General features: G+C 40.0%; 1 protein-coding gene across 2 annotated transcripts; it reads right to left on the bottom strand.

Annotated features, from left to right (window-relative positions):
- Positions 1 to 25,983: 25,983 nt before the first annotated feature.
- Positions 25,984 to 48,419, bottom strand: LOC131234329 (protein SET DOMAIN GROUP 41). Of its 2 annotated transcripts, XM_058231131.1 has the most exons (5): positions 47,537 to 48,418; positions 44,299 to 44,338; positions 44,052 to 44,152; positions 29,741 to 29,839; positions 25,984 to 27,603 (listed from the first exon to the last, which is right to left on the bottom strand). In XM_058231131.1, the coding sequence occupies exons 1-5, from the start codon at positions 48,305 to 48,307 to the stop codon at positions 26,560 to 26,562; spliced, it is 2,055 nt and encodes a 684-aa protein (XP_058087114.1). In that variant the 5' UTR covers positions 48,308 to 48,418; the 3' UTR covers positions 25,984 to 26,559. The 2 variants fall into 2 exon arrangements, with proteins under 2 accessions (XP_058087114.1, XP_058087115.1); XM_058231132.1 differs by lacking the exon at positions 29,741 to 29,839 and having other exon boundaries at positions 47,537 to 48,419.
- Between the last annotated feature and the right edge of the window lie 23,670 nt (positions 48,420 to 72,089).

Genomic DNA, 72,089 nt, shown 5'->3' on the forward strand with positions numbered 1-72,089 from the left:
TGTGTTTAAGATTGTTATTCTTTTGTTTATGTGACTTGCATTAATATTTTCATATTTGAATAACTGTGATCACACCTCATAAACTTACATAGTTATATCCATCATAAACTAAATTGAATATTATTTACTTCTTAAATAGTTTGTGATTGGATCCTCTACCGGGCTTGGAAGCCAGTAGAGTTACTTTTGAGTAATCCTAATATGTGTCTGTTATTAGGATTAGTGTAATAGGGCTTTAAATAAATCATAAAACTTTAAAAAGTCCTATTCACCCCCCTCTAGGACATATTAACACATCCCTACTTCGACTAAAGCGGTCTTCACCGCTATTTCAAGCTGTAGAAAGGCTTGAGTAAAAAATAAGATAGATTCAAAGATCAAGGAGAGCACACTGCAAAAATCCGTGGGGATTGAATGTCTACTGTTGATACTGAAATCTGGTTAGCCCTCCTCTGGACTTGTGTACCTGCACAAGGAACGAACAAGGAAGACCTTGGCTTGTGTAGGGGACCCTCCAATGCCTAAGTCAGGAAAGGAATTTGGGTCTAATTAAGTATTGATGGTTTAAGGCTTAAGATTGTGCGTACCTTTCATCATAAGGGGCACCTTGTTTATAAATGGAGAAAGGTGGTGGCGTAAAGGGCCTGGGCCTCTCCCTGTTTTGGGAAAGAACCTGTAAGTGCTTAGACTTAAAGCGCATATTAGTTTGTCAAATTCCGTAGTCTGGTTACAATCACAAGCTCGACTGAAGACAAACTATCAACTTGATCAAGCACTTAGTAAGAAGATTCAACATCTCAAAGCAAGACTTTCACGATTCGAAGTTCAGCACACCTCGCATGAGTCAACCTTCAGGTTGTATAAACCTAGTTTGACCATAGGTTAAGTGTATTTTACTCATGCATATCTTGAATCATATTTTATGTTAAATACACTCAAGTTAGGCCAGCCCGATGTCTAGTTCGGCCACCTTAACTACTTGGACCAAACTTACAAGATTCGGACAAAATGCAAATCTCAAAATATCAAAATTTGTAGTATGTTCGGCCAGCCCAAGGTAGGGTTCGGCCAGCCGAACTTGACTTCGATCAACCTAAGGAGGTTCAGTCAAGTTTCTAGTAATGGAACGATTTCGGGATCCAGACTGCTTAGGCTAGCCGAACTTGATCTTGGGCCAGTCGAACCTGGGCTTAGGCCAGTCGAGGATTTGAAAGATTTTATCCCACGATTTCTAGATTCTGATTAAAACGTAATCTTTGAAGTTCGGCCTACCGAACTGATTCTTGGGTCAGCCAAACTATACAGATCCTTGGCTATAAATAAAGGCTTTCTCTTACATTGTAAATCATGAAAATTCATAGTTTTATATTTTGTTGTAAAGAGAGATCCTTCAAGCCTCCTCAAGCTATTTTTGTTATAATTCATATTTTATTATTAGCTTATTCTATTCTCTTTTTCAAAGATAGTTTTAATTGTTTGATAAGAGTAATCCATACTCTAGTTTAGGAAGAAGGAGAATCGAATCTGCAGCAATAGAGTTTCATTCATTTCATTAAAAATCTATTAGATCCCTTTATATCTCTTTGCGTTGAACTCATACATTGGCTTCATCAATATCCCAAGAAGGAGATCACTGCATTCAAGCTACAGCTATGACTTCGACTCGCCAAATCAAAGATAAGTACTGTTTATTTTAAAATATTTCAGTTTGGGATTTTCTGAGATAGCTCAAAAATCTTAGCGGGTTTGTTTGTGGTGACCCTGTAAAATCACAAAGCGGGTTTGCTTGTGGTGACCTCGTAAAATTACAAAGTGGGTTTGTAAAATCCCAAGAAGGAGATAACTGCATTCAAGCTACAGCTACAACTTTGACTCGCCAAATCAAAGATAAGTACTGTTTGTTTTAAAATATTTCAGTTTGGGTTTTTCTGGGATAGCCCGAAAATCTTAGCAGGTTTATTTGTGGTGACCCTGTAAAATCACAAAGCAAGTTTTCTTGTGGTGACCCCGTAAAATTACAAAGTGGGTTTGATTGTGATAGCCGTGAAAATTGTAATAACTGTATAAGGTTGTTAAGGTGACCTTAGAAAACCTTGAAATAATGAAAAGCCAAAATTGCGAGGGTAGTAATTTTGGGAGTGGAGTAGGTTGCATTGAAGCACTGAACCACTATAATTCATTTGTGCATTATGGTGATTGGATTTTATTATTTGTGCCATTGTGCTTTATTTATTCATTATAATTAGTATGATACTTTGATGTTAAAGACGTCGTGAAATAAGGTTGTCCTACCTAAATCTTTTAGGTGTGAGGTTGTCCTACAAACTATTTGATATCAAGGATTCAATACCTTACAAAATTATATTACATTGATTTATTATTCCGCATTGTATTTAATTATTTGACATTGTCCTATTCACCCCCCTTCTAGGACGTATATAGCTCGCCTTTTCAGAACCAGTTATAGTGGGATTCAGACCCCATATTTAGCAAGAGGATCTTCCCAGATCCTTGGCTAGAATCTCGGGTAGATCTGTATTGAACTAGATCTCCTGGATTTTCGGCTGAGATCATGGGTAGCCGCGATTGAGGTCAGGTCGGGCCTGACAGATGACGATCCTGCCGACCTAGGGTATGTCGGCCCGAGGCGAGCCAACCTGGTCCTTTCGGTAAGTGTTTTCTCAGGATAGTCGATCAAAGGTTATTCCGAGCTGGAGTTGAGAGGCTAACATCGACCTCTTTATATTTGGTCAAGGAGATGAGGGACGGACCGTTGGGTCACGCCCATGTTGAGGGTCAAATGTTGCATATTATCCCCCATTTATATCTTTGTTTTATAAACATGATAATGTTTAATATCCTATTTTACTCATGTTTGTGTTGCAAGGTGAATTTAAGAGCTTGGATTGAAAAAGGTGTTAAAAGCATAGATTTGATGCTCAAGAATCACCAAGGCAAGGGATGGATCTTAGTAGACCAAGATTGAAGAATTCACATGCCAAAGATCCATGAAAACCAAGTGAGGAATGAAGAGAATCAAATATTTGAAGTGAAGAAAAGGAATCCTGAAATCGTCCTAAAAAAGTATATTCTGAAACTCTAGGTCATTTTATGAAATTGGGCAGAGTGAAGTCTATTTTGGGAAACTACACATAGTGAAGTCTATTTCAGCAAACTGCTTAAATTTGAGGAGGTTTTTAGAGTTTTCCAATTAGGTGTGAAAGTTGGAGTTCCATAAAGGTAAACCATTAACTAGATTAGATTGACCAAACCCTGACCCAACAACCTCGTACCTTCGATTATCGCATCTACAAGCTGTCGCAGTTCAAGGGAGCTGAAGACTCTTCATCAACAAGAAGGATCTTCATCAACATGTGTTGAATGGGGCTCACTCACTTACAAGTAAGTATCTAAAGTCCATCTTGTTTGAAGTCCTTTCCTTGTGTAGGATTGGGATTTAAAGTTTGCTTCTACAAACTCACTTAAGTCATTTCGTAGGCCTCCAGCAGGAGAAAATGTATAGAGAGTCCTTGTGTAGGATCTTGATCCTTATGTAGGATCATTGCCTTGTGTAGGCATCTTTTGCATAGCCTTGTGTAGGTTGTAATGGTTTATGGTAAACCCAATTTCAAACTATTGGATAGTGAAATTCGACACACTCATGGGGTTAAACGCATCAACCGAGAGTGGAGTAAGCACATAACCGAACCGCTATATATCGTTGTGTTTGAGATGCATGATTCTTCTTATGTTGTGTGATGCTTGATATGTTTAAATTCTGCACAATACATGTTTGATGCAATGCAGTCTTTATATATTTCACTATCCTAGCTTTTGATTATGAATGGTCTTATTTTAATCATGTTTGATTAAAGCTTGATAGTTAGTTTTTATTTAAGTTGGATTAAAGTTTTGAAAAATCCTATTCACCCCCCTCTGGTTCACTTGGACATAATTTCATACTTCACTAATAGCGGTTTACCGCTATTTCAATTGGTATCAAAGTGGGTTCCTCTCGAAGGGTTTAACAACCTAGAGGGAGATCCTTACTGAAGTTGGAAAGATGTCCAACGGAGAGCGAACATCGATCTCTCGATTACCTAGTTTTGATGGTTCAAATTATGCATACTGGAAAACTAGGAATTTTTGCAATCCTTAAACCACAATGTTTGAGACATTGTTGAGACTGGATATGTGCCACCAATGGAATAAGTGGTACTTGATAATGGCACTACCATCTCTCGACCAAAACAAAAGGCATTTTGGATTGATTATGAAAAGCAAAGGAAAACATGTGATGCTAAAGCCATGAACGTGATCTACTGTATTGTTTCATAAGAAGAATTCAAACATATATGCATGCATGAAACATCTAAACAAGCATGGGATTATTGGAAACCACCCATGAAGGAACAAGCACCATAAAATGTTCTAAGCTACAACCCCTTACAGTCCCATTTGAAAACATAAAGATGGAAGAACATGAGACCTTTATGGAGTTTTACACAAAATTGAATGACATATGTAACTCCATGTGGGGACTTGGAGAGAGAGTTCTGGTACCAAAAATCTGTAGGAAAATCTTGAGATCCCTCCTGGAATGCTTCAATTCTGAAGTCACCACCATAGAAGAGTGTATAAATATCGGTGAGATGAAAGTAGAAGAATTCATAGATTCCCTACAAACTTTTGACCTACACTTTAAAACTCCCACAAAATCCAAACACAATGTCCTCAAAACCTCCAAAAACAAAATTGAATTAGAGGAGGATAGTGAAGAGGATGAGGATGAGGAGGTGGCCCTTTTGGCCAAGCGGTTCAAAAAATTCTTCAACAAAAACTATGGAAGAACATATAACAAGAAGGGGAAATATTCTAACCACAAGCACCAAATAAGCAAACCATTTAAAAGGTCAAAGGAGCCCCAATGCTACAATTGCCGCAAGTATGGACATTTATCCATTGAATGTCCCACAAAGAAATCAAAAGGAAAGGCTATGGCAGCCACATGGGACGACACAGGAGACTCCGATTTAGAAACAAGTGAGTCTGAAAGTGATGGATACCAAAAATCTCTGAAAATACTTATGGCCTGCACCACTTCAGTCATCTTGAATCTAGGGGACAATGAGGGGATAGATGAGCAATAAACTGAAAAGGCCTCCTCCTCAGATGAAGAAGATAATGAAGTAAAGAAGAAGGAGAAGAAAAAGACAACATTCATGACGCTTACGACCAGCTATACACTCATAGTTTGAGCATACTTAGAAAGCTTGGGCAAACCAACAATGAGAATAAACAGCTACAAACTGACTTGGATGAAGCATTAGCTGTATATACAAAATTGGCTGATAGCCTACAAGAATACTATGTTGATAATGCCAAGCTTGAAAGAGAAGTTGTTGATGATGGCTTCAAAATTGAGAAATTAAACAAGAGAATTGAACATCTAGAATCAGAAAATGGAAAACTGAAATCAGAAAATGCAAAATTAAAACTAGATGTTGAGAAATTCAAACACACAACTGAACTTACTCATAGGTTTTCCCAAAGTGATGAGAAACTAGAGAGAATCCTAGGCTTGGGTAGAAACTCTAATGATAAGAAAGGCTTTGGTTACAAAGCTTGCAAATCTAGCCCTTCTCTTGCTCCACCTATGATTAAAAAAATAGTAGCATCAGGCAGTAAAACTAAAGCTTCTCCTATCTTCCATTCTTGTGGAGACATGGGGCATTACAAATTTGAATGCCTTACATTTAGACAGCCCCACTCCACTTCCAATTTAAACTATATTGGTAAATTCAAACTAACTGAAAAGATGGGGCAAGAAGCAAAGAGTCCTACCATGAAAATATCAAATGAAAGGAGGAAATATCCCACTCCTCCTAAATGACAAAAATGACAAGTAGCTCAACTGATTCAGAAGACTAAAGAACTTATGAAAGAAGGGAATCTGGATCAGTTACCCGAAAAATCCAAAGCACCCATGAAAAACTAACCTAAAGGGGAAATAAAAAAGAATACCTCATCTCTAAAAAGGATGGTCACCAAATGGGTGGTGAAAAATAAGACTAATTGCCTTGTGATTCATATCACACTTAAAGTGGACAGTAGTTCTAAATGGAATCTTGATAGCAGTTGCTCCAGGCATATGACTAGTGACTGGACCCATTTTTGTTATTACACTAAATTTGATGGTGGGTCGGTTACATTTGGAGATGGGAGCACCACCAAGATTGATGGACGAGGGACGATAGTTGGGCCTGGATTGCCCAAGATTGAGGATGTTCTTTATGCAGAGGGACTGAAACACAACCTTCTAAGCATTTTCCAAATTTGTGACAAAGAACACTTGGTCACTTTCTCCAAGGACATGTGCAAGATCTCGGACCACATAGGTAAATTAATTATGAAAGGTCTCCACACAAGTGACAACTGCTATGTGATTGAAAGCAGTGGAGAAAATGTCTCGTCCACAAGATGTCACATGGCCCGATATAATGAATCTGAATTATGTCACCAAAGACTTGGGCATGTACACTATCGTAAACTCAGCTCAAAAAATCTGGTGAGGGGACTTCTTAAGGTTGGGAAGAAAGAGAGGATTGTGTGTGGTGAATGTCTCAAGGATAAACAGATAAAAGTTGAACATAAAAAGACAGCCACCATAATAACTTCCAAACCTCTTGAATTGTTACAGATGGATCTAGTAGGTCCCACCAGAGTCGAGAACCATGGAGGCAAGAGACATTTTTTGGTAGTAGTTGACGATTACTCCAGATTGACTTGGGTCGCATTTCTTTGGAAAAAATCTGATACATTTGAAGAATTTAAGAAACTTGCTAACCGACTCCAAACTAAAAAGGGATATGTCATTGATATGGTCAAGAATGATCATGGGGGTGAGTTTGAGAATGAATCGATTCGAAAAATACTATGACGAAAATGGAATTTGGCATGAATTCTCAACTCCAAAAAACTCCCAACAAAACAGAGTTATGGAAAGAAAAAATAAGGTGTTGCAAGAAATGGGCTTGGTTATGCTCAATAGTAAAAATATGCCAAAAAAAATTTGGGCCAAGGTTGTCAACATCGCCTGCTACATAATTAATAGAGTATACCTTAGAGCAGGATTGAATAAAACTCTATATGAATTTTGGTGCAAAAAACAACCTAGTGTAAAATATTTCCATGTCTTTGTTAGCAAATGTTATATTCTTAAAGACTGGGAACAACTAGGTAAATTCAATTCTAAAAGTGACGACAACATCTTCTTGGGATATTCATTAAATAGTGGCGCTTATAAAGTTTACAACTTAAGGACCCTTATAATTCAAGAAACAGTCAATGTGGTTGTTGATGACCAACCACATGACAAAAATGGTCCTACCATTGATGTGGAGGATGATGTGGAATTGTGCATAATTGGTAAATCTGAAAACAAGTCCACTTCTCCACATGTGTCTCAACCATTGGGTGACATTCTGGTCATTAAGGATCATCCTCTCAATTAAATAATTGGAGATCCTAGTGCCGGTGTGAAGACTTGGCGATAGCTTGAGACCATTAATAGTCATCTCTACTTCACCTCAAAAATTATAAAGTCTCAGAAAAATTCGTACAAAGAACAGAGTATCACCACAGACAGAAATACCTAAGGACCGTAACCTGTTGTAATTTAGGCGAAAATTGATTAAGTGTTAAACTAAATAATTGGTGGATTTAACTCGAACCACCATTTCCACAAATGGAAAGACCCAAAACCATTTATACCATTAACTCAACGTCTCTTAAAAACTTAAGAGAAATCCCAAGAGCTTGTCGCTCTCGGGAGTACATTGAAACCCCGTATCGGACCTTGACCACATGTCGAGAGTCTGATGACAGTGAAACTATAGGATTATGTCCGTCCTACTGGGCTTGACAACCATCGTGGAAATCAAACTCATATGGTGTCCATAAACGCATAACTTGAGCCTTGAGTGAAGTGTGTGAGAAACGCGAATATCTTTAGAAAATGTATCGAAACTTAAGTGAATTGGGTCATTCACTCACAGGCAAAATTGAAGATTTCAGACCGTTAGTTTCTGACCAAACTTCACCCATAGAAAAAAAGAAATTTTCCTACGCATATCCCTATACTTATGGCCCCGATTGAGTAAGAACGACTGTTGATCTGACACGGGTCCTCCACGGTCGATCAGCCTATCCAATCGCACTGAAATCACATCCTGTCATATATCCATTGTTAGGGAACTAACCCTATGACGTAAGTGAGTAGTGGGCCTCCTTGTGAGCCCCGTTTGTCAGAAACAGTTGCCCTTTGGATATAAACTAAGTATACCATGGCCTGGGGCCATTTGCATCACTTCTGGGCCTATATATAGCCCATATACCACCCTATCTGTCTCTCATACGAATTTCACCAAACCCTAAGAGAGAGAAGAGAGAAAAGAAGAGAAACGAGTAAGGAGAGAAGGGGAAATCTTTGGAGTTTGCTGCTGTGATTCTTTCCCACGACTCCATGCACTGAATCGCCTTTACATCTAGCTAACCGATCCGTTCCAACTACGATTTGGGTAAGAAATCCTAACCCTAATCTTGATTTAGAAAGCTGGATTAAGTAATCAGTAAACTAGCTAACCTATTTTATGATTTAGGTACCCGTCGTTCCATTTTCGGAAACGTAAAATTCGAACTGAGTCTGGATCGAGTATTCGGATGAAAGGTGTAGACTATAAACGTTTAAGTTATGGTTTTCAAGGCTTTCAATGTCAACTAATAATTTATGTCTGACTTGATTGCTGTCATATGACCTTAGTTATGACGTTTTCGATAAATTATATGTGTGTGAACTATGTTGAATATAAGATGCATTCCATGTGTTTGTTGAAATGTTTGAATGAATATGAAATTGTGATTTATGCTTGTAAAGACTACAAATCTAGGATTCATGCTGTCATATGTATCACGACCTCTTTGTGTAACGAATTGTTATGGATCATGTCGTAACTAATCTAGTCTATGTATTTAGAATGTGTAACCTAAGTGTTTGATAAAATGTCTGAATGAGAAATTGTTGATGATTTGTATTTATTAAGTGTATTAAGATAGGATTCTCAATTTTCTTAATCATAAGTATAGTTTCTTTCATGTAATCATATTTGTCGTTACGTAATTTATGGATAAAATGCAAGTGCTTGGTAACATGTTCAATGTGTTTGATGAAATGCCCATATGAGAGATCTATTTAGAATGTTTGTTAAATGCTGATATGATTATTACATGTGTCTATATATTGCATCTGAGTAAGGTTAGGACTACAACGTAGTCATGCAATCGATAACACTTCCGGTCTGGGTCGCTGAATTAGTCTCACCACATTAGGTAACTCGACGAATCCGAGTCGCACGACGATTGTCGACAGTGGTTAGGCCACAAAGGGTGCTTATGCACTCCATGTCGATCAAGTCTGCATGTGCTCGCACCAATCAAACTTGCCAAATAAACTGATTAACCTATTGTGTGTTTACCATATATGGACATCACTGCTTGAATCTAAGGTACCACTTACCAATGTAAAAGCCCATTTCAACCATGGTACATGATCTGCTAAGACTCATGAGCTGGGCATAGTGGTATGGGACACCGTGGTCGAGCTATTGGCCTACACTGGGGTGACGAGCCTCCCCATAGTGACCAGTGAGCAACCCAACACTCGTGAGCCGAATATGGTGGTATGGAACACCGTATTCGAGCTGTCGGCCTACGTTGAGGTGACAAGCCTCCCGTAGTGACCGCGAGTATAAACTCTTGAATTTGCCTATCCACTGCTTTTTATTAGGGGTGATGCCTTATAACTTACCTATCGTATGTGAATAACTAGGATTAACGACCCTAGATGGATCTTCGGTTTGGGTTAATGATATAAAGGGAGGTACCTTAGCTTCCCAAATCTGCTGTATGAATAAGCCTGATTAAGTACTCGGTTAACACGACCATGCACCGCATTGCATGTGCTTTGGCGAGAAAGTTACACCTTTAGAGAGTTTGTTATGCGCAAACTTGGTTGTCAGAGTCACTTTTGAGGGAGCTTTGTGTGAGGGCATGCATCATACCGCACACCATCCCTGCATTAACAAGAGTAGCTAAGAAGTGATTGTTGTATTGCTTTACCATTACTGCTTGATTGACTTGATAATATGTTAACCTTTGCCTTATAGTACCACTGAGTTGATCACTCACTCTCACTCTGGGACGGTATTTTAAAACACCAACCAGACTCTTTTGTAGATGCAAGTGAAGACGAAGTCTATGCGGCTGAGTTCGACTTCGTAGATGAGGAGGAGGAATTCTCCTATGTTCAGCTATCAAGTGGGTCTTCATAGACCTTGTACTGATTCAATGGGATTATAGGGTTACATGGACTAGTTGGACATTTACATTTTGACATTTTGTATATTTTGAAACAAACCTTGTATATTAAATCCTGTTACATCATCATACTCTGGAGTTTGTAAAACGTTTACTATTAAGATATATATATATATATATATATATATATATATATTTCAGTCTTCCGCTTGCTAAATTTAATTATATCTGGAGTATGATATGTTGTTTTAGTATAATCCCACTCGTGTTTAATGCATTGATATGGACAACATCTAAACATTATTATCCATGTTGCATAAGTGATGTGTTGGATCTCGAGAGTAGAGCTTTGCTCGACCCTCAAAATCCGAGGAGTTACAAAAATTGAGCTAAAAAATGTTCCAGAAGCGCCCAAAGATTAATATTGGATTGTAGCAATGCAAGATGAGCTGCAACAATTTGAAAGAAATGAGGTGTGGCAGCTAGTTCCAAGGCCACAAGACATAAATATTGTCAGAATAAAATAGATCTTTAAGAACAAGTTCAATGAATCTGGGAACGTAGTGAGGAACTGAAATAGCGGTTTAGACTACTATAGTAGAAGTATAAAATTAGTTTACGTGTCTTAAAGGGGGATGAATACGACTTTTCAATAACTATGCCAATTTAAAATCCTAATTACCTAATTTTAAACTCATTTACAATTAATCAAACAAAGACAATTTAACTCTAAAGGCTTCCAAGCCAAATAGAGGATCCAATCACATAGGCTACTTCTGATATACAACTTAAACAGCTAGCCTATAGCATAGTGAACATGTGTGAATGAAATATATTACATATCAATCTTGGGCATTCATCTAATCATGCATATATCATTAAGCATTCAACACATAAGCATAATTAAACAGATGCACAAATATCAATCTCAAACACAAGCATGTATAGTGGTTCGGCTACTGGCCTACTCCACTCCCGGCGGACGCATCTCTCCTAGAGTGTACCAAATTTCATTATCAATGGTTTTAAATCAGTTTCACCATAAACCTTTACAACCTACAAAAGGTATTGCCTACACAAGGCACTCATTCAAGCCTACACAAGGCTATAGGTCCTATACAAGGACACTAGACATATTCTCCCATCGGAGCCCTACAAAAGGTCTTAGTGAGTTTGAGAAACAAACTCTGAAACCAAATCCTACACAGGGAAGAGATTTCAGACTCTTTGAACTCTTGTACTTACTTGTAAGTGGATGAGCCCTTCTTGTTGTAGTTTGTGGGTTGCCTGATTTCTGCTTTGATGGGATTCAATCAGCTCCCGGACACTCCCCTGATCACGATGTTGCGGTTTTTCTGATGCTTCAGCTTCACAATCAATTTCCTTACATATGATGTTCCTTTAGGGTAACCAAGGTAATGGGAGTAGGTTGAATCTCCTATAAATAGATGGTAAGTGGATTTCCTAGGGGATTCAACTGATGGATGCTCTAGAGTATTATGGAGACTAAGAACATACTAATAGGTTTGGTCTCAATACTCAAGAGAAGGCTTGAGATCATATTCTTCATTAATTGGAGCTTTGAATACTCATGAAAGTGAGGAATCATAATGATAAGAACATGAATCTCATATGGATAGAGTCTAGGACAAGTTAGTTAAGCTTGGGATACACCAGGGACTCTAAAATGCCTTAATCCTTGGTTTTCATAAATTTTTACGTGCTCCTTTTATAGAGAAAAAGTCTCAACAAATCTATAACGACTATATTTCCATCCTACCAAAGGGTCATTTGGTCGGACCGAGCTGTAGTCGGTGGGACCGAATTAACGGTCAGTCGTACCGAATTAAGTCCTCAAGTTGCTAGACGATTTTGGTCTCTTTTGGTCGGACCAAAAGTTATCTTCGATTGCAGTCAGTGAGACCGAATTTCAGATCGGTCGGAGCAAATTAACTTCAAACCTTACTGGACTGTTTTGATCACTTTCGGTCAGGCCGAAGGTTTCTTCAATGGGACCGAAGGTGCCATTTGGTGGCACCTACTCCAATCGAAATAGAGACAGATTTTCCTATTTAGGTTTTTGTCCTGCAATAATTTTTGAACCTCTAAGGTCAAAACTAAAGCGATAGAAAATATGAGCTTTAATGGCTTAAGGGATGATCCAAAAAAGGTTTCTTATTTGGGTTATGATCATCTAAAGGTTATAAGTTTGTTTTGTTCTAAGGTTTGGGATCATAGGAGCTCCTTTTACACTTGCGTCTTCAGTCTTCATTTTCTAAGGGCTCACCGGACTACTTGACACAACGATTCACGTGATTGACAAACAAGTGTGCAGGAATGAGTGCAGTTATAGGAACAAGGCAAGACTCATTGTGCAGAGTTACTAAAAAATTGAGGGCATTGATTTTGATGAAACATTTGCCCCAGTAGTGTGTCTTGAGTCTATAAGAATACTTATGTCCATTGCATGTGCACTGTAATTCAAATTGTTTCAAATGGATGTGAAGAGCACCTTCCTCAATGTTGTACTTGAGGAAGAAGTGTACATTGAGCAACCTAAGGGATTTCTTGATTCTACATATCCTCAACACATATACAGATTGAGTAAAGCACTCTACGGTCTTAAACAATCACCCCGAGCGTGGTATGAGTGCTTGATGCAATTTCTTTTAGACCACCATTTTTACAGGGGGAGTGTTGATAAAACACTTTTTACACAAAAGACTGGGAATGCCTTGCTAATAGCCCAGATTTATGTGGATGATATTGTCTTTGGATCCACTTGTGAAGATGTTGCTCATGAATTTGCTGAACTAATGAAATCTGAATTTGAGATAAGCATGGTTGGTGAGCTCAATTTCTTGATGGGATTACAAGTGAGACAATTGTAAAATGAGATTTTTGTGAGATAGTCCAAGTATGCTAAGGAATTGGTAAAAGGATTTGGATTTGAATCTGGCTGCACTAATCACGCACCCATGAGCACCACACTCAAGCTTTCTAAAGATGCAAATAGAAAGAGTGTGAATCAATACTTGTATCTCAGCATGATAGGGAGCTTACTTTACCTAACATCAACCCAACCGGATATCTCTTTTAGCGTAGGTGCGTGCGCTAGATTCCAAGCTGATCCTAAAGAATCACATTTGACCATTGTTAAAAGGATTATAATGTATGTGGCTGGGACTACAAACTTTGGCCTATGGTACCTATTTGACACATCTACCATTATAGCCAGGTATTCAGATGCCGATTGGGCCAGTAACATTGACGATCACAAATCAACTGGTGGTGGTTGTTTTTACATCGGCAATTTTCTTGTGTCTTGGCATAGCAAGAAACAAAATGTTATATCTTTGTCTACTGTCGGGCCGAATACATTGCAGCCGATAGTTGTTGCGCATAGCTTCTTTAGATGAAGCAAATGTTGCTGGATTATGGCATTGATCAATCAACAATGACACTATTTTGTGATAATACTGGTGCCATTAACATTTTAAAAAATCTAGTCTAACATTCTAGAACAAAGAACATTGACATCTGACACCACTTTATACGTGAGCTTGTAGAGGAAAATATAATTGTGTTGGACTATGTGCCTACTGAGCGACAAATTGCTGATATTTTAATGAAACCACTAGATGCCAATGGATTTCGAGATCTCCAAAAATCTATTGGAGTATGTGCGGTCTAATTTCTTAATTGGCCCAACTGGATTTATTACTACATTTGAGGATTTGGCCTCTTATTCTATTTGAATATATATTCTTATAAGTTTTATTTATTTTGTGCTTTGTGAATTTTGATTAGGTGTGTAAATGCTAATTTATTGGTATATATATGTGTGTGCATCTCAGTGTATAGGTCAGTGCAAGCTGAACTGGTAAATCTGAACTGACAGACTGTTTCGATGGCATCGAAAATCCTTCGCATCTCTCTGACCTAACTGGACACTTTTCGATGACATCGAAGGTGGTTCGATGGCATCGAAGCCCATGCTTTGATGACAATGAAGACCCTTCGATGGCATCGAAGTATCAGGGTCTATAAATATCAGGCATGAGCTAGATTTTCATTTTTCAATTTGTCTTCCCTCCTCTGCACGTTTGCTCGACTTCCAGCCACCCTTGGAGCTTCGGTAGTGGGTTTTTCATTATTTTTCATCCTCCATTGTTGCTCTAAGGTGGTAAGGCTTCCATTTGTGTTCTTCATCTTCATTTCTCGCATCTTTTGGTTGCCGATTAAGAGTATTTGAGGTCTTTCTTGTTTTTGTGCGTCTCCTTTGGGTTCTTCTTAATAAAACTTGTTACATTTTGAGATTCACACAATGTTGAAAGAAAAAGGAAAGGTCGTGGCCTAAGGTGAGTCCTCTTGGGCTAAAGAAAATAAAAAATGTGTGCTTGAGGAAGGTCCGAGAGGCCTTAAGCTCCTGTAGAGCCCTCTCCACCCATGTCTTCGGCCTCACGGTAGGAGACACCACAGCAAGGTGCTCTCAAACTGGAGATTCAAATTCTAGTCATTCCACCTCCCCCCGAGGCATTATATGACAAATTTAAAGGGAGGAAGATGGTCCTAGAGCGACCGGTTAATAAAGAATGTATACAACCTTATGGGATTAGGCCATTCTTAAGGCTGTGGGCTGGGGAAAAGTGTTGAATTTTGGAGGTGTGTCTCAAAATGAACAAGTGTATCAGTTCTTGCATATTGTCACTCGCCGATTCTAGACCCTCCATCACTTGATGTCACTATTGGCCAGACTACAACCCGACTCACCACTGCCAACCCTCCATCACTTGATGTCACTATTGGCCAGACTACGACCCGACTCACCACTGCCATTATTGCTCAAATCATTAGTTTGTCAAGCCCTTCATAGGGCTTGGCAAACCATGATTTCAACTCTCTAGAGGTTGGGACAGAAGTCACACATTATCTATGCGATGGCGTGAATGTTCCCTGGCATGAAGGGAATGCTTTACGCACATCGTACATGTCTCACAAATATCGCATCCTTCACGGCATTTTTAGCTCAAACATTTATCCTCGTGGGATGAACAAAGCCAATTTGACTTTGTTTATGTTATACATTCTCTACAGTGTCTGCATAAGTGTATATCTATGTCTGCTGACTATCATTCTTCACCAGTTAGCATATGTTGTCTAGGGTACTAGAGACACCCTCATACCATTCCCACATATTATGTCTCTTGTCTCGAGAAGTGGGGTTGCTGCCCACTACCAACCTTCCTAGGGTTCCTCCTAAGTTCACTCAAGTAAACATTAAGAGGATGAATCTTAAGGAGAAGACTGGAACTACAGCGACTGCTTCAGGATCAGCATTGGCACCCTAGGAGGGCACCATTCTGGGTGAGACAGAGGTGGAGGCAGCAGAGACGGAGGCGGCAAAGACTGACTACCCTACAAAGGACGACAAACGACCTGCTCGTGAGCTCCTGCACACTCCTTACACTCACACAAGGCAACATATGTGATCTCGCGATCGCCATGAGTCCATCCTTCAATGACTCAACCATCAGGATGACCGCCTTACGCAATTGGAGAGAGTTGCGGTGACCATGCAACGAGCCATCAAGAGGGTGGAGCAAGCGACCTAGGACATTCTTGTAGTGATGGCATGCCGACCAGACGACACAACTCCATGTGAGGGTGGTCCATCCAATTAGAGTCGAGTTCAACTACACCACTGGGGTGTATGTCCTGTGGCATTGTTATCTTTTTGAGTGCCCAAGACTGTCTGACCGATGGGTATTTGTATATGTTGTGGTCAGATGTATGGATGTCTGTTTGTAGAGTTGTGTGCTTTGGATATTTTTTCCCTACTTGGGCTTGTGGAATGTGGATGATGATTTTTTTTGGATATTTTGATGTTTGGATGTTTATGCCATTCTTGGGCATTGATGATATATCTATAGATGATGGTTTGATTTTCTGCATTTCACTCTTATCATTTTAATTGGGTGATTGTTTCAATCTATCTTCCCATTATGCATATATATGATTGATTCACTAACTTCAGTAATGTATGGCATATTGTTTATCATACTAACTGTTAGTGCACTCATTCTTGCACACTTGTTTGTTAATCACATGAACCGTTGTGTCAAGTAGTCGGGTGAGCCCTTGGAAAATGAAGACTGAAGACGCAACTAGAGCAGAAGCATTAAGCAACACTCATAGGGTAAAAAGAAGCTCCTATGAATCCAACCCTCAAAACAAAACAAACATACACCCTCTAGATGATCCTAACCTAAATAGGAAACCTCATTTAGATCATCCCTTAAGCCATAAAGCTCATATTTTCTATCTCCTTAGAATTGGCCTTAGAGGTTCGAAGTTGTTGAAACATACATTGAAAAACAGCAACCTTCGGTCCGACCGATCATAGCGTCAGTCCTACCGAACATGCTATTGCAGGACAAAAACTCAAACATGAAAAAATTTGTCTCTACTTCAGTTGGAGTAGGTCCGACCGAATGGCACCTTCGGTGGGACCAAAGAATCCTTTGGTCTGACCGAAAGTGACCAAAATTGTCCAGTAAGGTTTGGAGTTAATTCAGTCCGACCGATCTGTAATTCGGTCCGACCGACTGCAACCGAAGATAAGCCTCGGTCCGACCGAAAGTGATCAAAAGTGTCCGGCAACCTGAGGACCTAATTCAATCTGACCAAGCTTTAATTCGCTCTGACCGACGATAGTTCGGTCTGACCGAAGGACCCCTCGATAGGACCGAAATATATCCGTTAAAGATCCGTTAGAACTTTTTCTCTATAAAAGGAGCATCTAGATCTTTATGAAAAGTATGGATTAAGGCATCCCAGAGTCCCTAGTGCATCCCAAGCTTAATCAAATCATCCTAGACTCTATCCATATGAGATTCATGTTCTTATCAATGTGATTCCTCACCTTGATGAGCATTCATAGCTCCTATTAATGAAGAACATGATCTCGAGCCTTCTCTAGAGTATTGAGGCCAAACCTATTGGTATATTCTTTGTCTCCATGATACTCTAGAGCATCCATTAATTGAATCCCTTAGGAAATTCACTTACCATCTATTTATAGGAGATTCAATTCACTCACATTACCTTGGTTAACTTCAAGGAACAACATATGCAAGATAATTGATTGTGAAGCTGAAACATCAGGACAACCTTAGCATCATGATCGGGGGAGTGTCTGGGGGCTGATTGAAGCTCTTTAAAGCAGAAATCAGGTAACCCACAAGCTACAACAAGAAGGCCTCATCCACTTGCAAGTAAGTACAAGAGTCCAAAGAGTCTGAAACCTCTTCCTTGTATAGGATTTGGTTTCAGAGTTTGTTTCTCAAACTCGCTAAGACCTTTTGTAGGCCTCCGACGGGAGAATACGTATAGTGTCCTTGTGTAGGACCTATAGCCTTGTGTAGGCTTGAATGAGTGCCTTGTGTAGGCAGTACCTTGTGTAGGTATGTGTGATAGCCTTGTATAGGCTTGAATAAGTGTCTTGTGTAGGTAATACCTTGTGTAGGTTGTAAAGGTTTATAGTGAACCTAATTTAAAACCATTGATAGTGAAATCTGGTACACTCTAGGAGAGAGTGCGTCCGCCGAGAGTGGAGTAGGCAAGTAGCAGAACCACTATACATGCTTGCGTTTGAGATTGGTATTTGTGCATGTTTTTAATTATGCTTATATGTTTGAATGTTTAATTATATATACATGATTTGATGAATGCCTAGGATTGATAGATAACATATTTCATTCACACATGTTCACTATATTGTAGGCCAATTGTTGAAGTTGTATATCTTAAGTAGCCTATGTGATTGGATTCTCTATTTGGCTTGAAAGCCTTTAGAGTTAAATTGTCTTAGTTTGATTAATTGTAAATGAGTTTAAAATTAGGCAATTAGGATTTTAAGTTGGCATAGTTATTGAAAAGTCCTATTCACCCCCCTCTAGGACACCTGAACTAATTCCATACTTCTACTATAGTGGTCTAAACCGCAATTTCACTAACCATTTGTCAATAACTGACAAAAAGGGGAAGAACCATACTCCCACCATTAGGTGTGAATTTGTTGTGACTTAATGGTGATGTAGGAAAATAGGGGGAATAGCAACTCAAGCCAACTCAAGATCAAGTCTTTGTATATTCTTTATAATTGAGTTGTAACATTGTAAATCATGACTTGTACGTACCATCTGGGGTTTGTTAGGGTTTTGTCATGTAATTGAAAAAGGGGGAGATTGAAAGTGCCATGGTTTGTCAATATACGTGAATGTTGAGTCCTAAAGTCAAGTGAGCCCTATATGAAAACTACAAGACCAAATACTCACCAAGTTAAAGAAGTTCGAGTGTGCTATACAGGTATATTAAGCCTCACTTCCCAACCAAACCCTATCAGGTAAAAGACCCACTTAAAATAAGTCTAAACTTGCTTGAAACCATATTTGCAAAACCCTTTGTAAGCTTAGATTAGAGTTTGTTTAAAGTTTATGGAGATAGAAGCAAAATTGGAAAATTCATGTTCTGTCGACTACAATCGAATCTACAATTGAGCAGCTTCGATGGCATCGAAACAGAAGCCTATCAGTCCACCAACCAAACCGTGAAAAACCTAGATATGTTCAATGAAATTGAAATTCGATGCATCGAAACTTAAGTTTTGATGACATAGAACCCACTTTAATGACATCGATATAAGGCCAAAAATCTCCAACAAGCTTTGAAAAATTCTAAGTATGTTAGGTGTGAAATAGAAGATTGTGTTGTTCGAGGATAAAGCTATTGTAGTTGAGAGAACTGAAAGTTTGAAGTAGAAAATAGTCATACGTTGGTAGTATAAACTGAACGAAATAAACTTTATTTTGTAGATGAAGGGGGGGATGTTACCGTTGAGAGTCACCATATTGGTGTCGCTACAACGCCAAATGATGATAAAAGTTCTCCAAATAATTGATAAGTTAATATTGAATGAAAGATGGTTCCCCAGTGGAGTCATCATTTTATTTTGACAAGAAATATTTGTATTGCAATTGAGAATATCTTATTCAATAATAACAAAGAAAGAATGAGAGAACAATCATCATCAAATATTTTATTGATTCAAAGGTTCGTTTACATACTTATATTTCTCTTGATTCCAATACAAAGTATATCAACCGAACGAAACAATATTAAATGTAAAAATAATACGAATGATTATTTCGGCAGTATTTCGACTCGCGGTATGCTTTTCTCAATAGAGGAATCGTTGTGTAGGTTTAAAAATCCTTCAGAAATCCTTTTTCTTCTAATTTATCTGAAATAATGATCTTGAAGCAGAAATCAGATTTCCATGACAAATTGCTGCAAATGATGTAGGAATGACAAAACATGTAAAGTTCCTAGGGGTGACTGCGTGCGCAACAAACTCATTGCGTGGCATGCAGCAGGTCCCAGTTGCGCGCTCCTGGCACAACAGATAACACCTCTGCACTTCTCATTCTTCTTCCCCTGTGGGATACCTGAAGTTCTTCAAATGAAATCCCAAAGGTCTTTAGGAATCTTCTGGAGCTCGGCACTTGCGAATGAATCAAATGAGGAGGGTAAAGGGGTATTTATAGGCCATCACATGTGTGGCCCAGATTTCCGCACAACCCAATCCCCTTGCGCAGAGGTGCATGAGACCCAATACGCGACGCACAATGGGACATCTCTTTGGTCAGCGCATCACACCTATTACGCGTTCGCAACACATCTACTGTGTAAATGAGGACTCTTCCTTAGCTTCTACTCTTTCATTACTTCTTTCTTTTTTTATTTTTGTGCTCCAACATGGGACTTACAACTCTCCTCTCCTAAAAGGAAATTTTGGCCTTAAAATTTCTCAACAACCAAACCTTACACAAGGCACACTTGGGAGGGTGTTATGTTCAAAGTTTCTAAGTTCTCAAATGGGAAAGCTAATTTAGACTAAGTTACAATGGAAACCTAGGGTGTGTTTCTAAATTTTCGAGATTGGGATTCTAATCATTCTAAATTCATAGCCATCACGTAGTGAAGGATAGTTAACCTAAGGCTATTAGTAGATATGTGATATCATCCACAGGTTTTCCCAAGTTATGCTCTGAAACCAACTTCTATAATACCTTAAACTCGATGAACGAGCTTATAGAATTTCGAGCTCCGAATCCGGTGATGACAACCTTTGTAGTACCCCATTCTCGGCTCCCAGCACCCATATGCAAGGTTTTTATCCTAGAATTCCATAAGGAGAATTTTCAAGGTGATTTTTTTTCACATGAGCATAACCACGTGTATCAAAACTAAAGATATCAACACATTTCCACTATAATATCAGTCCGGATAGAGTGTTGGAAGGGAAAATATATAATATAACAAAAGTCCAAAAGATCAGACACATGCTCCTACCTCAATGCTTTTATAGTCTAGCATAACCTGTACATAAACAACGTGCTTAAGCTTACTACCAAGCTTAGAGAGTGTGTGCGTGTGCGCGCAATGCATGTGCCAAGAATACAAATATCAAAATAAGTGGAATGATGGAGGGTTAGAGTAGCAAGTCCATAAATACTAACAAGCATACACAGGGTATGCGATGTAGAGGCCAACAGGGCCAAATGTTATATGCTAAGTATGCAATGCAACATGTCAATCCTGTTGTCCAATCCACATCTCAGTATAGTTCCCATCTAGGATCATTGGGGTCTAATACACTTTGACACTAGCCTACTGCCCAATCACGCACATGACCCAGTGAGTAGAAGAGACCTCACTATCCACATCATTAGTGATATGCCAAGTCCCACCTGACTCGCCAATAATGGACCCATTTCATGAGTTGGTCAACTCGACCTAGCTTATAGCCCGCTTTCGCCTGCGCGGATAAGGTTACACTCCCTTCCAACCGACCTCGACTCAATGGGAGATGTGGCCTACTGGTATTTGGCACTCGAGTGCTCGTGTTATCCACTCGGTCTCGACGTTGGAGCATCTTATGGCTCATAGAAGGACATCGTACGCACCCAGTAAACATAAACAGATTTCTGATATCATACTCAAGCTGTCAATCACGATGATCCTTTGGTGGCCACAAACCTGATGTCGCTAGTGTATGGATGCAAATGCATCATGCAATGCGTGAATGCATAAGTCCATCATCTGAGTCATTCAACCATGTCATGCAAGCTACACATACATGCAGGGTGGCTCCATCTCATATGGGTCCCATGAACCCTAAGTTATAAGGCTGTTAATGCGCCCTTGCCATGCATGGGCAAACCAAAAATCATGAATTAGCCATTATCCAAGTCACACAAATATGAAGTGCATTCTCAATATAAAGAAGGCGTCACATTAATGTAAAGAAAGTGTTATAGCAAGTATAAGCATAAACTTTGCGCTAAGACGCAACGCCACTTATGTTGAAGGGGGGTTACTGCTCCTGCTGTCTCCAGCAGTGTGATCCATCTGAATTTTAGATCTAACTTGGAAATGGGTCCAGCCGTAAAATGATCCGATGGAACAGATGGACGGTGTGGATGAAACACATACATCAAGGTGGGTCCCACGAGTGGGAGCATCTTTGGGCTTCCACCCAGCGGCGTCCTCTGGACATTGCCCACACTTTTTTTGTTATTTTATTTTTTCCCACTGAATGGGGCCCACTCTATGATAATCCGCTCATCCATCGGGTGGGCCAGCTCACAATGGACACAGAGAGTGTAGTCTTGGGAAGGTTCCGCATCATACACACATCACAGTGGGCCTTGGGAAGTTTCAACAGTGGGTGCCACTGTCACCACTGTTTTCTATGGTGTGGCCCACCTGAGATCTGGATTGGGCTGAGAGTTGGGGCCAATGCTAAAATGATGTGGCGAAACGGGTGGATGGTGTGGATTTAACATAAGCATCATGATGAGTCCCATGAGTGGGACAACCTCTCCTTACTGCAGAGTGCTTCCTCTACCTCCGTTGCTGGCGGTAATGTACATGCACGTGAAACATTCTTCGCTTGTACATTTTTTTCTAAGTTGCCATTTATGTGGGGTCTATTTGCAAGATCCAAACCGAAATCGTCTATCGGGTTGGCCAGCTCACCGTGGGCCCGGAGAGACAAGCCTTTGGCAAAGTTCCAATAAACACACCATAGTGGGCCTTAGAAAGTTTCAATAGTGGGTGCCATCACCATTACTGTTTACTATGGTGTGGCCCACCCGAGATCTGGTTCTAGCTCAGATTTGGGCCCTAGCCCTAAAATGTTGTGTCTTAACAAATTGACGGTGTGGGTTATATATAAACCATGGAGGGGCGCACGAGCGGGGCTCCACTGTAACACCCAAAGGGGTTGCCCCCCTTATAACGTTGGACATGTTGCGTCCCTGTCTAGTGACTTCCTTTTTTCTTGTTTCTAAATCTTCTCTCTTTTTTTAATCCAAGTGTGGCTCATGTGTGGACAATCTACTCCACTCATCTGCTTAGCCATGTTGGGGTGGGCCCAAGAAGCTTGAATTAAGTTGATCTTTGCATTTTTCCTTCATTCAAATGTAAGTAATTTAATCAACATGTTGAATGGTAAACAAATATCATAGCCGGCCACACAAGGTGGTCCACGTTGTGATAGCATGTGGAGCACACTGTCTCAAACATGGTCCACTTGTGGGCCCCACAATGGTCCATAACATTAACAAAAATAAAGAGAAAGGGAAGGAGGAAGAAAGAAATTGAGCAATTGGATGAACCCCTGCCACCATGGGGCCCTCCCTACACAACTAACACATACACCAAGTGAGTCACACCCATGTGGACCCATGAAAAATGAAAGAAGGTACGGAAAAATTGAGAGTTTGTCCTCCCTTGCACTCACAATGATGATAAATTGCCGGATTATGTCAGATCGTCGATCAGACGGCTTGGATGGTCCTACCTCCTCCTAGCTCCTCTAACCCTCAAAATTCCCCTCGAGCTCTCTCTCTCTCTCTAATCTTTCTTAAACATTCTCTCTCTCTCTCTCTCTCTCTCTCTCTCTCTCTCTCTCTCTCCTAATCTTTCTTTCATTCTCCTTTATTTCCTCTTACTTTCGTCCCAGCTACCATTGGTGAATACGTAAGGGCTTGAGAGTGCTTAGGGTAGTTGTAGAGATTTGAGGGATAGATATGGATGGAAGAAGGGAAAGAGAGGGGTAGGAAGGGGATGTGAACAATGAGAGAGGGATGGAGTGGTATGGATCATGGCATGGATGAGTAATGGGAGGCATGGGCTAGGGATTGTCTTTGTTGACTAATGAGGAGAGAGGAAGGTGGGTAAGGGCATTCTTGGTAGTTTAGGGTGAGTAGGGGGCTTTATAGGGGTATTTTTGGTCTTTTAGTTAAAGGTTGTTGGAATAGGTATGAGTAAGCGTGTGAGGGTAGAATGGGTATTTAGAAAAGTATCATTTATGAGATTCTCTCCAATATTCCTTGCAAGCAGGCCCAACTTGCTATACGTATGTGCATCAAATGCGTGCATGTCTCCATTTGTATACACGTATGCATCTCTCCAACTAAGTATCGGAACGGGACTTGCTGCATGGCATTGGATCGTAGCATCCATGGGGTCGTCAACGTATAAGTCTCAAGTCGTTGCGGTACTGAAATAGGGTTACGATCAAAGCTCATCGATCTGATCCGCCTGGAATGTGTCGGCACCGAAAGCGAAGTGTATAGATGATTAATTGGTGAACGGGTCTTACAATACCAATGTGATTTTTCCAATGCTCTTTGGCCATCTTGATTAAATTCATTCATCATCATTCTGCTAGTGCGCAGATGCGAATGGTGATACCCTAGTTTACCAAACATTCTAAGTGACAGCAAGTTCACTGCAAAGCCATTATCTAGCAATATATGCTTAACTTGCTTCTCACGAATGCAACCGGCAATCATTTGCAGTGTATTATGTTCCCTCTCACCTAACGTTGGGTCGTCATCAGAGAATGTGATAACGGACATGTAGTCAGCCGCCTTCATTTCTTTGGACGTAACACCTCGTACTATACAATCTTTTTCTACCTTTGTACTTTCCATTTCAACGAGTAGTGCTTTCCTCACAACGCATCATCTAACAGTGCCTGAATCAACATTTGTTGAAAGTCCTTAGATAAACGCAACACGTCATATATGCTTACCCGAGCAAGGATCCTCATCAAGTGGCTCACAACATCATAAGTCACTTTACCAGCTAGCAAGGCATTATCGCATGGCATTCTATCTGCTTGATTTTCTTCATCATAGAGATTATGGATTTGATCCCCAACAGAGTCGCTATATTGTTTCAACTAGAGAAACAAGTATCGAGGATTAGAATGTTCACATTCAATAAGAACAAAGAAAAATCGAATAACAAATATCATCATTTTATTTGATTAATCTGAATTCTTGTCACATCCCTCGCATTGCCCTTGATTCTAAAACAAAGTACATCTTAATTGATACTATGAAAAATAGTTTAATGATAATTTCGACAACATCTCGACTTGTATGGCGTCCGTCACAATGACAAATTAGTTATGTGGGCTCAAAACCCTTTCTTCACACCAATATGCAAGGAATAAATGCATAGGGGATCGAATTCCACATGAGTATGTAGAACTGCATGATCATCGAACATATTGAAAGATCCTATTGTGTGGCCGCGCAAACAGTCCTGTTGCGCTATCGTGTAACAGGTAGGTTCTTCAGCTTTGCTCTGTGCATCCTCTCCCTTCTCTTCACTTCTCCCGTGTTGTACAGCAAGATACCTAAATGCTGCAACTCTAAACTTTTGAATACTCTCGAAGATTCCTTTGATCTCTTTAGAGCTCCTCACTTATGAATAATCAAATGAGATGGGAATAAGGTATTTATATGCCACCACATGTGCGAACTGCCAAAATCACACAACATAGTGCTATTGTGCGGCCGCGCATCATACCTCTGTTGTGTGGTCACACAACAAGTCTTCTGTCCAATTTGGTCAGTTTGCCCCCAAGCCAATAATCTGGCAACTTTTGATTTGTTATACGGTCATGCAACTCATCTCTGTTGTGGAGTCACACAACAAGATATCTCATGCATCTGTTTCATGTTTTGTTCTCCAACACAACTGAAAGCAAAAGGAACTCATTAAAAGGACGAACCATCCTCTTCACAAATCGCACGTTTCCATTTACAAGTGGTTGAATAGACGACTAAACCACCTCAGTTCTCAGTCATATACAACCACTCACGGTCCCATTATCTATCTCAATGCTTGGGGTCATACGCGTTCAATTAGGATCAACCTATTAAAAGCTCTAGCATACTTGGCACCATACACATGTACCAACAAGCCAAACACATGGTATCTAAGGCAAAGGACCCAAGAAATCATAAAGGTGAAAGGCACATCCAACAAAAATATCATCTTGAGTGAAATGTGGCATGGCGGTGAGTTCGTATAATAAATTACCATGATCCTATAGCCAAGGGTCTTACAAAAGTGTTTGACCAACGTGGGGAACATTGGATTGTATGCAGGGGCTATTGGCTTTAGGGCAGCTGGAAATTGTTAGGATGTGCCCTAGAAAGCCGAATCCTAACTTGGATATTGTGATTGAACATATTTTTTTATTTGGTAAGCCAATGATAAATACAAATGAATTAACACATAAAACACTTACATTGACATAAGCATGTCACTTGCAAAGAAACATCTGAGCCAAGGAAAAAGTGGTCTGCAATGTAAAGATCCCTTGTGTTGAGCCAAACCTGCCAGTCCATTGATTTGAAAAGATTAGCCAGGCTGATGATGAGCGCACAATCCTGGCTTCCATCCCAAGTGATCTTTATTATCAGATGCACCTTTTAGGCACTTGGATGTTCAACCTAAGTGACAATTTTGCTGGAAAGAAAGTTAAACATATAACGTGGTGTGATCATTTCTCCTGTCTGAAACTCAGTCTATGGCTTCATGACCATGAGAATGTACAAATGGCTCCTTCCCAACAAAAATGCCCTAAGAGCCCGCAAGGGTTGTGGAGAGTGGATTTCTTTCTGTCAATTAAATATTATGACTTGAGAAGTTAAAACTGTTTAAACTCAGCTGTTAATTTTCCAAAAAAGTGGTTTTGTTAGAAGCCATAGTAGCAGAGCACTCCATCCTGCGTATCCGTTTCGTAAGAGATTAGATGCTGCTCAGGTCATTTTCTTTTTCAGAATCAGAGGACATGGCATCAGATTCCAAAAGGCACTGTCCGAGATATTGCAAGAGGTTTCTAACAAATACAGACAAATAGCCACAAGGACCGTAGCATATGCCTGATAGAAATCCACCAAAGAGAAAGCAATGAGCAGCAAGCTCTAACAAACGCATCCTCTCTTCAACCTCTTCAATACATCTCTCAGCCGGACATCTTGCAACAACCTGGGCTTCCCCCAAGGTGTGTGTACTCATTAATCCTACTAGCCACCTGAAATCGACAGGATCCTTGATATCTTTCAAGTAATCAAGGCCACAAATCAAGAAAGGCCATACCTCCACTGAAATTCTCGTGACACAATCAAGAAATCCTTGGCAAATCTCATCAAACTCACCCCATGACTTGGAACCTTCAGTTTGCATTCGTGAACGGCCACAAACCAAACCAATTTGTGGTTCTTTTAGCAGCAAGCACTTGCCATTTCTCCAACTAAGCAGATCTGAAAGGTCTAACATTGACCTATTTTTAGCAAATGGACTCCATGTTGGGCTTCTAACCAGACCCAATAAGGACTCCCCGGCACTAACCCAAAAATGGGCAGCAGGTGCAATCAAGGAAGCCTCTGACAGGAATAAATGGTGGGTCACAGCAGCAAGCAACACCGAATATGCGGCGGCAGCCCTGCTCAACTCGAAAGCTTTCAGCTGATTATCCTTAGCCAAATCAGGTGCCAAGAAGCTATCTGCGCGGATCCTGTAGGCAGACGCTAGTGTTATGAAAGCATTAAGAGACAGGTGATGCAAGGGATGCAGCTTGGAATTTGGCTGCAAATTTTCCCCAGGCCACAACTGTTGATTTCGGAAGCCTTCAGCAAGCATGATTTCAAGCCTTTCACAGCAAGCCTTGGGATTCCCAGATGACACGTCATCAATGGCCTGATATAGGCAATCATTTAGCTCTTCATATACCTCATCCCTGTAAAAGCTGTGATCCACACTTGCGGAAGAGTGGAAGTTAGCAACATTTCCCTAGAAACAGACAAATATAGTCAATGTTGATATCACCATTAGGAAATACTTCAGTTAAAAATTTTAATACGGGCATCTGATTGCACCAAATATCATGAAATTGCATGATTAATCAGTATACTTTGGTACAAAGTTTCATGATATTTGGTGCAACCAAATACACCCTAAACTGTAGCATCTATTGTACATCAGAGCTAAGACTAAAAATAAGCATGCAATTTTAAGTGTTAAAGCATCGGAGCAAAGACATGGACATGGCCAGCTTTACTGCATGAATGAGATTAGGTAACAAAATCAACATGATAAAAACTTCGACATGGACAGTTTAATAGTAGAGAGGTATAAGCTGTCCTCTTCAGGGATAGGTTCGATGGATGGGCTGGGTGGGCTCAGGCTTACTCTCGGCTAGTTTTATAAATGCCAATGTCCGAATCGAGCCAGAAATTCAGGCCCTCCCCACCGTGCCTGAAAATCCTGTCCAACTGTACACACTGCATGTTTACATAGGCCACACATTATCTTCATACTCATGCAGTAATGACTTCTTGGGAGGCTGTGGTTCCATTCTAACCTGAAATGAATTGTAGCATTTTTATAGTTTTAAAGAAATTTTTAGGTACACAATCCAACCACTTCACAACAACAACATCAACATCACTGAAGCCTTATCCCGATTAATTGGGGTCAGCTACAAGAATCCTGTTCCACCATTCCACTATCAAGGGTCATACTTTCAGTTAGACCATAGGTCATTAAGTCTTTTCTTACTACCTCCATCCATGTCCTTTTGGCCTTCCCCTTGCCCTTTTAGAACCTTCAACTTGTACCAACTCACTCCTTATGACTAGTGCGGTTCTTGGCCTCCATTGCACATGACCAAACCATCAAATGCATTAGTGCTACTTTCCCTCATCTTATCACCTATTTGTATTACTCATAAGCTCCCCAAATGCATTCATTTATATTTTTGTCCTTCCTCATCTTGCCACTCATCCATCTCAACATCCTCATTTTTGCTACTCATCCTATGAAGTTGTTCCTTAACTGCCCCAATATTTTATCCTGTAAAAGCATGTCTGGTCTTATATCTATCCTGTAAAATTTCACTTTCAGTTTGAGTGGTACAGGATGATCACATAAAAATCTAGAGACATCTCCATTTCCACCCACCTTGAATTCTATAGGCAACATCCTTCCCACTTTCTCTACTCTCATGAATTATTGATCCAATGTATCGAAAACAACAAGGAAACCAAATTCAACAGGAAAACCAACACAACTAAGACGATCTTGCTGCAACCATTGATTATCTCGTCTCTTGGACAACCTCATCTGGCTCTCTCCTCCATGCACAGCACACACTTTGATGTGTTTGGCACAATTGATTCCCATACACAGTTTTTGGTAGTATTCAATTCTATCTTAAATATTTTGTAGCTCACAAGGGAAGTGGACATAACAATCCACGTTTTCCATGATCATGGGCTGACAGAACAATTGAAGTAAGATGCACATTGAATATTATGGTTCACGGCTCTTAAGAACCTGAAATTACTTAAGCCTGTCAAACATCCAGGGCATTTTACCATTTTCATCAAGTACATAAAATGTTCAGTCTTTTATTGTACTATTATTCAGATACATCCAGGTCAGCAATTGATGAAAATCTTCTACAGAAGAGCAATATCAGGACTTAATTTTCCAGAATTAACAGTTGATCCCTATTTTTTTGGTTATTGTAATTTCCCAGAGAATTTTCAGAGATATTGATCTACATTGTAAGGAATTATTCAGTCTTGAAAATTTGAGCTCTTTTACAAGCCCATCAATTCAAGTAAAAGGGAGAATCAACAAGTCGGTGAATTTTCAGTCGCAAGTTTAATACCTGCATGCAACAATGCACCACTGCATTGCTGAGAAATATATGTTCACACAAGAAACTGTTTCTTTATGAAAAACCACCTTTTCTTTTATTTCTTACTTGCAAAAAAAATGATGTGATAAGAGAGATGTGCATATCATCTACGAGTAGGAGCAAAAGAATATGCGAAGCAATTGGGTAATATATATTTCTTGAAACCATGGATGCAACATGCATGCAAATAGATCATTGTTATCTCTTTAGTTAGATTCTTACTTCTAAAACCAGATCCACATATGTCGGTGGTGATGCAGTACATCGATAGCAACAACAAACAAAACAATACTTCAACCACAATTCTGCGTGCCTCACTGCCTGTAAATACAAATGCAAACATGTGGAAGTTACGTATCCTGAATGAATAGACGGGTGTCTCACTTTGATGGAAAAGTTTACTAAATTAAATTGATGCTTTGGCTAGAAAGTACAAACAACGAAAATCAGAACTCAATGTAAGACATACATCCGTAAAAGCTTATTTCAAAACATTATGGATTCTAAGAAATGAGTCAATTGCTAATCTATTGTTTTTTCTTTCACTTGTTCATCAAACAACTAATAAACAACAAAGGCAAACAACATATATCTAGTTCTTCATATTTGAAGGAGACATTGTGGTTAAATTGAAGCTTGATCTAAAACTAAGGAAATCAAGTTACCTAGTTGTTTTGCATTCCATGTTAAGAAAGCTGTATTTCTTGAAAAGAGCCCCTTGGAATTTCTGAAGAAGTCCAACTGCTCATCGATGAGGATCCTTTCTTCAGTAGTCATTACCATCCTATCAAGGCAGTCATACTATCTATTCTTGATTTCCAAGTCCATCTTGAATAAATCATCATATTGGAATCGAGAATTTAGGTAGTATGCGGCAGCATGCAAAGGATGATGAAGCAGGCAATTCCATCTTTCATCATATTCCAATTGGGCTCATATATGTTCTTTGCTTGTCCAAAGTTTTGGACAATCTCTTCCTTAGTCTGGTCCATGGCCTCATAAATATACCACATTGCATGGGTGTAATCACCATCAGCCAAGTGTAAAACCTTGACAAGTGGTTATGCAATTTTACATGCATACACAACAGATTGCCAAAACTTCTTGCAAAGATGATATCATGAACCTTAAAAGTAGCTAAATAATCCTGACATGTTACTTAAAGTAGATCCTGTATAATTATTCAGTTTTCTGGAATTTTTTTTCCAGTTCTCCCATTCTTTTGATGCAAACATGCTTCTGATGGCCACTTTTTTTCTGTAAAATACTTCCTAGTGTTAAAAACAAGGTATTCGGTAATAGTGACAGTGACCATAATGGCCACCACCATTACCATTATAATGTGGGCTGTTATAGCCTCTCTTTTTCTTTTTTCTTTTTTCTTTTAAAAAAAAAAAAAAAAAAAAAAACCTGTTTCGGCCTGTTAAGAACTTAAGGGGGCTGTTACGGACTATTTTTCTGTAACGGCCGTTTCAGCCCCATAACATGTAGCAGTTACAATCATTACCGTTACGGCCATTATGTAACTGTTTTGGCATACCTTGGTTAAAAAACATGTAGCAAATCTTATAACTGAAGGTCAATTCAACTCTTTTCCCCATGTAAATTTACACTTCATATTCAAAACTATTCCATGTGCATAGATGAATTTGGCTACTACTCGCCTTCTTGATTGCATGTGCCTCAACTTTCCTTTTTCCTAAATCCTGCAGCATCAAATTGATGCAAGTTACGCACACGAGGCTTAAAACAAGTTTTTTTTTCTGTCCAACAAGTGTTTTCCGACCTTCATGTATGAGCTTGCATTATCAGCAATCACTTGTATAACATTTTCTTCTACAACTTCTTGTACAATTGAATCTAGCAGGCACAAATTGTCAGCATTCTTAACAATACCCAATGTATCAACACTTTAAAAACATCATGCCAGGTGGAGTATCCACTAGAAAATTAGTAATTGAACGGTTCCTTCCATCCATCCAACCGTCAAACATAATCATGCACCCTCTCCCATTCTTTATTATATTTTGCAAGCATCCCCTCAACATTTTCTACCAACATCGTCAAAAAGGTATTCCACATCTCAAGATAAGAAAGTAGCTTTAGTCCATGACTAAACCTCGCAATAGATTTACACATTATTGCAAAAAAAAAAAATGACTTTTTACCAATAAATTTACACTTTTGCAAAAAAAGATCTTGCTATTTCCATGTATACTTTTTCTCTCCTTTCTTTCTTCCAACAGTATTTAATGTTGCTTTTTTCCAGCTCCATTTGATCTTCTTTCGTCGTGTACCCATCTGTTGAAAGGGCATGTGTGTGTTATTGGGTGTTATTCGATGTTATTGGATGTTTCTAGGCTTGAGCCCATATGGACAAGTTGGGTCTGCCCCTTGTATCATTTTTTCTGTTTTTAGTAAGGAGAGGATGTTCTAGAAACCCTAGAACGTCCCTCTCACTTCTCCTCTTCCTTCTTCATACCATCGTCTCTCTCATGCATGCCTTTGTTCAACCAGATCTACAAGGAACGCCACCAGTGGGACATTCTGATCAGATTGCCGTTTTGATTGGGCGCACATGATCTTCTCTCTCTACGTTTCAGAACCAGTTGGGTTCTGTGTGGGATCATGCAATGCAGTGAAAACGATTTGCCCTCTCATTTGTTTGTTTGCTCTGTTGAGTTCAGCAGCCAGATGAGCCATTGATCTGGGGTATTTTTATCGTTCTTAATTTATGGAGCCATTGTTGTGTGTTGAATGTGCCCTTTTGCTTTTCACTGCTGCAAATCTGTTCTCTGCTGATCCTGCTGCTATAGAACCTTCATCATCATCATCAAACCCTTCTTGGTGAGTAGATCGTTTTCCCCTTGTGTTGCCGGACACTGAACACTGAACATGTGCTGCAATTTTCCTATGTTTCCAGACGCTGAACGCTGAACGTTGAACGTGTTGTTGTTGACACTCGTCAGCTTCCTCTCTTCTTTTTTTTCCTTCTTCTTCTTCCTGTTTTTTTAATCTATCGCCATTGTATGTTGCTGGACATGCTGTGTGTTTCCTCGTTTGGATGTGTTTTCTATTTTCTGTGGCTGCCAGACATTGCGTTCTCTGTTGGGATTATGCTGTGATCAGCAGCTGCTGCTGATCCGAGTTGGATTGGTTGTTCGACTATGGCCTGTATTGCCAGTCACTGCCCTCTTTGTGTTTCTTATTCTTATTCTTTGAGGCTTCGAGATTATGGACTACAAATCTGAGACTAGAACAGACAATCAGCAAATTGCCTCCATTAAATTGCAAGGTGTTGACAACTATTCTCCATGGGCCCCGTACAGTACGAATCTTCCTCACGTCCAAGAGGAAGATTGAAACATCAAGGTTGGACCCTCAGAAGAAACTGACACCTGCCCTATTAGAAGGAAGATGACTGTCAGGTCATGGGTTGGCTCTTCCACAGTATGGAAGAAAATGTATATCATAATGTGATGTATAGTCAGAATGCTAAGGAGTTTTGGGATACCTTGCAACAGCTTTACTCAAACGTAACATGCAGCACTTGTTTGATATTGTCAAATAAATCCAGGCAATGAGATAGGGAGAAAACCTTCGTGAATATTGCGCACAATTTAGGGGGCTGTTTGATTAATGGAAACTCCGTCTGTTGACCATCAACATTGAGAGAGAATAAATCAGAGTGGCCATCTTCCTTGTTACAGTTCACCCATATCTCGACCCAATTAAAGCATAGATTCTTGGGAGTGAATGTGTTCTAGCATTGTCCGATGTGTTTGCCTCCTACATCTAGTGAGAATGCAGCCCTTATTTCTAGCGGGGGCCACAATAGTTGTGGTAGTCGTGCCAATTGGCATGGTGGTTGTACAGGAGGAAGGGGTCGCAGGCAATCAAGTGTGGAGCAACGCTTCAATGTATACTGTAAGAAGACCCATCGGCCATCACACAATCCACAAATGTTTGGATTTACTTTGGAAAAGTAGGGCCCATCCATCACCACATGTCAGTCCAGTAGTGTAAACAAGCAACTCTTCCGCTACTAGAGGAAATTCTTCAGGCACAGAAAGATGACTCTATGGTGATATCTCTTGCTGATCTCGAGAAGCTTCTCATTAGAAGCACGACTGATGAGTCTACTCCTTGCTCCTCTCTCTTTTCGACACAGGTAATGCTTTAGCCACATCCTTTGGTTCATCCCCTTGGGTGATTGATTCAGGAGCCACCAACCATATGACAAGTAAACTTTCATCACATCAGTTGATAAATGTATATATTGCCCTCCTGTTTCTCTTGCAAATGGTTCCTTGTCCACTGTCATTGTGAAAGGGGTCATCTCTGTAAGTGCTTTTATGCTTAACACACATGGATTGTCAAATTTCGTAAGACAAAAGTGCTTAAAGTCAGATTGCAAGTTTGGAATCACAACAGAATCACAACTACTCTACATGACTGAAGATCAGCTCAAGATCGGCTTATGATCAGCTCAAGATTAGCGTATCTTCTCAATTAATCGTTGCCCAATTTCAAGACAAGATCAAGTCAAAGTTCAAGACAAGTTGTCCCATATATTTGCTAAAAACACAGGTGTTATAACCCTAGAAAGACCCTAGGTTAGGATCTTTCAAAAAGTCATTAAACTTGGGTTTTAATAGTGTTTTTACTCTGAACTTCGGCCAGCCTAACTTCAAGCCCGGGCAAAATAAAAAATTCTGTTGAAAATTCGACCAACCTAAGATTTGGTTCGGCTAGCCTAAGCTTGAAATTTGGCTAACCTGAGTGAGTTTGAGTCAAATTCCAGCAATGTAAACTTTTGATTTTAGCGGGAATTCGGCCAGCCGATTGGCAAATTTGGCCAACCGAATTATACCTCGGACCAGCCGAATTTAAATAAATCTTATCCCGCGCGATCCAATAGCCGTTGGAACGAATCCAGTAGAATCCGGCCAAACGAAGCCAGTCTTAGGCTAGCCGAATTTCCAATATCTTTGGCTATAAAAAGAGGCATTCTCTCATTCTAAATAACAACGAAAAATCACTCTGAACCTTCTGCAAGAAAGATAGAAGCTCAAGTCCTCGACAAGTTAATAGCGTGGTATTTATAATTTAATTTTTAACTTATTCAATTCCTTTTTTCTCAAGATCATTTCAATCTTATTTTAAAGAGTATTCTATACTTCATTTGAGATCTAAAGAGAATTGAATCAAGTAGCATTTGGGTTTTTCATTTCTAAAAATTTATAGAACCCTATAGTTTTTCTTTTGAGTGAATACTGCTTTCATCTACATTCAAGAAAGAAGTTCTTCTGCTACAAGCTTCTACTGCGTCTTCGACTCTACATTTGAAGATAAGTATTTTACTACTTTATTTCATTTTATGTTTGTCTGAGATAGCCTGTGAAAATCTCAGGGGTTTTTATTTGTGATAGCCCGTCAAAATCACAAAAGGAGCTTTTATTGTGATAACCCGTGAAAATCACAAGGAACTGTATTAGGTTGTTAAGGTGAACCTGTGAAAACCTTGTTATAGTGAAAGCCAAAATTACAAGGGTTGTAATTTTGGGAGTGGAGTAGGTGTGGTTGTTCGAACCACTATAATTCTTTGTGCCTTTTAGTGAATGCTTTATTCTTTTGATGGTGAATGTTATGTATTTTCATTCTTGTGGTGAATGTTGTAATCATTTCGTATTCTCTTGCTAGTTTGAAATTTTGATTTTAATGACATTCATGAAATAAGGTTATCCTGCCTAATATTTTGGGTGAAGGTTGTCCTACGAATCATTTAGAATCAAGGTTTCAATACTCAAGACAATTGAGATTTTTGTATCCTTTATATATTCAGCATTTATTTCAATTATTTGGCATTGTCCTATTCACCCCCCTCCCTAGGACATTGATAGCTCTCCTTTTCAATCTCACCTGGTACAAACATGATTTTGCACTCTATCCTTTATGCACCCAAGTGTTCTCTTAGTTTACTCTCTCTGAGTCGATTGACCAAGCATTTAAACTGTTCTATGACCGTTTTTCCTTCTCACTATGTATTTCAGGACCCAAAACAAAGGAGATGATTGGTGAGGTGTGAGTTGGGAGGTCTCTACTACCTTGAACCAAAAAGAGTTGGGGCAGCTCTCAGTGTGAGCAACATCACTCCTCTACAATGGCATGCTTAATTCGGTCATCGTTCCTTAGTCTCTTAAGAAATTAGTTCTTACTTTGTCAAATGTGACTCCAATAAATTGTGAGGCTTGCCAATTAGCAAAACATCGTCGATCTAGTTATATGCTCTAACTTATTAATCATAGTTGTGAATTACCAAAACATCATCGATCTAATTGTGTGCCCTAACTTATTAATCGTAGTTGCACACTGATAACACCAACAATAACTTATAAGTGAGAAGATCAACCAAAGCATGGAATCAACCTTCATTACCATCCTTTCCAAATTTTGTCCACATCGACGGCTTTCACACTATTCTCTTAATCTTTTCAATACTTCTTTTTATTCTTCTTTTTATTGTCCACATATCATTCTTTCTTTGTCTTCTTTTCAAGGACAATCTCTTTTCATTCTCCTTTTTTGTAAACAATAGGTAGCCCTTTTTTACGTATTCTTCTTTTCTTTTCTTTTTCTTCTTCAACATAGTCAAGGTTCATTGGGCTTGGTTCCTTTACACTCTTAAGCAATTATCAAGTTATCACTTCAAGTATCAAACTTCATCACTTATCAATGTAAATCCAATGTAAATTGTGAAATTCATGGTTCGACAATGTTTAAAACATCCATTATAGAATTACAGAAAAAGAACTCAAATGGATTTCTACCTATATACCAATTTCTATACTTCGATTTTCCACATAGCTAAGTACCTTATCATTCTATCATTCAGATTTCTTCAATTCAACATGAATAGACAAAATATCTTCTTAAAATGTTTTTTTTTCCAAAAAATCAGCCCAAAACAAAATTTTCAAATTTTCAACACAAATCGAATAATTTTCCAAAGGAAACTCCAAAAACTTGTTAGGCAACCCCAAGTGTAGGGTCGTGATGTAGTAATAACTCAGTGAGACCTAGGTCGATCCACAAGAACTATGAAGAACACAACTAAAGCTAGTCTAAAATTAAGCTTAAGATAAAGGATTCCAATGGATTAATTAGGGTAAAAACAATAGATAAAAGCAACTAAGGATCCAGGGATCCACTTCCAGCAATCACAATGTCTAGTTCATCGATTCACTTCGATAACTCAACTAGAATCAAATTTCAATTCGATCTAGTCGGAAGATAAAACCGTTGATCCATTTACAAAGATCCAACAAGGTATGAATTTGATTGAACAATTCTCTCATGAAGCACACGGTAATTGATCGCAGGGAATTCAAAACATCTATTGTTCCCAAAGTCTACAATAAATCAAGGAATTTTACAGATCAATTCCTTCTCAAATCAAGCCAAGCAATAACAACTTCAAAGCATCCGAGGTAACCGGAGTTCACAACGGATCCAGAAATAAACAACTCAAAAGCTTATAAAGTAGACTTCAAATCTAATTCAATTAAATAATCATCATGCAATCCAAAGTATGAATCAACAAACTAGAACATTGAAACTAACTACAAGCTTCACCCCTTAGCCTTAGCTAAGAGATTAGCTAGACATAACTATCTTTAAAATAAAAAATAAAAAATAAAAACTAGAAACGGAAGATCGGGGAAGAAGAGCGACGCCGCCGAAGCTCCGCCTCCACTCTCTCCCAAACCCTAGATTGATTCTTAAGAATGTAGAAATATACCCTTTAAATTGTTAAAGAAGCCCCATTTTTGCACCGACTTTGGAAAATCGCAAACTTTCGCTCACCGCCACCGTCAATCAATGTTATCGATCGATCGAGAGCAATCGAACTATCTTCGATCAACCGAACTTCAATTCTCGATCAATCGAACATGCTAAAAAACGTCCAGCAAGCACATTCGAAAATCCATTCTATTATCAATCGATTGAACACTGCACTTTCGATCGATCGAAAGTGGCAAAAATAGTCCAGAGAGTTTAGCCAAAAATTCAGAGTATTCTCGATACAATGCTCAATCAATCGACATCGACCGAAGGTAGGTTGATTGATCGACCTCTCTGCTAGAGCAATCAATAGTTGTTTCTCGCCCGTCTCGGTGAATTTTATAAGGCGTTGGGTACTATGTACAAATCTTCACATAAAAAAAGTTTTAAAAATCTAATTCAAACTATAAAAGAACATGAAGGAAACCTCTCTACATCTTCTGATTTAGAAGAGGTGAACCAATATATATATATGAAAAATTGGATAGTAGTTCGAATGGATTGGACGATGATGCAAGAGCTTATAATTATATGCCAGGAACAAGAAGGCACTCCTATGGAGGTTATTAGTTGTAATTTGTGAACAATGTAATTATAATAAATTATAATTGTATTTTATGCATTTTATGTATTTTAATGTTATGTTCAACTTCAAACTCGAATTTGAAATCGAATTCAAACTCGACTCAAACTCAATATATCAAACTCGAACTCGACTCGGAAGCTCGAGCTCGAAAGCTTGAACTCAGCTCAAATTGGCCCAAGCTGTTGACCGAACCGAGCCGAGCTACCCAACCATGCTCGAGAACCGAGCTGAGTTCAAGCTGGGGTAGCTTGCTGGCCGAGTCGAGCCGAGCTGGGCCAAGCTCGACTCGGTTCAACTCGTGTACAGCTCTAATTGGTATGTTGTGAAAGATGATACCATGGAGATCTTCTATGAATTCTTCAACAAAGGCAAGTTGAACATGAGCCCAAATGTCACTTTCTTAATTCTCGTTACTTAAATGGGGGACCATAGTGGAGGTTATAGATTCTTGACCTATTAGCGTAGTGGAGAGTGTTTATAAAAATACTAAAAATGTTAGTGACTGCTTAACAAAAGTGATGCCATGTGACATTTCACCTTTCCAAGAAGCTCGTGGGAAGACAAATCTATGATTGTGGTTTTCTTGAAAATGAGTATATTCATTATAAAAAGTTGACCGATGTTCCAGGCCTCCTTTGAAAGATTGACATGAAGAGGATTTATGACCATGTTGAGTGGGAATTATCCCGTATGCTTAAGAAGATGGGGTTGAAAGGAAGCTGGAGATGGATGTACTGCGGAATGTATCTCTATTGTGTCTTCCTTGATTTTCATTAATGGATCTCCAGCTGGTTATTTCAAGACCTGGAGAGGCATTTTCCAAGGTGATGAGTTGTCTTTCTTATTTATTGCACTAGCAAACTATTCCCAGACTAATGGGTTCTGTAAATCATTATTAAGGAATCGCATTTCCCAATTCTCATCTCCAATTTGCTAATGAACATCAGTTTTGTCTGATGCTTCAAAGGAGCAAATTGTTAATATGAAGTTCATCTTGCAATGCTTGGAGGCAATGTTGGGGCTTTGGGTACATTACTATGAAGGAGGGATCATCGATGTAGCTATAGATCACAAGAGCTTGTTGTTCACACAAATTCATGGGTATAAGGTTGTAAGTCACCAATTCAGCACTTGGTCTGGCATTAGCAGTGATTGTTAAAGATTCGGAAAAAGCTCACCAGATGGAAATGAAGCTCTTTCATTGAGTATGACAACGACATTGATCCAATATGCTCCCTATTTATTATCATTCCTTTCTAAACTTCCATAGTCTGTGGCAAAAGTTTGAATGTCTCCAGGGTTACTTTGGGAAGGTTGTGGTTGCAAAAGAAGAAGGCAGTAGGGAAGGATTAGAAAGAGAATATGTGCAACCAGTTGGGAATGCTAACAGACAGGACAACCAATCATTGAATCTAACTACCCATTCATTCCATACCACCACCAGCAATCTGCCAGGACACTGCAAAATCGCAGCAAGTGATCTGATGTAGGATGATGGAAACTACCCTAAGATGCAAGATGAGAGATCGATTTACACATTAATTTCAGCAATCAACATGTAAAATCAAACATAACCACATAATAAATTCGAAAATTCAGATTTATAACACGAAAGTCCTAGGTTATCACATATGCGGTGCACGAAAATATAAAATAATTTAAGAGTGGCCCACTTGGAAGTAGGGACTTCCAATCTAGCGTGAGTAGTGCAATAACCACGTGAATAAATGATGATGCTAACAAAATTCTGATTTGGGGAAAGTTTCATAAAAATTCATATTTTCATTAGGGTTTTGGGTTCATGGATAGAGATTAAGGATTGGGGTTTTTTTAGAGATTCCAAGGATCTAGAAATTAGGAAGTTTTGGAGGAATATCAAAGAGGGAAAACCCCAAACGGGGGCCCACACGTGGCTGCCCGTACGGACGTATGTGTGTGCGCACGTGTGAGTCCACATGTGTCTAGGTAAAGGAGAAGAAAGAGAGGGAGGATTGGGTAGGGTTTTGATGGGTTTAGAAGGTTGTGATGGAAGGGAAAGGAGAAACACAAGAGAAGAAGAAGAATACCTTTTGAAGAAAAAAAATAAGAAGGATGCACCTTGGGGAATCCCCCACCAAACAAGCTTCTACCCTTCTACAATTCAATTGGAAGAGAGGGTTTCTCACAAACCCTAAAACATGGGAAAAATTCCTTCACCCAATAGATCTTCTCTCTTTTTTTCTTTCTCAATAACACCACTAGGATTGGACCTCCACCCCCCATGTGCTTCTATAATTAAAGTTTCTGAATAATTACAACTATGTCACTCACTTAAATGAAATGGCCCGTTATGCAAAATAAGAAAACTAAAACATTTATTATCAATATCAACCATCAAATAAATTCTAAAATAACAAAAAACATAAAGAAAACAAGATCAGAGTCCAAGGGGCCCAGATCTGGAAGATCTAGCCACCCGATGGCCTGATTGACAAGATCCAATGATCAAATCGACATGAAATAAAAATCATATGACTAAAATGATCTCCTAAGTAGCCCACATGCATCATCCCAAAGTGGGGTCTTCCTAATGCACATCCAATGTATGTGGGATCTTCAAAATGGTCCGGCGGGCCCCATCTAGAATTCGTCTCCCATCTATAAAGAAAGTTACGCTGATGTGGGTGGTTGTCTCCGTCTCTGGTACACCCGAGTAGGTCATTTGATGTCCCCATCAATTCTCCCCGATTGAGAAGAATTTACCACTAGCAAAATAAAGTTGTGATAACGCTCGAGGAGGTCAGGATCAATGTGCTGGAATTCTGTCTCTGTAAGTCAAGCGTTATTTGAATCCGGCCTATTCTTCTACTCCACAAGGTATTTTTGATATCCTCCATGGCGGGTAGATACCGCTTGGTGGTCTAGAACATCCTCGATCTCTTCTTTCCAACCAAGTAATGCTGGAAGATAAGGCAGTGGGTGGGAAGTAAAGTCTGGTAAAGGCCATGGGCTGGGGACGGGATCAAGGTCACCATCATCTGGGGTAGGAGAAAGGTTTACAAGAGGGATAGAAGATAGATGTGTGGGTCCATTACAAGGTACAAGGTCCTCCACGTTGAATGTTGCACTAATGCCCATGTCAGATGGAAGATCCACCACATACGCATTGGGGCCCACTCTTGTAAAAAATGTATATGGACCTGCACTACGGGCATGCAATTTCCTCATGGTTCCCTATGGGAATCGTTTAGGCCTAATGCGGACTATGACGTAGTCACCCACCTGAAACTCCTTAAACCTACGATGTGAATCTTTAGAGATTTTATAATGCTGATTACAAGCATTAATGTGCTTCTTGATCTCATTATGCAAATCATGAATATGTCGTACAAATGCGTCTGCGGACTCAGATGGCCTATGTGAAACGGACATGGGTATGAGATCTATATGCGTTCTAGGCTTGTACCTACTATCTCAAATGGACTCATTCCTGTGGACCTATTGATGGAATTGTTGTATGCAAACTCGACTATGGGCAAAACTGCATCCCAAGTCCTAATATGGTCTCCCACCAGACATCGTAACAAATTCCATAAGCTTCGATTGACAACCTCTGTCTGACCATCAATCCAAGGATGGTATGCCAAAGAGAATTGTAACTTAGTCCCCATCATGAGCCATAGAGTTTTTCAAAAATAACTCATAAACCACACATCTCAATTTGACAAAAAATCTTCAGCAAACCATGTAGACGAACTCTCCCCAAAGAATATCTTCGCCACGTTAGTGGCATCAGACGTTTTAGAACATGGGAGAAAGTGAGGCATTTTCAAAAAATGGTCCACAACTACAAAAAATGGAATCGTGCTTTTTAATCGTCTCGAGGAGCCCAAGCACGAAATCCATGCTAATATCAACCTCATGGGACGTGAGGGATTGGTAAAGGTGTATATAAAACCTGTGTTCTGTTTGCTTTGCTTTGCCAACTGACAAGTCCTACATTGCCCTATAATGTTAGCCACGTCTCGCTTGAGACTTAGCCAATAAAAACATTCCTCTACAAGGGCAATAGTCTTGTCATGCCCAAAATGACCAACTATCCCTCCAACATGAAGCTCCCAGATAAGAAAGTCACAAAGGGACATATGAGGTATACACAATCTATCACCTCTAAACAAAAACTCACTGACCAGGACAATCTCACTACTACTCCTAAGCTGACCATCTAACAACAATACATACGCCTCTCTGAAATTTGGGCAACTTAGATAATCTTCCTTTAAACACTCAAACCCAATTACTTCGACACTCATGGAGTGGAGTAATGCAACCCTACAAGTCAATGCATCGCTAGGTTTATTCTCAACCCCGGCCTTGTGCTTCAACACAAAATTGTACTCTTTGAGAAATTGAACCCACTTGGCATGCCTTGGTTTCAACTTCTTTTGCGAGTTGAGATAGCGCAAAGCTTTATAGTCAAAAAATAAGACAAACTCCTATGGTAATAAATAATGTCACCAATGGCGCAAAAACTGCACTACTGCATAGAATTCCTTGTCATAGGTAAAATACTTTTGTTTCAATTCATTCGGTTTTTCGCTAAAGAAAGCGACAAGGTGCCCACCCTAACTAAGCACTCCACCTATACCTACACCAGACGCATCACAAGCAACCTCAAAAGCCTCGGAAAAATCTGGAAGTCGCATGACGGGAGCTTCAGTCATCTTGACCTTAATCTCCTTGAACGCCCTAGAGGCTGCTTTAGTCCATTGGAACTCTCCTTTTTTAATACAATCAGTAATAGGAGCCATGATAGAACTAAACCCACTAATGAACTGTCTATAAAAGGTGGCTAAGCCGTGGAAGCTACGCACTTCATGAATATTACGCGGCTCAGGCAAACTGACTATGGGCTTAACTTTCTTAGGATCTGCAGACATGCCCTCAGATGACATGATAAAACATAAAAAGATGACACTGCTAGACAAAAAAAAAAAAAAAAACACTTCTTGAGGTTGGCATATAACTTCTCTGCCTTAAGGATCCCCACACACTTGCCTCATATTGTGGAGGTATTGTTCCTTAGTTATGCTATAAATAATGATGTCGTCAAAGTATACAACTATGAACTTCCCCATGGAGGATCTCAACACCTGGTCATCACCTGCATAAATGTACTTGGGGCATTAGTCAGCCCAAAAGGCATGACTAGCCACTTGTACACCCCATCCTTCGTCTTGAAGACCGTTTTCCACTCATCACCTAGGCGAAAATGGATCTGGTGATACCCACTCTTGAGGTCTATTTTGGAGAAAATTGTGGCATTGGCCATTATGTTCAACATATCGTCAAGATTCAGTATATGAAACCGATACTTGACGGTAATCTTATTGATGGCCCTGCTATCCACAGACATACACCACGTGCCATCCTTCTTGGATGTCAAAAGGGCAGGCACGGCACATGGACTCATGCTCTCCAATGCATGTGGGGTCCTCAAAATGGCCCAATGGGCCCCATCTGGAACTCGTCTCCCATTCACAAAGAAAGTTGCGCTGATGTGGGTGGTCGTCTCCGTCTCTGGGACACCCGAGCAAGTCCTCTTATGTCCCCATCATGATCTTAACCATCCAATAAAGAGCATTAAAAATTATGTGTACGTGTGTTGAGGGGAGGGAGACAACCAATCATCGCATTGGATTGCCATTCATTCATATCGACAAAGTGAATTCGCCATGTGATGGTGCAAAATCACACAGATTGGATTTTCCTAACAATTCGACAAAAAGCATGAAAAGTGGACAATCAAGATCAAACTAAAAAAAGGTCCAATCATCGTCCTGAAACAGCTACTCAATAGACCCCAACACAGATTGCCTTCGATTCCAAGGATGCATTTTGGTTAGATGATGCTAAGCACATGATCTATGGCTTGTAAAAAAGTGGATGGTTATAATAAAATGGAAAAGATTCAGAGGACCAGAATCAATCCATTTGGATGACTTTGGTGTTCCATGTGTCACCCTTTTCTTCACTCTCTATTCATGTCCAACTATCTTGAATTTCTGGATTGCAAAATAAAATATTATGCACATATATATTTGATAGTAAAAGACATCATACCTTAGGTTGCAACAAGTCTATGTATGTGACACACACCTCCTCACCTTTCTTAATCGGCTTAATGCTTCGTACAATGATTCTTGGACCGTTTTTGCATAAACCTGCACTAGAAAACAAGAAACGAAACCAAAAGAAAGAAAATGCCATGATCAAGTGAAAAATCAACTAAATCCAAGCATTCATACAATAGAAGTATGAAACCTATCAACTCCATTGAGTAAAAATATAAAAGGACAATCAAATTCACCATATTTCAATTTTCTTTCATCAAAAATCCATTTCTCCCGCTGCAACCAACAACAGTAACATAAAAAAATCTCAATAAACATACACAAAAAGAAACTAAAATAAAATGGTATAGAGAATTGTGATAGTTAAACATCATTTGTTTGGGTTGCAGTGTGTCATCCAAAGTACATGTGCATACGTTAAGCAAACCAATAAAATTGTGGACCCACTGATCAAATGATCTTAACCATCTGGCTTGCTCATTGGATTTGCACCCATGGCAATTTTATTTTTACCATCAATTTGATAGCCACAAATTGCATGGCTACAATAGTGCAATTGGTGTGGTGAGATTCTCGTGATATGCTTGACATGCAGGCTTGGCACTTATGCCATGGACAAGACACCATTGCTTAAAAAATGGTGGTGAATTATATTAGGGCCTTCCCCCACCAAAAAATAAAGGGCTTTACCAACATCCCCACCATCTTGGGGACATTAGCAACGTCCTCAAACCTTTCGAATGACACTTGGGACACCCAATCATCAATTTGCACCATCCATTCTTTCATACAACTAGGAACAAGCCTGATGCAAAATTAGCGCCGGTCGGATGATCCTAAGCATCCAATCAATAGCATGGAAAATGGACTCTTGAGATTGAGAGGATAAACAAACTAGGCCCAATCATCATCTTGAACCATCTACCCTATAGATCCCACTGTGTATTGCTTATGATTCCGGAGTAGCACTTTGGTTCAATGATTCTAACCATGTGATCTATAGCTCATAAAAAGTGGCCAATTATAACAAATTGGCACAATTCAAATGGTTTTGATCATCCGATCATCGTGAATATTGCACCATGGCTTGCTCCCAATAGTACTATTAAATGGACTGCCCCAAATGACGATTGGGTCTCCCATGAGTGATTGAAAGCTTCCTATCAACGTGGGGACTATAGCAAAGCCCATAAATAACTACATAGGCCACTGTTTACACCCACCCTGTCTGCATCTCGTACAACATTATAGCACTTCTTATAAAAGAAGAAAAAAAAGGGTGTATTTATTAGCCAGGGAGGGTGTCAATATCAATTCCCGGAACTAAGCATATATTTCTTGAAGAGTTATATGACACCAAGGATTCGTATGACGCTTGATATGCAGCCACCCAAATATTGGACATGCATATAATAACTCAAGTAAAACCGACTATGTTCATCCCACCATGCAAGGACAAATTGGTTGAGCAAGAACAAATTCATTGAACAATCCCAACCTCTAATTCTTGGACACTTGTTCGTGGAAATAAAACCATTGGATTTTTTTTTCCCATTTTTAACTGTCCACTAAATTTGCATCAACCTGGTAGTTAGATAATCAAATTAGCTTAATTTTGGTTCATGATACATCTAAACTGGATATCATAACTTGGACTGTTTAATTTGACTACTTGTATCCCAAGCGTCATGGATTGCCTACTGACGTTGTCAATTGCAAGGTGGTTACTTGACGCAGGGATGAACATGATGAGGTCGATCACCGTCTTCCTCAAAGATAACTACTCCGAATAAACGGTGCTTCTTTGGACTCCTCACAGAGACTTCTCGAATCCACGAGGAAAAATAGAAATAATTCTAAGATATATGAAAGAAACTTGTTGAATATTGATTGATCAAATAAATGAGTCTACAACCCTTTAAATAGGGATACCAAGACTTGGAATAAGTTTAGCAATTAAACTATAACTAAAACTCCCTAAAATTCGTAACTTACTATAAATAGTAAATTTACTTTTTATAGTAAGTGTCCTATGTGGCTTAACCATGTTATTCTCCTAATTATTCTAAGCACTTTTCATGTTGGACACAACTCCTAAAGCCCAACGGATGAAGAGTTATAATCAAACGAAAATTTACTAAAATTAGTAAAAACGGAAATAAACATGGAATTTGACCGTCGATATGATGGAATCTCGCAAATTCAGCGTGGGCAACTCGGCATAGCCGGGTTGGTTGGCTAAAATAGCTCGTCCTACCCCAAAATCATATATGGTACGTCAAGTAACTCATTCCGGTTTGCGAGATATGCTTGTTTTAAGGTTCTGACGGTCTCGATGACTTCCTCCTTTGATTGGGTCTTCTTTGGTCCATCTTGGTCATGAAAGTGTCCGTAACCCACTCTACATCACTATTGGACAGTGCTCTGGGCCCCACTATAATGTATGTATTTTATCCACGCTATCCATCTATTTTTCCAGATCATTTTAGGGCATGAAACCAAAATGAGATGGATCCAAATCTCAAGCGGACCACACCACAAGAAAACAGTGGTAATTGAATGCGTGCTATTAAAAACTTCCTAGGGCCCACTGTAATGTTTATTTGCATCTAACCTATATATTAGGTCACACAAACCTGGATGAGGGGAAAACACAAATATCTGCTTCATCCAAAAATTTTGTGGCCCACAAGAAGTTTTTAATGGTGGGCGCTCAATCACCACTGGTGTGGTTCGCATGAGATTTGATCAGCCTCATTTTTGGACACAGCTTCAGAGGATCCCTAGATCCACTGAGGTGGGTGTGATCCCTGACCATGGGGCCCACTGTGATGTATGTGCCTTATATCCATGGCATCCATCCATTTTGAAACACTCATTTTAGGGCATCATCCCAAAAATGAAACAAATCCAAATCTTAGGTGGACCATAGTATAGGAAATAGTGGAAATCGACCGTTACAAAGTTCTTGTGGGCAACGAAAGTTTTGGATCAGGCTGATATTTGTGTGGTCTCTTCATCTAGGTCTTTGTAACTTTGTCAGCAGGTTGGATGGCAAATAAACATTCTGGTGGCCCCCATGAAGTTTTTAATGGTGGGGATTCAATCGTGATTATTTCCTGTGGTATGGTCCACCTAAGATTTGGATCTGCTTCGTTTTTTGGATCATGCCCTAAAATGAGCTTTCAAAATGGATGGACGGTATAGTGTGGATGTAAGGCACATACATCACAGTGGGCCCCACGGTTAGTGATCCAACCAAACTGCGCCCCTCATTTTTTGGGTCCAGGTCCTAAAATGATCTGTAAAAATGGATAGACAGCATGTATAAAACACACACATCATGGTGGGCCCATTAAGCACCGTCCAATAGCTACTGAAAGAGTAAGTAGGCAATCCGCATCCATTCTTAATTGCCTGCGTATCATCCATCACACAATGCCAGGGTATCAAAGTTTTTCTCATATTTCTTACCGTAGCTTCTTCACCGTGGGCGGAAACCAGAAAACCCGCGCCGCTCGAGTCCGACTCGTCAGACCCTGTGAGGGAGAAGCTGTAACAAGCATTAGGCACGCAGCTGTGATTGAACCAAGAGAAACAAGGCCCGTAAATGGCAGTTCCGACAGCGCGCCCTTCGTTAACCTGCACTTCCACGGCATTCGTTAGCACCTGGCACAGGACCGATTCCTCCATTGGATTTCTCATCTCTTCTCCTGGGCCCAAGCGTCCTCTGGCGAGAGCCATCATCCTCCCTCCATCTCGAATCCTCTCCAAAATCTCGGCATCTCCCTCGAATTTCTCACGATTAGTCATTAACCCACCGATTCTTCTCGCTGCGGGAGACGATCCTTCCAAGGAGAGGAGGAGGCGAAGAGCCATGCGGAGCTGGGAGCTGTCGTCACGCTGCCACGTGGCGGGCCGTGATTGGAGGGAGAGAAAGAGGCGGCACTCGCCGCTGGACAGGTGAAGGTGGGAGTCGGCGTGGAAGCATTCTCTAGAGCAGTAACGGACGGAGGCCTTGCAATGGGAATCGCAGGAGTGGAGAGAGGGTGATTGAAAGATGGGATTGTTGGGAGTATTTAGGGGAATTCGGGGGTTGAGAGGGTGGAAGCAGGCAGAGCAATGAGAGGGAAGGAAGGAATCGGAGAGAGAGAAAGCGAGGGGAAGGATTAGGGGTGTTACGTCTTCGCCCCTTTCGATGTCTACATTGGCTCTCATCTCCATCTCTCGTCTCGTCTCCTCCATCTTCCTCGCTTCGCTTTTCTAACAAAAGAAAAATGGGTTATTTTCATATTATCCCCCATTTCTATTTGTTATAACATTTTCTGAAAATCCCCCTTGTATTTCCAAGGAAATCCTTGCCCAAGTAAATCCGGATCCTAGGCTTGCAAGCTGGAAAATCCTGCTTTCCTGCACCGTGATTGGTCTATGTCATTATTGTCAACACTGCATGATTATGGGTGGGGCCCACTGTAACGTTTGTGATAAATCCAAACTATCCATCCGTTTTATGAGTTCATTTTATGACATGCTAAAAAAATGAGGAAGATCAAAAACTCAAATAGGCCATGGGAGATGAAACAGTGAGGATTTAGTGACCACTATTGAAACATTTAGGGCGTGTTTGGCCGGACCGATCCCATGGAATTTGGTGGGATGGGATCAGTTTTAAGGTAATGATGATGGTGTCAGTGGATTGTCTCATGATCCATGGGATTGCTTATATCCCTCGGAAGTTCACCGGGTCTGTTTGGCACGCTGCGCTTATCCTGGGATTTTACCGTCCAATCCATTCAACCAAGGGACAGGATCACTGTTAAGGTAATGATGGTGATGTCAGTGGATTGTCTTAAGATCCATGGGATTGCTCATGTCCCTGGACAAGTGCACTGGATCTGTTTGGCTCGTCATGCCTATCCCAGGATATTGCCGATCCCATCCCTCCTAATCCCACCTAATCCCACATCCAGCGCCGGGCCAAACACGCCCTTATATGGCCACAAAAGTCATGTACCGGTCTAATTTTCTGGTTTTTTAACTTCATTTCAATGTAGATGACCTTATAAAGGGTTTGGATGGCATATGAACATCAAGATGGAGCCTAGGAAGGTTTCAACAGTAGAAATTCCTTTCCTCACTGTTTCATCTCCCATTGCCTGCCTACTTGAGTTTTTCATCTTCCTATCTTTTGTTGCATGTCTTTTGTTTTTTTTTTGTTTTTTGTGAGCTTGTTAGTACGCACCCACGTCAGTATGCACACTCCATGTTAGCCACCCCCACTAGGGATCGATACCAAGACCTCAAGTGTTGAAACGAGTTATCTCCACTCAGTCTGCCAGTTGAGCTATGGATTTGGGTGTTGTTGCATGTCTTAAAATGAGCTCAAAACACGGATGGATGGATTGAATTTCTCACAAACATTTCAGTGGCCCCACCCGTAATCCTTGCACAGGAACTTGTTGCAAAAGGCTTTTGCAGGAAATCCGCGTCCACATTAAGGCAGTGTGTGATAATATGATCCAATTAGATTACAACAAGTAGGATTTTCCTGTGGTAAGCATAGGATCTGGATTTGTCCAAGAATTATGAACAGGGATTTGAAATCCTTCGGCAGAAAATTCCTCCACTGGAAAGCTAAGTGGAGCCAACTGTGATGTTTGCGATCAATTTACTCTGTCCATCCATTTTGTGATCTAATTTTAAGATAAGCAATTTAAAATGAACCGGATCCAATACTCAAATGAGACACATGAAAGGAAAGTTGAATCTTCGGCATGGCTGCAAAAGTTCTTTATAGGCTAAGATTTTTATGCTTTCAAGTCATCCCACCTAGAGTGACCTAATAAAAGATTTGGATGGCATATAAATGTCAAGGTGGAGCCCAAAAAGGTTACAACATTAGGCATTTCTTTATAGGCACTTTTTCCCATTTTTCCATCTCATATAGCCCACTTCAATCTTGGATCTAGCTCTTTTTTTATTGATCGCTCTAAAATGAGCTCGCAAAACAGATAAATAAGGTGAATTTCTAATAAATATCATGGTGGGCCCCACCAAACTTCCCAGCATAATAACTTTCAAGAAAAGGCTTCCAAAAAATCTAACAAATTAGGATATGCTGCTTGTCATATGTTGGATTTCTTACTTTCCTACATTGTGATTGGTCCATGTTATTACCGACATTGTCAACATTGCTGCATTAAATGCAATATGTGATGATGTATCCCAATCACATTGCAAGGGATGTCATCAATAGACAACTTTCAAGAAAAGGCAGTGTTGTTGATGTCTTAAATTTGTAAACAACAGGGTTTGTCGATGTCATCAACAGACAACTCGATGCCATTGAGCTGATATCGATGCCATCGACAGATGGTCGATGCCATCGGAAAAATTCAAAAAATCCAAATTTTATCGCTAGAATGTTTTGGTGTTTTACTCATGTCATCGAAGGTGTTCGATGCCATCGACAGATCGTTGATGCCATCGAAGTCCCATCGAAGGTTCCATCGAACGCACGCAGAATTGTGTAAGTGTAGTATTTATTTCCTATTCCAATTGTGATACCATGTGATGCTATGTATCGGGTGTAAATCGGGATTTTGGTAGCAAGAGAGGTGTTCTAGGTTTTCTAAATTCGTTCCTAAGGGTTTCAAGGGCGTAGCTTAGGCTTGAGAAGTAGATTCGAGCATTATTCGAATCAGTAATCTCTATCTCTTGTAATTTCTGCTTTCATAGTGCATTATCATCGCTTTGTGCCATAGTTTTTTCTTGTAAGTGTTTTTCCACGTAAAATTTGGATTGTTTATGTTTGGACTTCGTCATGTAATTGGTAGTACTTTGCCTGATTCATCTCGGTGTGCTTCTGCAGTTCCCCAACAAGTGGTATTAAAGATAACGTTGGGAAGTAGATTGAATATGAAAGCATTGTATCAATAGCTTCTAATCTGAAGATTGATGTAAAAAAATTACTCCAGTAAAAATAATTTTGAACTATAGAAAGTTAAGATGACTAGTTTCTTAGTTCAGCAATGATTGAACAAGTGTCCTCCTTGAAAAGCAACCAGAATTTATAATAGAAGATTAATGGAACATGATGAATAAGAAAGCAAGAACATCTATCCAATTATGTTTAATAGATGAGGTCCTATATAATGTCATAATATATAAAACTGCAACAAATACATAAGCGAAATTAGAGGATATCTATGCAAAGAAATCTCTTGAGAATCGTTTGTACTTAAAGCTTGAGTTATTCAATCTGAAGATAGCGGAGGAGGCTGATGTTGAGGCACATATAAGTAACTTAAATATATTGATTTACAAATTATTGGATGTGGAGGAAACAATGAAAGATGAAGATCAGGCATGCATTTTGGTAAATTCTCTCCCGGCTTCATATGAGTCATTTTAAGGACTCGTTGTGCACCGGTAGAACTACCATTAGCGTCGAGACCGTTACCCCAACCCTTTAGTCGAAGGCGATGAGAAAGAAAAATGTGACGTGGGTGCTTCTATAAATGCACTGGTCATGAGGGAGAGAAATTCTAAACGGGACAACGGATCTTCACGATCAAGGTTTAAAACCAAGGACAAGGGCAAAGGCAAGTTAAAGTGCTACAATTGTGAGATGTCTGGGCACATGAAGAATGATTGCACAAATTAAAGAATTCAGAGGGTTCTTTTAGGGAAGCCAACACTGTAGAATTCGGTGAGGAAGTGAACAGTGGTGACATGCTGACCGCATCAAAATCTGGGTACTTTGACGAAGAATGGATTTTGACGGGGCTTCATACCATATGACCCCTTATCGAAGTTGATTCACCTGTTATAGTGAGTATGATGTTGACTAGGTGTTTATGGGCAATGATAATGCCTGTAAAGTTGTTGGTGTTGAATCGATGCGCATTTAGATGTTTGATGGCATGGAGCATATCTTGATCGAAGTGAGACGCGTTCTTGATTTGAGGAGTTCGATATCTTTATAAGCACTCGAGGCGTTTGGGTGTAAATTCACCAAGTTTGATCGTGTCCTTAAAGTTTCAAAGGGGGCACTTATAGTTATGAAGGCACAAAGGAATGAGAACCTTTACTGGTTGATCGGGAGCACTTTATCGGGTGGAGATGCACATCCGTAGCAAACTCCATATCTGCACGTATATGACATGCACGCTTGGGCCACATGAGCGAGCAAGATATGAAGGTACTTTTTTTTACTGTTGTTTAATTCCAGTTTTTAAAAGTATTGATTTTAGTATATGCGAGTATTGCATACATGGTAAATAATCAATGTTATCTTTTAAATCTAGTAAACATATTTGTAATGATGTTCTTGACTATGTGCATTCTGATGTATGGGGGCCGGTGCCCGTAGTTTCTTGTAGGGTCATCATAGTTTATTGCATTCATTGACAACCATTCCAGGAAAGTGTAAGTTTATTTCATGAAAAATAAATTCGATGTTTTCACCAACTTCAAGTAGTAGAGGTGATAATAGAAAAACAGTCAAAGTGAAAAGTGAAAGTATTAAGGACATATAACGGTGAAATTTTTAATAGGTATTGCAAAAATGAAGGGATCATAAGTCACAATACAGTGGCACCACACACCAGAGCATAATAGTGTAACTGAGCGAATGAATTGAACTCTCTTGTAGAGGGCCCGATGCATGTTCAGTAATGTTAGTTTGGCAAAGAATTGTGGACTGAAGCTATTAACACGACTTGTTACTTGATGAATCGGTCCCCTTTTACGATCATTGAATGTAAATTCTAGAGGAAGTGTGTAGTGGTAAACAAGTAGATTACTTAGAACTGCGTGTATTTGGTTACGATGTTTACTCTCACGTACATTCAGTTAAGAGAGATAAGCTAGGTTAAATGGCTAAGAAATACATCTTTGTTGGTTATGGTGGTTGTGTGAAGGAGTATAGGTTGTACGACTGCATCACACGGAAAATTATCCTTAATCATAATGTCAAATTCGACGAAGGATCCTTATTTTGTAAGGATGAACACAAGGAAGTGGAAAAGTTAGTTATGTACATTCAAATAGACAGAGATGAGACATAGACTGATACATGTAAGTAGTGTCACACCCCAAACTTGGGAACCAGGCTCACAAAATTCCTGGCCACCGAATCTGGTGCCGATAGCTTTCGTAGTACCCCATTCTCGGCTCCCAACTCCCATGTGCCAGGTTCTGATCCTGTGATCCAATAAAGAGGATTTTAAGGGTGATTTGTTTTGTAAAGGAACATAACCACAAGCATACCGAAGTCATAAAACATCATCACCACATATCCACTAATATAATCTTTAAGTACAATGCTAAAAGGAAAATATATGATATAACAAAACTCCAAAAATGTCAGGCATATGATCCCGTCTCAATGCTGATGTGGTCTAACATAACATATATGTAACGAACGTGCGTAAGCTTACCACGAAGCTAAGAGACTACGTGCATGTATGCGTAATGCATGTCCCAAGCATACAAATGTTAGAGTAAATGCAATGATGGAGGCCAGACTGACAAGTTCATAAATACCATCAGTCTTATCCAGGCTACATACTGAGTGAAATGTCATATACTGAGGATGTAATGCAATATGCAAATCCTGAAAAGTCCATAAATACCATCAGCCCTATCCAGGTTATGCAATGTAAAGACATACTGGGCAAAATATCATATGCTGAGTATGCGATGTAATATACAAATCCTGATGTCTAATCATGTCTGATCTGCATCTAGTATGGTTCTCATACAAAATCATCGGGGTCTAGTACACTCTGACATTGGACTGCCACCCCATTGCGCGTATGACATAACAAGTGGAAGAGACCTCACTATTCGCCTCATCAGTGGTATGTTACTCCCCACCTAGCTCACCAATAGCGGACCCATTTCACGAGCTGGTCAGACTCAACTTAACATATAGCCGCCTTCACCCGAGCGAATAAGGTCACACCCCCTTCCAACTGACCATGACACAGTAGGAGATGTGGCCTACTGGTATTTGGCACTCGGGTGCTCATGAGGAAGTTTACGTTGAACAACTGAAGATCCCAAACTTCTAGATCATGTTTTCCGTCATAAAAAGGCCCTTTATGGATTAAAACAAGCTCTCAAAGCCCAGTATGAAAAGTTGACTAAATTCTTACCTAGTCATAATTTTGCTATAGGTAGTATTAACAAAACGCTATTTGTCAAAAAATATAATGATGATATCCTGATTGTTCAAATCTATGTTAACAATATTATATACGAATCTATGTGCATTAATCTATATATTGTATATGGATCTACATGCGCTAATCTATCTATTAAGTTTCCAAATCTTATGAAATCTAAGTTTAAAATGAGTATGGTCGGTGAACTGAACTATTTCCTTGGATACAAGTCAAAGAGTTTGAAGATGGCATATTCATCTCTCAGACCAAATATGCACTGAACCTTGTAAAGAGGTTTGGTTTTGAAAATGGTAAGAATTTCAATACTCTGATGAATACGATACATAAACTCTTAAAAGATGAATCAGGTAAAAGTGTAGACTCTCGACTATGTCCCAATAGATTGGTAGTCTTCTTTATTTAACTACTAGTAGATCTGATATTGCATTCAGTGTTGGCATTTGTGCTAAATATCAATCGGATCCTAAAGAATCTCACTTATCCGCTATCAAACGGATAATTAGATATGTTGCAAGTTCTACGAACTTAGGTATATGGCATCCACATGATAGGCCTGTACAAATTGCAGGTTATACTAATATAGATTAGGTAAGTAATGTAGAGAGCTCTCAGTCCGAGAGAGAGAGAGAGAAAGAGAGAGAGAGAGAGAGAGAGAGAACTGAGGTGTTATAGCCTCTGCTTACAATAACAAGAAACAAGCACTACAAGAAAAGGGGGCTTTAGCCTCGGTTCAAAACTGTGACTAAAATTGGCAAAAACTGAGGCTAAAGCCTTTAGCCTTAATTTTGCCTCAGTTATCCAAACTGAGGTTGAAACCCCCGTGGCTAAAGGCTTTAGCCTTAGTTTTAGCAATCGAGACTAAAAAGACTTTTATAACCTCAATTCTTCCCGTGAGGCTAAAAGAACCTTTTTAGCTTCAGTTTTCTCGAAATGAAGCTAAATCAAAATTTTAGCCTCCATTGTTTCCAACTGAGACAAAATCCAAAATTTAGCCTTAGTTGCTTCCAATTAAAGCTAAATCTATTTTTAACCTTGGTTCTCAACAACCGAGGCTAAAGCCTTTAACCCCGGGAGTTGTAGTCTCAGTTTAGGTAACTGGCAAAACTGAGACTAAAGATAGATTTAGCCTTTATTGGCATCAACTGAGGCTAAATTCAATTTTTAACCTCATTTATCAATGACCGAGGCTAAATCTAGTTTCTACCAACAAAAGCTAACAATATTATAATCAACCAATGATTGAACTTGTGCATGTTTCACCCATTTAACATCCATCAAGACAACAATCAGCACAATACCAACAAAACAATTAATGGTCGATTTAAAGTTTTTAAAACAAACAAACGGCCACATAGCCTTCCACAGGAACTGTTTCAGTAAGGTCCCCTCCCACGTGAATATTTTCTCTCGGATCGGATCAATCGGTGGGTTTGTAACCTAAGCAAACTTCTGCTTGAAATACTCAAATGTAAGTTTCTCTCTGTTGGACATCACAGCTAAAGGAGCATCATTTCCCATTGAGCATAAGATCCTCAGTACCATCTTTTGCCATGGACATCAATAGCATCTCCAGGGCTTCTACAATGTATCTGAATAAGGAAACCCGATGATTTATTTCATTTTTTCAAACATGAGCAAGAAAACAGAATAGAAAAGGTCTGAAACTACTTACCCAAAAGCCTTCAATGGAGCCAACAATCTATGAATTCCCATGTTTTCCATGTTATTATCATCATGTCGATATACCTAAAGTATAAATAAAAATGGCAGTAATGATCATGCTTAGTTAATTATTGTATATTATAATGTATATACTTAGCTTAATATGAGCATTGCTTAGTTAATTATTGTGCATTATATACTTAGCTTAGTTGTGATTGTTACTTGTAAGTTAGATAATTAGTTACCCGTTTGAGGATTTCTATGTGGCCATACATAGATATAGTGTGTTTTTGGTGGCATAGAAATCGCTCAAATTGTCCCTTTTTGGACAGTTCAAGGTTAGATGGATAGTATGCTTTCATATAACCTATTTAAATGTTCAAGCCTGATCTGCGGTCCATCTCCTCGTTTCTCTCTCGATATGTTTCTTTCGTTTCATATCCAATGCCAAATATCTTTACATTATTTTAGATATTTGGCATCGAAATGTAACATAAGATCAACTTATCTGGAGAGGCATGGGGAGATGCTGCCGAATTTTTGGCGTGGACGTTTAAATGAGAATATGAAAGTATTACAATCTATCCAACCTTAGATGGGTAACTAATTTAGGATTTAATTGTTACTTGTAAGTTAGATAATTAGTTACCCATTTAAGGATTTCTATGTGGTCATACATAGATATAGTGTGTTTTTGGTGGCATAGAAATCGCTCAAATTGTCCCTTTTTGGACAGTTCAAGGTTAGATGGATAGTATGCTTTCATATAACCTATTTAAATGTTCATGCCTGATCCGCGGTCCATCTCCTCGTTTCTCTCTGGATATGTTTCTTTCGTTTCGTATCTAATGCCAAATATCTTTACATTATTTTAGATATTTAGCATCGGAATGTAACGTAAGATCAACTTATTTGGAGAGGCATGGGGAGATGCTGCCGAATTTTCGGCGTGAACGTTTAAATGAGAATATGAAAGTATTACAATCTATCTAACCTTAAATGGGTAACTAATTTAGAATTTAGTATAACTCTGTTAGCATTAGATTGCTAATGCTAATATGATTTAGTATATTTCAACTATCTGATGGAAGCGAGGGTCTTTCCCATACCCTGTCCCCGGCCCCTGGTGGTCGATCAATTACATCACCGATGATCCTTGAAGATAAAGGATTAGGTGTTGAACATGAAAATGTGCCCGTCGACGTGGTTGATATTAGTACCACACAGTCATATGTTGTGGGAAATATGAAAAAGAGGTTGGCAGTATGGGAAGATTTTGAAGAAGTAACCCTGAAGAACGACCAAGTGAAGATACACTGCAAGAGTCAGTACGCTAAGCAAGCAGATGGTTCGACCACAACATTGAAGAAACATCTAGCAAAGTGTCTTAAAAAAGCAAGAAGTGGGCTAAGGCAACAAACTCTTTCATTTTCACAATCTGCAGGGGGTCCGTCAATGTCCATTTACAAGAATGACAAAGAGTCGGTGAATGAGTGGACGGCCAAGTTAATTATTTCAAATGAAAGACCATTTCAGATAGTAGAGAGTCTCGCTTTTGTTGGACTAGCCAAATGCCTTAACCCCAAATACGAGAAGGTCTCTCGTACAACAATCAGGAGAGTGTGTATGAAGATGTATGAAGGTGAGAAGGTCAAGTTGAAAGGAGAGTTGGCCACGATTTTCTGAATTAGTCTAACATCAGATTTGTGGACGACATCCAATCAACGAAAGGGGTATATGTCCCTAACTGCTCATTATGTTGATGCCGAATGGAGGCTTTGCAAGAGAATAATAAAACTTCCGTATCTTGTGCCTCCTCATAGTGGTTCGATGATTTCAGACTGCATACACAGATGTCTAATGGAGTGGGGAATTGAGAAGAAGATCTCGACAATTACACTAGACAATGTCTCTGTAAATGATAGCGTAATAATGAATTTACTCACCCAGTTTGAGGCCACCGATGACTTATATTTTGGTGGAAAGATATTTCATGTTAGGTGTTGTGCCCATATCCTAAACTTAATTGTACAAGAAGGCTTTAAGACAATCGATCCCATGATCGAAAACATAAGGGAGAGTGTGAAGTACATATGGGGGTCACCTTCACGATTACATGCATAGAATGAGATCATGAAGCGGTTGAATTTGTCAACTCAGAGAACGATGAAGTTGGATGTCATGACACGTTGGAATTCAACTTTCAAAATGTTGGATTCAGCGATAGATTTGAGACCTGCCTTCTCTCACTATGCGAAGCATGATAGTGCGTATATTTGGCTGTCTTCTAAAGATGATTGGTCAAGAGCTGAATCAGTTCGTAAGTTCCTTTATGTTTTTTACAATTGCACGAAGAAATTTTCGGGCTGCAAGTATCTAACAGTAAATATATTTCTGCCTGAACTTTGGAAGGTAAAAGATACCTTGTACAAAAACAGTGGACAAGACATTTTACACATCATGACCATGAGTATGCAGGTAAAGTTTAATAAGTATTGGTCTGAGTGTAGTTTGGTAATGGGTGTTACGGTCGTTCTTGATCCCCGGTACAAGATGTTTATGGTTGGCTTCATATGTAATAGGTTGTATGTTGTGATGGGCGTTGCTGAGGCCGAAAAGATTTCTGGTGCAGCTAGTGAATTGTACAATTTGTATGCGTGTGCTGCAAAAGAACAATCTCCTCATGTGGGTTCTAGTTCTGCTGTTGATGAATTGCAAGAAGACACGATAGATAATTTCATGTCTTACTATACATAGCTAAAAGGGACTCAAGTACAGATGCACAGATCAGAACTTGAAGAGTATCTCAAGGAGAATATTCTAGTTCTAAATAAAGGCGATGATTTTGATGTTTTAGAGTGGTGGACGATGAGATCTGGTAAGTTGCAGTACCCTGTGCTCTCGTTAATGACACGTGACATATTATCAATTTCAATTTCAACTATGGCTTCAGAATCCGCTTTCAATACGGGGAGTAGGGTCGTAAGCAAGTATAGAAGCTCACTTACACCTGAATTAGTTGAAGTGCTCATTTGTACTCAGGATTAGCTGCGTCTAATGTGGGGGAAAAATACCTCTATTGATGAGGAGTTCGATGAAGAGGAGAGTGACAAGTTTGAAGAGACAGTGCCTGCAGCTGTAATATGATTTTGATGCTTTCTAATTTTGTTATATCATGTTATTTGTAATTTTGTTAAAACAGTTACATTGAAGTTTTATGGGTGGATAAATATTTCTCTTTTTTCATTAGTACTATTCAATTAGATAATGTCGTATAAATCTTTTATTATATTGTTAGGTAATTGCATTCATTCATAACTCTTTTTTGTCCTAAGCTAACCAGATATACAGTAAATATGTCATTGGAAGATGATGCATCGACGGATATTTGGGATTATGGAGTCCAAACTTACTCCTGGGATGAAAAGATAAAGTTGAAATGTAAGTTTTGTGGAAAACAGTTTGTCAACAAAATAAATTGACTTAAATTACATTTGGCTTGTCAGGGAAGAGACGACGCACCTTGTAGTACAGCTTCTCAGGAGGTCTGAGATTTATTTGGAGTCATTCTCGATTCTAATACAAAGACTTCCCACACCCCTCACCCTGCAACTACAACCAATACAACTAACCAAAGTATATATAGAAGTAGGCCTGTTATAAATGAAGAAGGGTTTAGCAGAGGAACTGCAACTGCCTCTAGCTCTAGTTCCAGGCCTTCCAAAATCATAATTAGTAGAAAAGAAGAATAAGAGAGAATTTTAAGGGAGCAAAAAGAATGAGATTATAAAGAGGCCGTTAAAGAAAGCATGCAAATGGCATACAGATCAAGAAGTACCAGACAACAACATCCACCTCTGAGACAACATGATGCTGAAGCAGGCATAAGTAAACCATCAAAGTTTGTTAAAAGTCTTGCAGCATTTTATAGGCTATTGGGAATCCCATACAAATCGGATCATAAAAAGCGTCTGAAAAAAGCTCTTGCATCTATGAATGAGGACGATGGGAAGGGATCCTCCCCACCATCCAATTCAGCAGAGGTGAACGACTATTTTTTAGACACATCTAGCTCGGAGTCGCCCAAGAGTTCTCCTGCAGTTGAATCAGTAAAAAGAGAACCGAATGATGAATCTGGGGACGAAGGTGGAGATGGAGGTAGAGGAGGGGGTTACTATTACGGACAAGGTTCATTTAATTACATGCCACAAATGCATTCATCATATAGAGGGTATTGAATGTATGAAAGTTTTACCTAATCTATATGTCAGTATGTGCACGTTAGATTTTTTTACTTTTGATTTTGGACATGATGTTGGACATGGTTTATGTCAGTATGTGTATGTTACCTAATCTTTTTCTTTTTCTTTTTCTTTCTTTCTTTCTTTATTATTTTTTAAATTTTAGCTTAAAGTGTGTTTGGTACCAAATTTCATGAAAATCTGCACCAAATTAGACTGATTAGTCATGAAATTTCATGGTATTTACCGCAACCATAACAATTTTTTATCCATACAACTTCTTAACATCTTAGTTGCACTAAATGTCATGTCTAATGTGGCACAAAATATCATGATATGTTCATGAAATAATGGTGCAATCTAACACATTGTCTCAATAACTTTTGTTTTGTGGGCTATTGATAGTGATTTTCAAGGTAGCCACCATCAACTTTCAAGATATTTTTCTTCTTAGAAAATGTGATTGAATGGAGTGTTCTAGTGTTCTCCTGCTTAGGTAAGTCTGTTTTGTCCTTTCTTATACTCTATTTATTCCCAAAGGGAGCTGTAAGATTCTCCTTTTTCTCATGTCAAACTTCAACTCTTGTAGCATTGAGCAAGGTTCTCCTTAATTTGGATTGACTTGGTTCTAATATTAGTCACAAATATGCAAACACTTCCCTGCATTTGTTGACTGATCAGGCAAGTGGAACACACACCCTTTGTTTTATTTTTATTTTTTTCGTGCACTTAAATATAGATTGTCCAAATCGTGGGGCTGGTTGTGATTTCCACAAGTGATTTCCCACAAGTGGGCCCCATGGTTCAATGTCCAACAAAAAAAAGTAGCAGAACCAAACATGCCCTTTTTATTGGGAAATCGTTTGTCGTATTATTTGGAATTGCTACTTTCTTGTTTGGAATTGCTATGTTACCAGTTATGGATGGTTGTGCTGTTTATACCTTTGTAATTGTTGTTTGGATGATCTGGATAATGTAATTAAACCTGTATATTGGATTTCGCATGGTGATTGGCCACCTTGTTGAAGTTGTGGAGGCAACAAGGAAAATTCTGCTTTCTCCATATATAATATAGGTGGGCATCCTTAGTATCTGATGTTTATCCAAACAAGTCCTTTCTCGAGGTCGTCTCCTGACTGAGCTGGAGAATGGTTGTTAGAATTTGTTTAAAAAATCCTTTGTGTGGGGTTTGCTTGGATGTAAATCCATTGAGGCAGAGTCCCACTGACGTTGTGATAGAAAATGTTTCCGCTGAGAGTAGAAACGTTTCATACAATGTAAAGAGGCATTAAGGTCACTAACACTATGTAAAATCAACTAACACAATAATGCAGGATGAGGTTTGTGCAATAGAGGCGTCAATTAAATATTCACCATTCTACTCAATGATTCATAGAAGGATCGTGTTCATGGCTTCCCCATGCCCACTTGGGGGTGTTGTAAGGAGTAGAAAGATGGTGCCTATTTTCCACATTAAAGTTATCCTGATATGTGTATCTCTATTATATAAACACTAATAACTTTGGATTCATTAAGCAAAATATATTTCATCTATCATCAATTGAGGATTTGGTTCCATGGGCTGTACTTGAACTTTTGTAATTGGTTGCCCGTTTTCCTTCTAATTTCCAGAGATATGTTACTTCTTAGAAATTGTTTTCATTTATAGGATGTGCCATGTGAGGTTAAGGTTTGCATTAAATGTTGATTTAAATATTTTGAGCTGTCTTATTATTTAATCATCTAATAAATAACTTTTTTGTTTGCGGGTAGTTAGGATTTTTTTAAAATATGTTTTATAAATTGAAATTTATGGGTTGTTTCAAATCTGTGTAGTTTTGTCTTCTTTTCTTCTTCTTTTTTTTTTTTTTTTCCTGTGTTAGCTTTTCTTTTTTTCAAATTGTGCGTACATGCATGTTACCTTTCCAAAACTTACAAAGATAGAAGTGTTATATAGCAGTTATCCTTCTATACAGCTTTTATGTGAACATTTATCTTCCAGTTTTATAGCAATTATCCTTCTATATGCTTTAAATTTTCAAACAAAGAGTTGCCAGGATATTGCATTTTGGCAGCTTCTTTTCCAAACATTTGCTGTATTGTCCTGACGGATCCGAACCTGGGCCAATCCAATCCGACTCGATTTTCCTGACCGAGTTGGATCTGACCGAGTTCGGGTCAGGCCATGCAGAACTCGGACCTGGTTGAGTTGGGCCCAATCCGATTTGACTCGGTCCGATGCCCAACTCTACTAGGACGTGATCATATGCTCATGACCCATCTGAGTCTTGGGATTTCATCAGTTCAGGTAAAGTATATGCTTAAATGGATTTAATAGAACCATATTTTCAAAATTCACATACCAACTAATTTAGGGATTTAGATTCAAGATGTCAAAAATAACCAAAGACCTAAGGGATCTCGATTCCAAAGATTCCCAAGTCCAAGGTGTCATGCCCTAAACCTAAAAATCGGATTCACAGGAATCCCAATCGCCGAATCCGGTGCCGACAGCCTCCATAATACCCCATTCTCGGCTTCCAATGTCTATACGCCAGATTCCGATCATGGGATCCTACAAGGAGGATTTTTAACGTACATTTGTTTCATAATAAGCATAGCCACAAGTTTACTCAAATCACAAAGGCAACATCATCATCACATATCCACTAATATAATCATTTGAATACAATGCTGAAAGGGAAATACATATATCAAAATCAAAGCTCTAAAAGTCTGCTGCACGCTCCAAGCTCAATCTTGCTGCAACTTAACGTCACCTGCACGCATCTATCGTGCATAAGCTTATAGAAAGCTTAGAGGGTGGTGAAAGTGTCTGCACAAGATAAGTGCTAAACACACAAATATAACGTTATAATCATACAATGTCAGAAATACTGGTAAGTTCATGAGTCATACGATATCAGAGTAAACATAAATACTGACAAGTCCATAAATCATACAATATCAGAGTACGCAATATAGATCAGCTATGCAAATAAGGAGTCATAAAGAGCCAAATATTGGATGCCGAGGATGCAATGCAATATACAATTCCTGATGAGTTCATGAATACCATCAGCTATATGTAGACCATATAAATGCAGAAACACAGTAACCCAAAATGCCATATGCCGGGGATGTAATGAAATATGCGGTGCGAATGGAATAACCATGCTAGAGTGTGAAGTCGGGATGATAGTACATAGTATCGCAGGCTACGGGGTCCACCACAAGGACTTCTATTCAAACCAGTCTCATGCCTAAATTTAGATAGTCAGTCTCAATGTGGTAAACTCCTGATCTCAGGTTAGTCGCACGCCCCAACCGAAATCCTGGCCATTGCCAAGGTACACATAACAAATAGATGTGCACCACTAGCCCAAGTGGATAGTGAATGAATAAATGAATACGTATGCAACTCCTGCTCAATAAGTCCACGTATCAGTACAGTTCCTCTCTGGGATATCACCGGGGTCTATTACACTCTACGCCAGCTTGCTGCCCCTATCCGAGTGCACAACTGGGTAAGTGGAAGAGACCTCACTATCCGCCTGCTAATATCGGGCTTGACTCATCGATAGCAGACCCATTCCTTAAGCTGGTCAGACTCAACCTAGATATTGCCCCCTCACTCAGGCGGGTAAGGTTATACCCCCTCCCAATCAACCACGAAACAGTGGGGAACGCGACCTACTGGTATACGACCCTCATGCGCTCATATATATCCACTCGGTCTCGACGTTGGGGCATCTTCTGGCCTTAGAGGTTTAGAGATTTTCACCTAGGGACATTTATGGCGCCCATATGTTAGAACCAAACATTTCTGGTGTCCCATCTGGCCATCCACGACATGCTTGTGGAGGCTATGGCCCTAATGTCGCTAGGGTATACAGTAATCACAATCACACAATGCAAGATGCATGAGTCACGTAGTGTAATTATGCATTAATCCTGCGCATACCGTGCGCTTATGTGGGATAACTCTGCCTATCAAGGAGTCTCATAAACCATCTGTACTAAGACATATGCAATGGTCAATCACATCTGATAACAAACATGCAGATGATGCGTATGGGCATTATCATTATGCTATGCTGTCACATACTCATAATCGGTATCAATAATCGACATCAACAATCGGCCTCGACAATGTGGACATTTAACCAACATTGCCCCCAAGGAATGACCCACATAGAGCCTAACATATAGTGGACCCATGGCCTCGCATAAGGGCCTAATATACAACACCATGGGCCTCACTCAAGAGTTTAATATACATCACAATGTGCCTCTCACATGGGCCTAATATACAACACAACGGGCTCCATCGCCTGGCCCTCAAATGCACCACGATGGGCCTTATCACATAGGCCTCTCACGCATCAAGCCGAGGCCCAATGCACATCTGAATGGGCCTCAAATATGGGCCGCATATACATCACAATGGGCTTTGGCAATCGGCCTCGATAATCAGAGTCGGCCTCGATAATCAAAATTGGCCTTAATAATCGGAATCGGCCTTGATAATAATTGAAATCGGCCTCGACAATCGGAATCGATTGATAATCGAAATTGGCAAATCGGTCACGCCAATCGAAATCGACAATCAGTCACGACAATAGGAATCGATCGATAATCATAATCGGCAAATCGGTCACGTCAATCAGAATCGACAATCGGTCATGATAATTGGCCTCGATCGCTAATCGGCAGTCAGCCATAACAATCGAAATCGGCCTCGATGATCGGTCGATCAAGGCTTAAAGGAAGGTTACAATGTGGATATTAAACCATCATTGCACATTAATGTGGACATTTAACCAACATTGCTCCTAAGGAGTGGTCCGCATAGGGCCAAACATATATTGGGCCCCTGGCCTCTCACAAGGGCCTCATATACATCATAATGGGCCTCATCATATGGGCCGAAAATATATCACAATGGGCCATGAATACTTCAAGTCAGGCTTCATTGAGGGTCGGAATATATGGCCTTCAAATACATAACAGGTAAGCCCTGCACATGGGCCATACACATCAAGTGGGCTGCACCAATGGGCCACACTAATGGGCCTCATACACATTAAGTGAGCTGCATCAATGGGTCGCACTAATATATCAAGGTGGGCCTCAGAGATGGGCCACAAATATATTAAGGTGGGCCATAAAAACATCATATTAGGCCTCGATAAAGGCCACAAATACATAACAGGTGGGCCCTGCTCATGGGCCTCAAATACATAACATGTGGGCCTACACATGGGTCTCGTATGCATCAAATAGGCCACGTATTGGGGTCTCGTATGCATCAAATAGGCCACGTATCGGGGTCTCGTATGCATCAAATAGGCCACATATCGGGGTCTCGAATACATCAAATGGGTTATGCGTTATGGGCTTAATACACATCACAATGGACCACACGATAAGGGCCTAATACACATCATAATGGGCCTCATGTATATCAAGTCGGCCTCATCATATGGGCCTCATATACGCCAAGTGGGCCACATCAACAGGCTGCACCAATGGGCCTCATATACAGTCAAGTGGGCTGCATCAATGGGCCGCATTAATGGGCTAATATACATTAAACGGGCCTTACCAAATAGGCCTCAACAATGGGCTTCATATACATTAAGTGGGCCCACCGGAACATTTATTTTCCATCCAATCTGTTCATAAGGTCACATGGACCCGACTTAAGAGGAAAAACAAATTTCATACTAATCCAAAACTTCTGTGACCCCAAAATCGGGTTTCAATGGTAGACATTCAATCCCCACTAATTTGTAGTGTGTCTACCTGATAGACGGCATGGATATATGACATATTCATCAAGGGTGGACCCCCCTGTCTAGCAGCTGCTGGACGGTGTGGAGTATGATCATTAAGGTGGGCCTGGAAGATGAATGGCGTGGAGTATACATCTCGTGGGACCCACAGAGCTTGCTGACGCCATTCACAGCAGCACCTAGCTGCGTGAGGTGCAATGGCCAAAACGTCCAGTAGGTGGGTCCCACATGGGCCCACCATATGCATATATATATATAAAATAAAATATTATTATATACATATAGCAGGTGTGAGGTATAAGACATATACATTCGGTGAAATCCCATGTGTGAGGTGTACCAGCTAATCCACGTCCCTAGACGATGGATAGAATACACACATCAAGTGCGTCCCACACAGATGGACGTCGTGGATATAAGACACGTGCATCAAGTGGGTCCCACCTGCCCACACGTGTCACACATGTGGAACAGGTCCCACGTCCACAACAGGTGGATAGCAGGAGAAACACATACATCGTGGCAGCCCACAGAACTTTGCTGACGTGATCCTGAGGCGAGGCTGCAGGGACCATCGTCCTTGTTTCAAATGGATGGACGGCTGGGAGTGTAAGACACATATATCAAAGGTGGGTCTCACCCCACACGTGCAGCACGTGTGGGGTGGGCCCACACGGCTACTGGACGAACGATGTATAAACACATATAGCACAGGGGTCCCATCGTCCTGGCAATTGGACGGTGCGGATGTAGAATAATTCATCAAGGTGGGGTCCATCGTCTTGGACTGGACGAAGTGGATATGGAATAAATATAGCAAGGTGGTTCCATCCCACACGTGCAACACGTGTGGGGTGGGCCCCACATGGCTGAAATGAATGGATGGCGTGTAAAAGACCCATACATCTAGCTAGTGGGGTTCACGTCCCCAACGAACAGATGGGATATATATCACATATATATAGGATGGGTCCACACGTGTGGGACCTGGATAGCTGATATTTGTGTTTCCTCTTCATCCAACAAGTGGGTCTGGAGGTGCAGAGGCCTTGCACGTCCCTGCTACTGCTATGGTACAGCCTCCAGATGTTGGATCTGGGCCGTGCAAATGCGCGGTTTAGGATATAGAACTCACACCTTAAGGTGGGGTCCATGGATGGGGGTCCACACGGCTGGAAAACCAGTCTCTATTGGTGTTTTCCCCACCATCCAAGCCTACCCAAATATGGGCAGCAAGGCTGTCCCATTTGTGGACAGCATGGATCTCACATGCACATCAATGGTGGGCCACCAAATCAGGAAGAGAGAGAGAGAGAGAGAGAGAGAGAGAGAGAGAGAGAGAGAGAGAGAAGGGGAGGGACCCCGCCACTATGGGCCCTCCCTATACAATGCATACATTAAGATGGGTCCTACCATATGTGACCCTCAAATCATTAAATCCAAATAAAAATCACCCACCTTGAGATCTCTCCTTCCTTCTTCCGCCAATGCATGATAGAGTCTTAAAGGGACAATTTCAACGGTTGAGATGGGCTTAGGATGGTGGGATTGGGTGGTAGAAAGGTGAGCCACACTACTCTCTCCCATGAAAGCCATGGACGTAAGTTGCTCCCATGGAGCTTGGGAGAAATGAGAGAGAAATGAGAGAGAGAGAGAGGTGATAGGTGAGAGATGTGAGTGATGGGTGTACTTGTGTAAGAGAGATATATTTGACTTTAAGGGGGGTGGTTGTACTTGGGGATGGGTATGAGTGATGTGAGTGATGTGTACTTGATTGATATGATTGATGGGATCAATATGATGTTTCTAGGGATTGCAACGCGCGGTGTTTATCCTTGAACTGAATGCGGGCCCACATCTCCTAGCTTGGGCATCGCCTCGGCACGTAATACACGGGATCGGAATCGCGGGGACAGCGCGGTCACTAGGGTACAAGTCTCGAGTTTAGCCGACTCTGAAAAATGAGATACGACTCAGGATCGTGCGTAAACGCCGATTATAGATCGCGGGTCACCGGAATTCGATCGGGAGGACCGCGGAGGCATACGGAACGGTACGGGCTAGGATACGGGTCTCACACAAGGGATCCCAAAACTAAGGATTCCCAAGTCCAAGGGATCCCAAAACCAAGAAATTCTAAAGTCCAAGAGGTTTCTAGCCCCATATTACCCTATAGTGCGGCCCACCTGAGATCTAGATCAACCTGAATTTTGGGCCCATGGTCTAACATGATATGATAAGATGGATGAACGGAGTGGATATGATACATACATCATGTAGGGTCCCATGTGTGGGGGCAGCCCACGGAGGCTTCCTCCCTCACATTACCAGGCAATAACGCCCAGTGACACCTTCCATTTTCCTTTATTTCTCTTTTTTATTTATGCACCATTAGTGCAGGCCCCACGTGAATTTTCTACTCTGTTCACCACGTAGTCCATCTCGAGCTAGTCAAATGGGCTCTGGTTTGGGTTAATTTGGACGAACAGGGACTCCATAGTGTGCCTTGGAAGATTTCAACAGCAATGGTTTGTTTCCTTCATTATGGCCCACTTGAGACCCGAATCTATCTCATCTTTTGTCCCAATGCCTAAAATGATCTTGAAAAGACAGTGGATGGTGTGGATTCAATATAAACATCAGAATAGGGTCTCATTTGTGAGACCCAAAATTGGCAAAGAATTGGTTAACTCTCACATGCATGACATTCATGCATTTTTCATGTTATTATTATATTCATTATATGTTTTGCATACACTATTAATGTGGGCACCAAGTGGATGATCTAATCTGTTCCCCATCTTGGCCACCTCAAATGAGGCCAAATAGACTCTGACTAGGACTGATTTGGATGACCAGGGACTCCAAAGCAGGCCCTAGAGTGTTTCAACAGATGGGCGTTAATACCCTTATTACGGCCCACACGAGACTTGGATTTGCCTCAAAATTTGGCACATGGCATAAAATTATATGGAGAAGATGGTGGATGGTGTTGATTAAATAAATTAATCATGGTGGGGTCCACGTGTGGTGGCAGCTCAATGAGGCTTCCACCCTCACTGTCACTTGGCAAAAACGTCTAGTGACATGTTTTTTTTCTCTTTCTTCATTTATTTTTATTTTATTCTACTATGTGGGGTCCACTAATGGATAATCTATTCCATCCATTATATCGAACAGCTCTCTATGGACTAAAGGAGTCTAATGATGGATAAGTCCACCACTTATACACACATCAGTAGGCCTTAAAAAGTTTCAACAGTGGGACTTTATTTCCCTTGGTGTGGTCCACTATAAACTCAGATTTATTTCATTTTTTGTCTCATAGCCTAAAATGACATGGGGAAGGTGGTAGATGACATGGATTAAACAAATGCATCAAGGTGGGGTCCATGGTTGGGACGCCCCCACCCCACGTCCGCATGGTTGACGTGAGGGGGTACTCCCACTACCATCATCAGTTGTGGTGTGGTTCACCTGATGGTTGGATCGAGTAGATTTTTGGGCTCCATGGCTAAAATAAGCTAGCAGATGGATGGATGATGTAAATCTAAGAAATACATCAATATGGGTCCCACGAGTGAAAACTCACTCCAAACCTCTCATGCAAAAAAGTAAGAAATGATGTGGGTAACTCAACCCCTTAGCATTTGTGGTATAGCCCACCTAGGATTCGGATTAGCTTCATTTTTTAGCACAACGCCTAAAATGAGAAGGAAAATCGAATGGATGGTGTGGATGATACACACACACACACACACACAAACACACACACACACATTATGATGGGACCCACGAGTGAAGTCCACATGGTGGCTTTGGAATGTGAATGGTGGCAGAGACGTCTCTAGACATTGTTGTGTCTAGGGACAAGGTGCCACTATCCCTCTCCCTCTTGTGTTTTAAGGGTGAGGTAGGGCCCACCTATGAAATCCACTCCATCCATTTGAATGTCCAACTCATGGTGGGGCTAAGAAGCTTTGGATCACATCCATTTTTGGTGTATTTTCACCATCCAAGTGTGCTTACATAGTCAATTAGTTTAAAAAGAAAATAAATATCATAGTGGGCCACACAAGGTAGTCCATGCTATGATAGCGTGCGGGACATGCTCTCCAATAGCATGGCCCACTTGTGGGTCCCACAACACCATGAAAATAAGAAAAGAAAGCGAAAGGAAGGGAAATAAATTCGAATATTGGGGTGGCCCCCCACCACTATGGGGTACACCACATACTCAATACATGATCAAGGTGGGTCCCACTCTCATAGGCCCACCAAAATAGAGAAATCATAAAGAATGGGAGGGTTAAACCCTCCCATGCACTCACTTAGAAGGATGGACAGTTGGATCGTCTCAGATCGGCGATCGAATGGCCCACCAAGCTCCTCTCCATCCCTAACCTCCTCTAATCACTCTTTTCTCTTTTCTCTTACTCTTACTCTCTTGATATTTCCTAATACACTCACAAGCACTCTTTCTTTTCTCTTAATCTCTCCTTAATTTTTCTTTCTTTTCTCTCTTTCTCTCTTAATTTCTCCCTAATCTTTCTAATATTTTTCTCTCTTAATCCCTCTCTACTCTTGTTAGGAAATGGTAAAAAGTGAGAGGGAGTTAGAGTATTTTTGTGGTAGAGATTTTAGGAAAGGGAGGGAATAAGAGGAAGATGAAGGGATAAAGTGGGGAGAAAAAGAAGAAACGAATCATGGCTAGCATAGGTAGGGGTATGGGTTGCATGAGAATGGCATGGGTTTGTTTGACTAATGGGGAGAGAGTGACATGAGTGATGAATACTTAATTGATGAATGGGTTAATGGATTGATGGATTGATTAATTTGACAACATGGAGATTTGTGCAAGTGGGGCTCGCGTGCATATTGCGTCTTATCTCGAATTATGCAAAAATTGTAACTTCTAATCTAAGGATCGAAATGGTGCGTGCCACGTGGCATTGGAATCGTAACGCCTACGTGGTCGCTAGGGTACAAGTCTTGGGGTATCGCGGTACAAAAATAGGGTAACGATTAAAACTCGTCGATCTGGTCCGCCGGGAACATGCCGTTATTTAAGTAGAAGTGTACGAAAGGTCTCGCGAGGTTACGGGACTTACATCAATACTGGCAGTTCTGCTGCAATTTCATTTGGTATTAGATCGGGTTCCTCTTGAAGGGTGAGATCCCAAACTGAAGTAGGAATTATGGCCAATAGAGAAGGAAAGGTGATAACTGACATTGAGGAGATAAGTGAGTAAGAAACACTTGTCTCACATGTAGAAGAAAAAGAAAACATAAATGATGCCTATGATCAACTATATACTCACAGCATCAATGTTCTTAAAAAGCTTGGCATTACTGAAAATAAAAACAAACTATTGCAAAAAGATCTTGATAAAGCATTGGATATAAATATTCACTTGATTAATGATCTTCAACAATATCATTCCTGAAAGTGCCTTTGTTTGTCAATTAGCATGACGGTTGAGTCGGTAAGTCAAGTCAACCCCAAGTGAAGACATTAAAAGATGCTACCTCAATTAGATGTGTGATTTGGGAACATCAAAGGTAAATTAAGTCTCACATCTCATGACCCAAACACCTAGGTATTTAATTTCCTTTAAAAATCGTAGAAAAACAAAGGAATTTAATGTTTGAAGACTTTGTGCAAATAGGTAAACTTTCTAAAGTCCTCTGCATGTCACTTCGAGTCATCCAACATGTATCGATGACATCAAGAATGACTCCCATGTGTCCAGCAACCAAATGAATATATGGACGGAAAATTCAATTCATCGAACGTACCTTCAATGACATCGAACATAGATATTCAATGACATCGACAGTGATTCGATGACATCGAAGAAAGCAGAGTTTTTGTCCAACAATCTTCTTGGAAAATCGTCTGGAAAATTCAAGGAATCGAACCAGAATCAATGACATCGAAATTCAAATTTTGATGACATCGAAACAGGTTCGATGTCATTGAAAAAAGACAAGAAACTGTCCAGCGAGCTTCCAAGGAAAATGCCCTAAAAAGTTCAAGAAATCGAACTAGACTCGATGTCATCGGAATTCAAACTTTGATGACATCGAAATAGGTTCGATGACATCGAAAGAGGACAAGAAAATGTCCAGC

Source organism: Magnolia sinica, chromosome 19 (assembly GCF_029962835.1).
Source record: "Magnolia sinica isolate HGM2019 chromosome 19, MsV1, whole genome shotgun sequence".
Lineage (NCBI taxonomy): Eukaryota > Viridiplantae > Streptophyta > Magnoliopsida > Magnoliales > Magnoliaceae > Magnolia > Magnolia sinica.

Excerpts from the sequence above, each read along its gene's own strand:
- LOC131234329 (XM_058231131.1), bottom strand. The coding sequence starts at position 48,307 with ATGGAGGAGACGAGACGAGAGATGGAGATGAGAGCCAATGTAGACATC. Across the intron at positions 44,153-44,298 it reads TGAAAGAAAATTGAAATATG|GTTTATGCAAAAACGGTCCA; the intron begins GTGAATTTGATT and ends TTTCTAGTGCAG. Across the intron at positions 27,604-29,740 it reads ATGTGGATCTGGTTTTAGAA|GGAAATGTTGCTAACTTCCA; the intron begins GTAAGAATCTAA and ends GTCTGTTTCTAG.